Raw genomic sequence first — 60,948 nt, forward strand, 5'->3', positions numbered from 1 at the left:
TACAACAAAGTTTGATCTGTACCAATTTCCTTCCACGACAGTTACAGAATTATCCATAGAAACTGAAAAACAAAAGGGTAATAATGATAAAAATTAAAAAGCCAAACCTTATTATAAAGCCACTTTGAGAAAAGAAAAAAAACGTTATATATGTTATGAGTTATAGTATTTTCCCGCTCATGCCAACATGGCTTAGCAGAAGCTGAGAAGAACGCAAGAAAGAGCCTTCCATTCCATCATTGCGTTGCTTCAGAAGACGACGCTTTCAAAGACAGCCTCTAGCTTCAATTTTTATTATATAATAAAAAAAATTGGAAACGTAGCCCACCATTTTTAAATGGGATACATTATTATTATTATTATTTACGAATATAGAAATATAAAAAAAATGTAGAGGAGACTTTTGTGTCTTTTTATTGGAGAGTGGAACTTGTTTTTTTGTGGTTAATTGCTTGGTTGTGTTGAGCTACAGAGAGTCAAATATATTTCAGAAGCCAAGTGTCACAGTCATCGTCATGTTTCCACTATCGCTAATGTGCGCACCAGGTAGACCACGACTCTCTTCCCTACCGGAATATATCATCGCCGGCACTGCTAGCTACATTATATTATGTTATATAAATACTAATCATAAATATTATGTACCATATAGTTCTTACTTATGTTTAAGTTTTTATAATTGGTGTCATGATCCACGAAATTACCCTTGGTCGAATGATAACTTAAGTAGAATGCGGCCACTAACACGGCACCAACAATATTACAAAGTCAAGAAATTATGAGTTTTATATGATTAATTGAGGTGGTGTGGAGTGTTTGGAGTAGAAGAGGACGTCACACCTTCACACGAGATTCCACGAAACCTAATCATTTCGATTTTTTTTTTCCATGTCTTACATTACATTGCTTTTCATGCTCTATAAATAAACTAGTGTAAAGTTGTTTCAACTTATTTAATAGTATTGAGTTAGTCTTAAATAAACAACTACAACATTGAATACTTGAAAAATGAATTTTATTGCTTATAATAGTCTTATCCCCTTCAAACATGATTATTTTCAAGTTGTCTTAATAAACATTTGTGTTAAATAATCCAAAGACAAACTTTGTGACTCATAATTATGTTATTGGATTCTAACATGTTATCTTCCGTGAAAGTGATATAAAAAGAAAAGAAAAATGAAGAGTGTTATGATCCTTTAGAATTAGCAGATACTTACGTCTCTATGTTAGATAGACATTTGATAGGCTAAGGAATTGGAATAATGGAGACTTTGGAAATGGTGATAACTTGTATTAGTTGATTCGATGCATCGTACTCCACTTTTCTAACCATTGACCTGACCTCCACGATAAATATACCAAAAGCATTTGTGCCTAATAAATCAAAGCATCTAAAGCAACTAACCAAGTATCTAACGAGATTAATTAAATGGTGCGCATCCTAATTAAGCATAATTTTTAATGGGTATTGAATATCTTTCTAATCTTCAAATTTAAAAGTTTTTAAAAGTGATTGGTTTGGTTCCCTAATTTATAGTAAATGACTCTTTTTTAGTCCTTGTCAAGGACTTAAAATAATCACACGATAGGATTAATATTAGGTTATTTCTAAATTAAGAGACTAAAAGCATTACTTTTAAATTTGAGGGATAAAATATTATTTAAACCTATCGAATGTACATTGAACTCCCAGACAAATTCTGTATTGAATATTTTGAACGTTTATGCTTATAACTATCTTAACATATCTGTTTTTATACTTTCAGTAATTAAAATAGAAAATAATAAATAATAATTTGTCAAATCATTGATAAATACAACTACTAAGCGCTATACAATATTGTTCTAGTTAATTTATCTAACTTAAAAGAAAAAAATTCGTCATATAAAATAATTTTATTCAATTCAAATAAGATCATCTTCCATAATAATTACCTATATGCTGTATTAAAAACAATTATTTGTAAATGTCGTTATAAATTTTGTATACTTCCTATTTGTATTAATTAGGAATATGTTGGGTAAGTATCTATATTTTTTTCTTTCTAAATCACATGTATTTTTGCAAAAGATAATGTTCGAGTCTAAGCATCCATATGAATATCTTATTTAAGAAAAATATTTTATCAAATTTATATTTATCATAAAGCAATTTTTAATATTTATACCTAGGATCGGATCCATGTAGATAAACTTTTTAAGAAATATTTATAGAAAAATAAAATTAGTCTCTCCATAAACTAAATTTAACTAGCTTATACAAAAGTTAATTTTTAAAAAATATCTCATATTAATTTTATTAATAACTTTTATTTTAACTTATACTTAACGAATATGAAAAAAATAATTTTATTTTTATTTTCTATTTTCTCCTTCTACAAGTGTTTCAAAATAAGTCATCTAATTAACACGCCCTAATATTCAATGGATGTATAACCAATCTATCATTTTTAATATCAATGTTTAATATTCTGATCTGTTCTACCATGTAAAAAAAAAAAACACAAATAAAGAGTTCAATATGTATGTGCCAAAACCTATTATCCCCTTAATATATAAATTAGAATGGTTATCTTGATCACTTAAACAGCAGTATTTTTAGTAATTTTTTAACCTTTTATTTCTTTTATTCAATCATTTTATTTTTAAATTAAATTTTAATATTTTTAAGAGTATATAATTGAAAATAATTTTTGATTATTATATAAAATATTTATCATAAATCTAAAATATAATTTATATATCAGAAGTAATTATTTATTATAAAATTTTATCATATATTGTATAGGTTCAAATACTAAATAGTATTTTATTCATTAAATTTATTTTCCTTTTTACGTAGTGTCTTTTTTTTATATAAATTATTGAAATAAAATTGTTTTTTAACATAGTAAAAAATAAAAAGTGTACAATGTTTTATTTAATTTTTAAAAATATCTAAAATATTTTTAAACTCTAATTATAAAATATAATAAATAGTTGATTATATTTATCATATATCTATAGGTGCTAATATAGATGCTGGTGGATGAGAGAATGAGCAATATACTACAGTACCTATACCATTAACTAAAAACCTATGTATGGGTATAAAAACCTATTGCATATTGCGTATCCATTAAATATAAATGTGCAATATAACGAGTTTTATTAGTAATTTGGTATAAAAACCTATTGCTTGTCCATTACGCTCAGGTCCAATTATCATTCTAATAGTAATTAAATTCATATTTATTAGTTAATACTTTACATTTTATAACTTCGCACGTAAATATACAAATTTTTAGTTATTTTTATACAATTAAACATATTATTATATTTAAATACTCGTATAGATTTACATGTAATGTAATGAGTTTATAAAGATAGTTGATGAAACGACTCGTGATGTTTACGATTAACGGTTTATTAACCAATAATAGAAATAAAATAAAACAATTACTTAAGGATAACATTAGACAATTATTAGATAGCACAACCGTTAATATATATATTTATATATTTACGACTAAACTTTCATATACATATGTTTAAAATTATACAGTAATCCATATAACTAGAAATGCAATCCTAGATATTGGTTAAACACATATACTATTAACTAGCTACTTTGGGTAACCCAAAATGTTAGCACTACCAATCTTAACATGGCCTCCAAAATAGTCCCAACTAAAACATATCCTTATTTTGCTTTCATATTAAGTATGATCATTGCAGTCCAATCACATAAAAACACATAATGATAAGTTATAGTTCAAAGAATCAACATAATTAGTATAGGAGTAAAACAATTATAAGTATAGTCTGTCAACTACCCTCCAAATACTATGTCCTTCCAATATTTGATTCGAGACTTTAATCTTCGAACTTGTACTTTACTCAAATTTTGATCATTTTATATACGTATGTTTTGATCTTGCCTATATACAGATCAACATTGGTCGCTTATAGTTAACATGCCTTGACCTTGCCCACATACTACATTAATTAAGATCCTAGAGGAAACTCAATTATCCACTTCAAGTGTCAACTTCTCAAGAAGGATTCAAAAAATTGGATTCTCGAAATACCACAACACAACATACCCACAATGGGATATGCAACTTAAAAAACAACTTCTCCTCTAATTCTAGGTCGATCAACACAATACAACTTTAATGCCAAAACATTTTCAACACAACTACTCAACAATAACATACAACTTAGCTCAACTTTCAACCATTCAACTATATATGCAACACATAAATCAACTCATCTCAAAAACATTAACTCTACACTACCCTAGATCAATATATAGGGGTTCAACATCATACATTAGAATACAACATATAGTACTACTTATTCATAAAACAAGTTAAAGTAATACAACATGCGCCCACGCTATCCAACACGTGCTCAATGCATTAGAGGCAGGGACTAAGGACTCTTACAGTGTCGTTCAACCTGCGCCCAATGTGGATTAGGTGGAGAGCCTTGGGACTTAACGCTTGGTATGGCAAAATCCCATGCTCGGCGTCACTTCATTGGCGTCTAACGTGATTCTAACCTAAGAAGATTCTCTTTCTTCATGCTCAATTCCATTCAAACCACACTTGACATGACGTCAAAGACTTCTCCCTAACCTAAGCCTAGTGCCACCAATCTCGCGCTCGATGTGAATGAGGTAGAGAGCTTCTAACATGAGTCACACTCAACAACATGAAAGTGTGTCCGACATGATAGTGAAATTTGCACTTGCAAACTTACAAATTTGGCTCAATTCACCTAAAATCAACAAATCTCCAACATGTAATGGTAAAAATAATTCCTACACAACATATACTACTCTTTTTCAACCACAGAAACAATATGCAACACTGATTTGGTCTATTCATCAATTAATATCAACATACTTCATAAGAAACCAAAATCCTAATTCCAACATTGTAACCTACTCAAAATCAACACACAACTACGAAAATCATAGATTCAAAACAACATTTAAATCTTAAATCACTAAACAACTCAACCATTCAATCAAACACAAGAATCCAACTTCTCTTACCTCTTATTCAAGTTGAATTGGGGTAGAAGAAGGGGAAATGAGCTTTGTATGTCTCAACAACCTAGCTAGATGAACAACTCCAAGGATGTGAGCTAACACCCAACAACTGATCTCACTGGTTTGGGGAACCTAGAAGAAGAAAAAGAAGAAGAAGTTAGGATCTTAGAGTTTCTTTCTCTAGGATCCTTTCTCTAAGATTTTTGAAGAATGAAACTTATGAAGCTCCGTTCTAAATGGAAACCTTATATAATTCTCCCCGCATGATCAAATTGGATCTTTGCCTAGAAAAACTCCCAAAAACTCCCTAAACTTATGAAGAATTCTTAGATTCTAGAATTCTTCAACACAAAACAACAATTCAATACAACCGCATATAATTAATGAAATTAGCAACAAACTCTGACTTACAATGTTGCAATTAAAAATGGCATTATAATAGTTAAAATAGTTTACATACTTGTCCTAATCTAAATTTTCATTACCAAAAAAAAAAATAGTTCACACTTTTATGAAATTTGAGAAAGCAAAAAGCATGAATAAAGAAAAAAAACATTATAGTATAAAAATGCAATTTACTAGAATAAGGAAAACCCTCTCAACCAATCCCTCCATTTTTTTTGTACGTCCCTGGAGTATCCACTGCCAATAGTGGTGATTAATCTCCTCGCTACGTTGGAGGCACCTCAAAGGGTGGGATAGCTGGTCCCAAGATTTTAACGCGGCTGCATACACAAGGCAGGATTCGAACCCCTGACCTTGCTTAAGCGTGGATCAATCTCTACCGCTGAACCACACGCTTGGGGTTCAATCCCTCCACTTTTAATATGCATTCAAAATTACTAACATTTAAATATATATATTTTTTAATAGAACTATCCAAAAAAAAAATATTATTGAGGCTCCGAGAGAGCTTTTAAAAAATAATTGTTCTCTCAAATAAAAAAAAATAAACATGTCTTTAATTACCTATTAAATATTTAAATGTGTATATTATGATATTTATCGATTATGTCTCTCTTAATTGATTTAATAGTGCGTAAGAGTGTTATCGTAAGTTGGTACAAATGATTTGAGATCTGGTTTAAATTTGTGGTTCCCATAGTGCATCTACCATTTTAAACATAAATAAAAAAAGTAAGTGTGAGTTATTGTAAACATCGTTGAGTTTAAATTTATTTAGATAAAAGAAATATAATATTATTTTTAAATGACATAATCTATACCTATTATAAAATAGATACATTTAGTAACTATCTTTTTAGTCTCTATTTTTTAGTGGATCTTTATATCCCTTGAATGAAAAAAAAACTTCTTACACTACAACTTCTAATATTTGTGTGTATAATTATTACATGTACGAAGTGCTTCAACCTCTCTAATCATATAATAAAAGAAATATACATGAATACTCAATTTGCATGAGGCCCACATCTTTTTTTTTTTTTAATGGAAAGAGGGCATCCTTACACGATCTATATTTGTTTACATAATCTTATTTCGTAAAAAACTCGTGTAAAGATACCTAAACCAGTTAGAATCAAAATGATGGTTGCGTGTGGGATATAATAAAATGGCGCATTATGGTACGCTATGCAGCGCGCACAAACTGTCCCATTGAGACAAAAGGGTTCAAAACTGACTCCATAAGTTGTTATCTACATGTCATTCTTTGTCCCTTTTGTCTTTTCATTTGATATTTTAATTAGCAATCAACTACGAACCACAAACCTCTTTTGTCACACACATTGCCCTTTCAGATCGTCTTGGGACGAGGATGACGATCATCACACATTTTCAGTTCCCCTCTTATGGGATCCATATATTACTATTTTTTTTTTTTTTTGGTTCACCCATTTCATTCTTGTATTCACCAACCGTTAATTAAACCAAAAAAATAGCAGACATCTTCAGGATTTATAAAATTGTTGTTGCTTCCGTGAATTTGCAGGATTCTGGCTAGACCCACCCCTGGGAGTTTTCGTTGAGATTTTGGTTTGAACAATCTTTTACCAAAAAAAGAAAAACTTTTTATCAAAAGGAAAAGTGCCATTAGAAATTTCTTGCTGATAAAAGTAAAAGAAATGCGATGACTATGATCTTTTGTTTCATGATCGTGTACAGCTTCTCACCCCGAACATAATTTGTTTCAGAATGAGTTAATTTAAACATGCGCTTTTTTCTTTGGTGAAGACTTTCTTTATTATCTTTAAATGTTAAAAAGTTCGTTCTACATTATCCAAAAAAATTATTTCACTACAGATGTGTGGATAATTCAATTCCTAATAACTTAATGTTTTTTCACACTGGCGATGGGTTAGAGATTAATAAATTTGGGACACGAAACTTTGTTTAAGGGGCTAACATCTTTTAAAATATATTATTCCTTATATATGAACTTGAAGGTTGAATCTCTAATCATATTTAAATAGTATAATTTCCAATTATATTATACTATATTAATTCAAATACGCAAATCTAATAATAGTTTCGGAAAATAATATTAATAATATTAATAATAATCAACCTAACAGAGTAGGATTTTAAAAAATATGTACTACATTATTCAAACTTTATTATCGACATCCTTATCAACATATAAAAGAATACTACAGAAATAATCTCTTAAAAAGTTATTATAAATTTATAAAAAGCTAGTGTTTTAAATAATAATGTAATTCGTTGATTCTATATTATCTTTGTAATTAATAATAAGTCACAACTAAATCCTTTCCTTAATAAGGTCCTTCTCCTTTTTTTAATTTATTGCAAGTTACCTTTGCCTAACACTTTAAAATAACCCTTCTTTCCTAACTTGGGAATCCAAATCTACTAAGACACTCTTTTTGGTTATCGCAATATCTCCACAACCCGAATAGCAAAGTAGGTCCAACATTCCTCAACTAACAATTCACACTTTTTTCTTTGCCCATTTTCTTTTCACTTGTTCTCTTTGTTGCTTAATTTTTCCTGGTGACAAGATGGGAGATCCAATCATACTTTAATCTTTTTCCAACAAGTCAACATTTAAGCAATATACAAACCATTTTAGTTTATCTAATTTAATTAATTTTATGGATATTTCTTACTCTTATTTTTTATTGCTAGATTTTTTTTTCGAAATGCATCTTAAAATTTATGTTACAAGTATGTATGAGAGTATATATATATCAATACAGCTGGAAAAGATAAAAGTATATAGAGGACTCGATTGAGATTGATTTCGCATGATGACAATCGATACTGTTTTTAAGAGTTTCGGTCAATAAGGAGATGTCCAAGTCAAAATGTGCAATGTAAGAGGTATTCACTTGCAAAATAAAGGAATGAATAACTTCCTAATTAAGGAATGGTTAATGTGGAAGTGATTTTTTTTAATAGAAGAAATAATGATGTTGTAATGAGGTGACTTTTTTAAAAAAACTTCATATCGAGTATGATTAATATAGTGTATATAAATAGATAATAATAATTATTTTATTAATTTTAAAAGATTGAGTTAAATTCTAATTTACATCTCTTTATGGTATTAAAGTAAATAGATAATAATTATTATTATTTTATTAATTTTGTAAGATTGAGTTAAATTCTAATCTACATTTCTTTATAGTATTTTTTTTTTGTTCGTCCCTGGAGTATCCAGGGCCGACAGCAGTGACTAATCTCCTCCCTACGTTGGAGGCACCTCAAAGGGTGAGATAGCTGGCCCCAGGATTCGAACCTCTAACCTTGCTTAAGCGTGGATCAAACCCTACCGCTGAACCACACGTTTGGGGTTCTTTCTTTATAGTATTAAAGTAAATAGATAATAATAATTATTTTATTAGTTTTGAAAGATTGAGTTAAATTCTAATTTACATCACTTTATGATATTAAAGTCTATCTTATTAATTATTAATTATTGTTTAATTTATCATATCAATTGTTATCAATTCGTTATTGAATCATTGTATATATTTAATTCCGTAAATTTTAGCTCAAAATATCTATAAGTATCTTGAATATTTATATCAAATAGTAATATGACTAATATATAATATATAAATAAAGATTAATTTGATTTTGTAAGGTTGATTTGATTCCTAATCTACTTTTTATTAGTTTTCTTGATAAAAAAATCGTTATTTTATAGACAAATGTGCATTTATAAATAAGCTAAATTGCATTATATTCCACTAAAAATATTTAATTTAAAATTTTGTTCCTTATTTTTAATCTCTCAAGCTAATAGAATTTGTAATTTTAATATAACTATTAAATATTTATTTATATTAATTGTTAAAATTATAATATTAATTATGACATGATATTAAATAAATAATATAATTACAAATATTTAATAATATATAAATTAAATTTTACTTTTAATTATTTCTTTTAATTATGCAACATTAATTTTAAGTCTAAATAAATTTATCAAATAATTTCTTAATTTATCAAAAAGTCATTGGTCTTGAGATGATATGCTTGATTTTTTTAAATAAGATCCTAAGATTGAATTTTGTGATGAAAAATACGTGATTGAAAGGAAAATTCTCACTAAATATGATTAAGTTAATTTTTTTTAACAAATATTAATTATATAAAAAAAATATTTCTTGAATCCCATCAATTAACCCAACAATATATATTGTGTAAACCAGTTGCTTAAATGGTGTAAGAAAAAAAAAACTTATGTATTTTTATTTATTTATTTATCATAATTTAATTTGGTATAAAAAATTTACAATAATTAATGCTTTATATATTCTATTAACTTAGTTAGATTCTCTTGATTGAAAAAAACTTCTATATACTTCTTTATATATATATATATATATGAGGAGGGTTCAAACGACACCGGTGTAACTTTTACTACGTGTTACACCGCTTAATAACTTTATATTAAATATGAATTTTGAAAATTCAACCGTTAGATTAAAAGTTCATATCTCTTAGATCATGTATGTCAAATTTTGTTAAAATTGAACAACAACTTGAAGGTAATCAAAGTGTTCATATTTTAGTATATTTTGAAATGTATATATTACGTCAATTTTATTTTATGAGAATGAAGCATCAAATCATCTTAGATTAATATAAAATTTGACATATATGATCTAAGAGATATGAACTTTCAATTTAACGGTTGGATTTTCAAAATTCACATTTAATTTAAAGTTATTGAGCGGTATAACACTTAGTAAAAGTTACACCGGTGTCGTTTGAACCCTCCTCTATATATATATATATATAACTAATTTATGCATTAATTATAAAAAAAAATAATTAATATTATTTAATTTTATCAAATTTATTTAAATAAAAAATCCAGTTTTGGTTGTTATGTTATGGGGATATATATATAGCTTTGGATGATCTAACAATTTTTTTTTGTAATGTCATCCGTTTTATCATGACACATCTTGTATTTTGAGATTTTTTAAAATAATTTATTGCCTATAAAAAAATTAAATAAATATCAATTGGCATTCAGTATCACTTTAAGAGCGTAGATGGGGATTCCACAAAGTAAATTTACCATGGTGAAATGAAGGTTCGAGCACTAAGTCACTAACCCTTTAATTAGGGGGTCTAGACCTATAGGGTCCCAAAAAAGGAGCTTATAAATTCCATGGAAAATGGGAAACATCCTCTAGCTATCTTGAGTCTGAAATCTTCCTAAAATTTTGGGATCCACTGGTTCCTGGTTCTTATATATGATTATGATTATTATTACTTTACATTGGTGCCCTTTAATTCATAAAATATTTGCAAGGAATAATGAACCATACGTGTATGGAAAAGGCAGAGACAATGAATGAATAATGATAAGGGGCAACCATTGTACTTGTTAGGGACATTGGCGATCGATTGTAAGGTACAATGGCGTCACCAACTGCGTAAGTGAAAGAAAAAAAACAGGCGAATATATATATCGACAAACAATATATAAAATTGGATATGGATTAGATTATGTGCTTAAGAAAAGAAGAGATTTAAGAAATAATTTTCAAATGAAGGGATAAGTTTAAATAGTTGTACGCAGTTAGGTCTTTGTGTAAATGATGTGTCTAAAGCTACAATGATGGTGTGGTGGGTGCATTTGGCATGGTCGGTTGACACATGAGTGATTTTCTTTTTCATATTCCTATTTTGTGTTGGAAATGATACATCAACCAAACAACACCCTATTGGTCGTTTAATTCCAAATGGCAAACCAAAGTGGGTTCTCACTAACAATGGTCATTGCCCTCTCTCAGCTATGCAACAATTTAGATTCCACAATAATAGCAACTCAACTTCTGTATTTTCGCAAATAAAGAAAGATAAAAAAAAAATCAACTTCTCCATATAAAATAGGATGAGTATTTTACGTTAGAGTTTTTATTTAATTTTTTATGAAATAATTAAATATTAATTATAAGATCATATTTCGTGGTTCTGGCTAATATAAAAAAATTGAAGATGTTGTGGCTAACTACTTGGATCATTTGTTGAAGACGCATAGAAATAGAGATATGTTGGCGTAATGAAAAGTTGTGCATGGTGGAAATTATGGGAGAAGTGTTTTTATGGCTGCTTCCATGATGTCTTCCTCTTGCGTCACTGAATCTTGGTTTAATTTTGCCAGTGACATCAGGCAACTTTCTTTGCTAACACCATTTCAATTTTATGATGCTGAGGATGTATCTGAAATCCTTTTAGTATTTAATTGGATCAAATATTTTCTTAATAATGAATAAATTTAATTCTATTTTGAAAAATAAGTGGATAAAGAAATATCAAGAATAATGTTTCTAAATCGTATTGAATTAAATATGCAAATTCATCAAAAGCCTTTTGCTTAATATGTAAAAATAAGTTATATTTATAATTGAATATATATTAAAAATGTATATAATTTTATTTTGTATTGATAAATTAATGAAAATAATCATATCAATCATTGAGGCCATTTATTTATTTTTAAATGGAAAAATTAAAATTATTAAAAATAATACAATTTTATGGAACGATTTTTAAAAAAAAATGAATTAGATGAGATAGATTTAAGGATAATTAGTAATGTTAGGCATTCTATTACATGTATTTTTTTAATTTAATTAAAACTTCTAAATAAAAATAAATGATACTGTATATTTTAATTCTCAATCATGAAATTTTTATTATATTAAATATAAATGAGATTAAAAAATACATAATTGATTTAAATTAGGAAAAATTTCCAAAATAAATTACTAATTTACTTTTTGAAAATAAATTATAATTTTTTATTACTATAAAAAATTTTATATATTTTTTTAGTGTCTTAAAAAAATAACATTATCTTTATCCTATATGGTAACCCAATTCAAACATGAGACGAATAAAGTCCTTATTTTAGATCTCTTTAAAAAAGATTTTATATTAACATTTATATAATTTTTTCAAGTTATATTCTTAAAAATTTATTGTAAAAAGTCTATTTATAAAAATATAATAATTTTTTTGGAGATCCATCTCTAAAATATTTTAACTTTTTATTAAAAAATATTATTATTATTTTTTAAAAAAGTCTCACTTTAATTTTTTTTAAAACCTAATAATTTGGTTGGCCGACTTTAATATTAATTGTTTTTTACTCATTACAAAAATATTTCATGTTTTTTGGTAAAAATATTTCATTTTTACAAATGCATAAACATTTTTTTTATTAACAAGCATATGAATTAATTAGCGCAAAATTGTTTCTACTTAACTGTAGTCTAAATTATTGTGTTTGCAATAATGATACGTGTGGTTTAAAGTTTAAACTAAATATTATATATATTCCATAAAAAAAATTCTTAAATAAGATTAGATACTTGTCTCAATGGGTAATTTCTCACATGTTTAGCGCAAGGGTCTCCATACAACCCCACCTTATCCCTTGTCCCCTTCTTTTTATGTTAATCCATTCTGACCCTTTTTTTCTTTCTCATCTGATACCATAAATTTAACATTTTATTTTGTTAAAAAAAATATAGTCAGTTGACAAATACCAAAGGAATACATTGAGTCTTACACGTCTTCTTTTTCTTTTATGTTTTTTAGTTTATATTATTTGAATATGAATTCTTATCTGAAAGTATGAGTGAAAACTCCTAGAATATATATATATAAAAGTAATTAGTGAGGTTTTTGTGATATTTAATTTAGATTTCTGACATTCATTATTTAGTGATTTGAAAGAATGGTGGATAGTTGTGCTGACAATTGTTGGGAGAGTCAGTTGTGAGTTAAATTGATCCTATTCCATTCCCACTATGTATGTATATTTGTTTCCCTCGTGCGTTGTAACAAAGCCAGGTATTGTGGATCACACACCAACAGAATCACTTCAAATCGACCCTTAATGGCCTCACACGTTCTGGATTAAAGATTCAAATTTTAAAAATCTTTCTATATTTTTATGGTGCATAAGAACATAATATATATATAACTTAATTATTTTTCAAAATTATCAAATGATTTATCAGCCTGTTGAGCCAACCTAAGGGGAAGACTTTCATTAAAGTCTATTAAATAAATAAATAAATAAAAGTGAGAAAATTTAGATTTGATCATTATTGTATCTATGTAATCTTTTTAATAGATTAAAAAACAAAAAATTAAACTTAAATATGTTTTTCTCTCTTATATGTCATAATTATGTAATTTTAATCTCACAAATTTTAATTGAATAATTTTAGTTCTTCAAACATTATTATTGTATAATTTTGATTCCTAAAATTTTAATTAAGATAATTTTTATCCTTCAAGTATCATAATTAAATAATTTTAATATCTCAAATATTATAATTATATAATTTTTTTTTACATATTTAAGTTATATATATTACAATTTTCATTCATGTATTAGATGAAATATATTTATTATTACTAACATTAAAAAAAAAAATATATATATATATATATATATATATATATCTTAAATAAGTTAAAAATTATAATTATAATATTTGAACAACTAAAATTGTATGATTGTGATAATTAAAGCACAAAATTTTTCAGTTAAAATTCTTCAATTAAAATTTATATAAAAAATTGAAATTTATAAATTTATTGAAAGAAAATTTTGTCTTATTTTAATATTTTATTACAAAATATGTTTTTAAAAGAGTTATAATCACAAATGTTATATTAAACTTCATTTTTATAAAACTTAATATATTTACTGGGTTTAATGACTATCCATTAATAGTGTAAAATAGATTTATAATATCAACCAATCAAATATTAGTATTGTTATGACTTTATTTAGTTATTTATTATAAAAGTTAATAACTTATCCCAAATTGGTGGTTTGTAATTAGAAGGAAGACAAGACTTAGGTATGATTCTTTAGATACCATCTGGTGTGCTTTCTAATTAAAGTTAGAGTTTTACCTTGATAGTATATGTAATTGTATATTAATAAGACTTGCATTAAATATAAGTACATAATATCAAGATAAAACTCGAACTTTGATTAGTAAATAACACCAATTACACCTAATGAATTGTACCTAAATTTTATTGTTAGGTGAAAGTAAAATTATTTTATATTATTAATATATCACCTGATTTCTTATATTTTATTTTTACTTTGATTTTAATGTTAAAATATCACAAAACAAGTTTTTGAACATTCTAGTAGGCTAGATTAGACTTTTTGTAACACTTATGTTTTAATATGTCTATTTTATGTAAGTTGTGTTGTGTGTTAGGTTCATGAGTCAGCGAAAGAAAGGTATTACAGGGGTTCCTTTAAGTTTTGGGTTCATAACTCAAGTTTTTATAAATTTAGAAAGAAAGTCTAGTGAGAAATTCTTCGAGTGAGCAAATCTTCTTTCTTTCTTCTTTGGCTGAGAACCTTTTTTCTCCTCTCTTATAGCCAATCAAAGTTGTTGAATTGAGGATTCAAAGTTGGTGCCTCAGAGGGTTTGGTTCAGAGTTGAACAAAGACGTTTCTTCCTATTCTCCTCTTGAGGGTTTGGTTCTAAGCAATAAGGGAAGTTGGACTTCAAAATGAGTTGTTTTGCTGCTTATTGATTTGTGAAGCTGAATGTTGTTTAATTCCCTAAAAATTCATGACAATATTGGTTAAGTTTGAGAAGAATGCATGTTGGAATTGGGAGTCTTAGTATTCTTGGTGGAGAAGGAAATGTTGGATGATCGGTTTGGTGTGTTGTTGCATGTCTTCTTTTATTAAATTTATGAGTTGCATGTTATTTATGACTGAAAGATTACAAGCTTGCAAGCATGTATTATTTGTATGGATTGAGAGGATTTGAAGTTGTTCTTAAAGCATGCATGTTTTCTAGGTTTGGTCGCTTATAATGCCTTGGTCCAAGTGAGTATGGATGATTGTTCAAATATGTTTTTTGACTTTGATTGCTTAGAGTAAGTTTTGATCACTTAGAGTGAGCTATTGGTCACTCTGAGGGAATGGTCTGGTAGCTTTAAACTAATTGTTGGTAGCTCCAAACTAGATGTTGATAGCTTCGAACTATATATTAATAGCTTTGACTTACATGTTAGTAGTTTCAAACTAGTTGTTGGTAGCTCTAAATTAGGTGTTGGTGGCTCTGAATAGTTCTAAACTAGTTGTTAGTAACTCTAAGTTATGTATTGATTGTTTACATAATATATGATGAGAATTGAATGTAATTCATTATATATTTTAACATATTTATCTTTAATAACCATGTTAATCCAATATAAATCACTAAGGTCATGTAGTAATTGTGACCAAAAGGTAATGGAATTCTTATCAAATACGAAATGCTAATTAAATAATAATTTATTACAATTCATTCAAAATAGGTCTGAAAACGATGATGCTGCTTACTATTTGTATGGATCAATATATGTATTTTTAAATGGACTAGTAACGAGCCCGAGAAATTGAACTGACGGGCCAAGCCCAAAATTTTCTTCGGTCCATAATAACCAACACCTAGATTAATTTTTTCCCTTCTTTAGAAGTAAATATAACTACATCAAATATTACCATTTTGGCACTTATAATAAAATTGTAGTTTTTTAACTAACTGGGTCAGCATAAATTTATAGTTTACTAACTGTGAACTCATTACTCTCTCCTTGTATTGTTCCATGCCTTAATATTATTTGAAACAGACTTTTTAAATTTATTTATTACGTATATTTTACATAATAAAAAGATGTTTTCATTATCCAATATGTCACCTATTATCTTTCATCCAACACTTTCTAACATATACCAAAGATTTTCTTTTAAGAAAAAAGTGTAATGAAATTTATATAACCTTCGATAACCCAAAAATAATAATATAATAACAAGATATGATTTTCATGATATAATTCAGAATAAGGTTTGGATGATTATCATTGGAAATAGAAAGTAGAGTTGATTCGCATAGTTAATGTTAAAATTTTAAGCAAACGAGTATGTATTTTGACAACTTAACCATTATATCGGACTTGCAATATAATCAACATGTGCAAATGGGTGAGCAGTGAACACACATGATAAAGATATACATAAAAAAAAACAAGGTGGAGACAGTTTGTTTTTTTTCTTGCTTGAAGTCAAGCTCACTCTGTAAACCAAACACGGTAAAGATAATAACGATAACAACCAATCAACTGAATCAAGTACACAGGTTTGTCCTGAAATCAACTATTATAACTATTGTAATTGTAATAAGTAAATTAATTAAAGGTAATAAGACACTTAATCACTTTGAAATTGTATTTTACTTTTCATTTTTTGTTATAATTTTATAATTCCTATTTACACTATCATCTGGTATATATATAAAAAATAAAGTATAATTTAAAATTAGAAAGTTGAAAATGAAAATTTCATAATTGTTTTCCCAATGGTTAGTTTTGGGAATTCACCGGTTTCACGGTTCTCTCATAACTTCCCAAAATGGTGATAACGAAAACTTGAAAATCAATTCGCTCTAGGCAGTTCGAGAGAGAAGAGGATGAGTGAGATTCTTCTTCTTCTCCTCTAATCTGAAGCTAACAGTGAGGAATTAGAATTGATGATTTCCCTAAACTCGATTCACCTTATGATTTGACATTTCTACCCTCCGATTTTGAATGGCCGATCACTCAGACTCTTCTCCCCTGGTTCCTCCCCTTCCCCTCGCTCACCCTTCCGAGATCGACCTCGAAGCCGGTCCCTCCGAGCAAATCCAATGCCGAATTTGTCTCGAAACTGATGGTAATTCATTTCACTCTTTTTTTGCTTTTCAATTTTCGTTTACAGGTTAGGGCAAGTGAAATCCATTTTCCAATTTTACTTGTTCGCTTTATTCAATTCACTTTATTTGTCGGTTTATAAAGTCCTCGGTAACTTCAACTGTGAAGTTGAGGATTAGAAGCACGTTATTGGGGAAGCTTTGCTGATTTTGGTTCAATTGTACGTATAATTCGAAAGGTTCAACACTATCCGGATCATTTGATTGGAATTTGGAATTTGGGCTTAGCATTGTTTATTTTTTAGCAATTATGTGTATAGTTGCTCTTGGGGTTCTTATTATTCCATGTGTAGGGTATTGCAGATACGTTACGGCTGCGTATGTATGTAGGGTTCATAATTGAATGTTGATCCTCGACATATGGGTGTATCATGATATATTTAATCAGTTGCCATCCTTTTTTTTTTATTCAGGTAGAGATTTCATAGCTCCTTGTAAGTGCAAAGGTACATCAAAATATGTACATCGAGAATGCTTGGATCATTGGCGAGCAATTAAGGTAATGATTCATGGTTTATAACATACTATAACAACTTTACAAGTGATGATTATTCATGATTTATAGTAAGCAGCAACTGTATATGTAAAAAACTGACTGACAAGTGCGGCCATTTTTGGTGGTTGATAAACCTTTTGTTCTGCTAATTAATTAATCAATGATCTATTTTTTCATTTTATTATGATCTCATTTGTCATCTCATAATATTTTCTAATCTGTGTCTAGTAGACTGTAGTTTACTTGGTAGCATTTCATACCATTTCATAGGATTTCTGTTGGTTCTTACCTTTCGGTTATTTCTGTCTCTTGGCCACCCATTACCCATTTCAGTGATAAAATGGTTTCACATGTTTGCCAATTTTATCGTAGGCAGTTTGAGTTTGCAGCTTTGTTTTTTGTAACATGTTTTCCTTACTTGTGGGTCTCTTTGCCATTGACATATTTTGGTCTACTAGCTTTATTTAGTCTCCCATTCTATTCTTCCTTTTCTTTAATGATAATATGATATTGTAATCAGTTAGTGTTGAGGTACAAACAAAGTCCCATGTCATTAGATCATGAAGAGAAATAAAAGTTTATAAAGTACACATAGTCTCCATTGGTAGGATACCTTTAGGCAGATGATCAAAAGCAAAATCATAAGAGTTTAGGCCCAAAGTGAACAATATCATACTAATGTGAAGACATACACGTGTGTGTGAATGTTTGATGCCCAACAGTGGTATCAGAGTTGATGGTTTCAACCAAGTGACTAGCTCAAAGTCTCAAATGAGTATTTGACAATGGGAGGTAGTGAATCCAAGTGTAGGATCCCTTGTGTCGAAAGTCTTCTTAGTGGTTTGAGATCAAGTAACTTGTTCTGTTGATGTGAGCTAACGTGATGCAAGTATCTAGAGCTAGTAGGTGTGGCTAAAACTCTAAGGGCCATCATTGAATACATAGATGGAAAAATGATTTCAGTTGAAGGGGAGGGTTAGACCATGGTTCTTTGTTTGAGGGGAGGTTTGTTGGGTACAAAGTTCCACATCATTGGATCATGAGAAGAAATAAAAGTTTATAAAACATATAGAATCTCCATTGGTATGAGGCCTTTTGGGAGATGATTAAGACAATATCATATCAATGTGAAGACATGGGTATGTGTGAACCCCCGATGCCCAATAGTTAGTTATCTTTAAAATGAGTTTTTGTGACTTTATCTGGCGACTTGATGGAAAGAATCAAAGATCATGAGCTAATTTTTTTTTTGGAAAAAAAATTCCTCTAATGTGCGTGGTGCATTGTGAATCATAAAGTATTGAGTTAATACTTAATAACCACTAATGGAGAAACCCTTAGATATTATGTGTTATGAGGAGTGCTAGCGACACTCTTTCTTAACACTCACTAATACTTTCTTTGCTATTGGTTGAAATTTATTGAAAATCACAAATTTTGTGAGTCCCGCATCTCATTTAATGAGTCTCTCTCTTGACATAGTGGTAGGACCTACCAAAATTTGTAATTTTCAACCAATAATAAGGAGAGTATTATGAAAAGATTGTTAAAGCGAGTGTTGCTAGCATTTTTCTATGTAACAATATTCTGTACTTTTATGATGTGCAAACCTAAACCTTAGTCTTTAAATTGTGTTCCAATTTTGAGTGGCAGGTATCTTCCTGTACTCTACAGTTTCATGTGTAAAATAGTGTACTTTGCAGTGCTCGACCTAATATATATGGGTATTACTTAACCTTTTTTGCAGGAAGGGTTTGCCTTTGCTCACTGTACTACGTGCAAGGCTCCTTATCATTTGCGTGTTCATGTTGCTGCTGATAGGAAATGGCGTACACTGAAATTTCGGTTTTTTGTCACCAGAGACATTTTGTTTATTTTCCTGTCTGTCCAACTTGTAGGTGAATTGTTTCCATTCATCTGGCTATCTGTGTACTTATCCATTTGTACTTTATGAATGCATATAGGTCATCTGATTCTGCTCCTTGTTACCTTGTATGCAGGTCATCTCTTCACTGGCATATTTGGTTTATCTAATAGATGGTTACCAGCAGTATTGGCTCCGTCTTCTCTGGGGTTTTGATAGTGAACTGAGCTTTTACTACATATGTGGTAAATTTGATTAACTTAAACTGTGTCATCGAAATGCTTGTACAATATTATTTCATGCAAATTCTTTTTTTCCTCCATTGCATTGAGATAAAGTTTCTTCGTTCCACATTTAAAAGGATACTGGTTCTGGTGTTGATTTTTTCTAATGCAGGAGCTCTATTGTTTTTCGCATTGCTTGGCCTTTCTGGGTGCTTCATTACTTGTTATGATCGGAGAGTTCGCAATGATTTAGCTCAGCCTTGTAGAGAATTATGTCTTTGTTGCTGTCAACCTGGGTAATAACCCTGAATTTGTGTTCACAAGCCTTTGACATTGTCAGAACACATAATGAAACTCTTAGCATCTGCATGGGGCATCATTATAATGGTTTTCTTGCTTAATTGTAGGATGCCACAACCTATGCCTGGAGTGTAATATATAAGATTTAATTTACACTATATTGGAGACCCTTCTTTTAACAGATTTTTTTTCTCTTTTCAAATACATAAAATTCAGTTGTTAAATTATTCATGCTTGGGTGCTTGCATATGCTAAACAGAAAAAGAAGGCTGTGTTGTGTTATTTATGAAGTAGGTTATATTAGCACCAAGTTTGTGATTCGTGACCGAGGTTGATTTTTGTTTTGTATGATGTTGCAGAGTTTGTGCAGACTGTCATTTGCCAGGCACTCTTTGTATGTGGACTGATTGCACCACATGCTTTGAGAGTTGTGGCACCATGGCAACTGAATGCGGTGGTTGTTTGGGAGGTGCTGGTGAAGCAGGGCTACCATTATTATTTATAATGGCTTTGATTGTTTTGGGTCTTTTTACTGTAATTGGGATATTCTACAGTGTATTGGTGGCTACTATGGTAGGTCAACGAATATGGCAACGACATTATCACATACTTGCAAAAAGGATGCTAACAAAGGTGTGGTTGGTTTACTTTCTCATCTTTTGTGCTTTTGGTGCATTGCTTATGAGCTGTCAATTTTTGTTGCAATTTTTAGCTGACATATATGCTATTAGCCCATTTAGCCATCAATTGGTTTATTTTTATAGCATTTAAGTCCTATATTATCTTTCCAGAAATATTTACTAGGGAAGGAATAGCCAAGAATATCAACCATGATTTTTTCTTTTTTCTTTTTAATTGACTTTGGATTTTAGATTCTCTTTCACTAGAGCCATATTGACTGTGGAATTTCATGATGGTTTTGCAAAAGTAAATGCATTTTAACTACCAGCTTACCTTTACATAACATGAATTGTTTTTGATGTAGCTGTTTTGATGAACTTCAAAAGGATTCTTTAGTCTAGTAAATGATTGACAGAGAACTGGAATCATAAGTACTGGCAAACTCTCGTTATGCATCCTTGCTACTGAATTGATACCATTATACAGATGTGGGTTTTTAATTTTGTATATAAACTCGGCCAGAAAAAGTAAAAGAGATATAGAAGACTCTTTGAGGGGTCTACTTTCTCCTTCCCAAACTCTTGCTCTGTACAGTCTCCCTCACCCCTTCTCCCAATTCCTCTGTCAAGTGTCAAACCAAAACTCCTTTGTCCCACCTGCTGCGTGTGCAGCTCTTGTGTAATTTAGCTGGGGTAGTGTGCTGGGAAGCACTGATATGATAGAAAGGCTTCCATACTGGTCTCAGACATGTCTTTTACATGGATACTCTGGCAACACGGTTAGATAAGTGTCAATGTCGATCAGCAACCCCTCTTGTCTCTGTAGTAGGATGTTCTGTGCAGCCAAAATCTGGGCCATTTGTCATATTTTCTCTCTTATGCAATAACCAATCAACAGTGAAGATTTGGTTGGATTTTGGCTGCACACAAAATTGGCTGGAGAGGATGTGATTTGACTCAGTTTTGAGATTTGGATTTGATGAGTCTTCGGTCTTTACTGTTTGGGAGTTGCACTGAATTAGTTGGTGAATTTTACCATCTGGGTTTTTCATTCAGTGCTAACCGAGCCACCAGGTTTTTAAGAGTTTTGTTGGAGATATTCTCTCTCTTCCTTTTGTTTGTCTGATAGGATAAGTGTTTTGGATTTGATGTGGGGTGTGAGGGGTATTGGTGAGGCATCTTTGGGCTTACCTTTGGCGTGGCACACAATCAGTTTGAGATAACTTATAAATACCAATAGTCTCATGTATTACTGCATGTTTTACGTAAACATGATGGTGCCCTGAAATATTCTGAGATCATCTTGAATTGTTGATTATGAAATTGTTATTACTTCTTATCATAGGAGTATGTGGTTGAAGACGTTGATGGAGAGCTGACTGGATCTGATTGGTCACCCCCATCTCTCCCACCTGAGCATGTTCAGCAGTTGAAAACATTGGGCCTACTATGAGTTTGAAAGATTCATCAGTCATCTACTTGATGACAAGAATGACAGTAGAGTTACATTGGCCCTCCCTGCGTTTTGGTAAGCTGGTCCATTTCATGAAGACCTGCAGTTAATTGAAAATTGTGTAATAACTGCTGAATTCAATTTGGCTGGAGTTGTACACTTTTGCTGAACCGCTGATATGTGGAATTTGTGAATGTCTGACCCGTCTACTTGTGTAAAGAAAATGGAAGAGGATTCTTTTAATGTCAATAATAGGTTACAGGTACATCGCCATTTCTTTTCCTTGATATGATGCTGCTTGGCTAGTCATGTTTTATTCGTTGCTTTTCGCAGTTTTGAGTTTTGATTTGGATACTTTACTTATCAAAGATTTCCAGCAGTAGAATTTTATTTTTACAGTTGCCCCGTTATACAAGCATATTATCTGGAGTAAGGAAAAAATATTTGATCCCGCGTTTGTTCCTGGTCTTAGTTTTGTCTTCACTCTCATTTAGTTTTTTAACTTATTTTTTAGTTTCAACGTTTTTGTTTCTGCTAAATCTGTTGCCCCGTAATGGAAGAGCATCTAACTGACATTAACTGAGTCTTGAGTTGATAATTAAGCATCCCAAAACGCTGTTGGTTTGAACAAAGAGGATTAAATCGATACTTTTGCATAAAGAAGAAATATAGTTTGAGTATCTTCTTAGGATTCTTATTACAATCTTACAGTATCTTAGATTATATCTGATGATTTGTTTTCCCTATTTTCTTGGTTTCCATATTTCTTAATATCTCATGAATTGTTTTCTTAACATTTTATGTTTTCATAAACATGTCAGCACGCTGTTGTAATAAATCCCATCTTATCAAATTCCATATCAATCTCATAATATTTAGTCTGTTAATTTTCATTTTCCTTCTACCTAAAACCATATTATTTCAACAGAGTTCATTCTTTCCCATTTTGTTGAATAGGTTTATCATTCTTTGTTATTCTTCTTAACTCCTATTCATTGTTATTCTTTTTCTTTTTTCTATTCATCTGATTTACTTTTGCCTGAAAAAGCAGCAAAAACCATTCTTGCATTTCATTTTTCTAAAAATAGGGAATAACTATATCACAAAATGGTTTGAACTCATACAAGCCGTGTAAACGGTGGTTCATGAATCATGATGTGACTTAGAGAGTTTGTTCTTGGACGTTGCCCCTTGAAAAGGCATTAATGGCGCTTTGTGCGGATGAAGCCGTGAAATGGTGGAAGAGCAACAAAATGGGGGTCTAATGATTTTTGTTTTTGTGCGAGCGCAGCGCAAAGCTATCAATTGGCTCTCTTACTTTAAGATGTTACTATAGTTTAGTATTTTTTTTTTTTAATTTAAAGGATAGGTTTTAAGGGGTTCAATCGCTAATTTTTACTTAACTGTGTGAATGTCACATCAATGTATTTCTATTAAGATAACAAATCTGACAAGAATACAACGTTTGTCACGAAAAAAATGTTTTTTTTTTCTTTAACAGCATAAGAATTATATCCGGTTCCCCTTAATAATAAAATATTTATAATACAATGGGTAATTACATTATTGAATAGTTTCAATATCAAGGGATATAAATTTTCATCCAAGAATGAACATTTATATTAACCCTTCTTTTACCATATTGAATATTAATGGAAGGATAAAAAGATAATAACTTCCTAATTTAGTGTAAAGTCATTTCACCGTTAGAAATATCCTCTCCATTTTATGGATTTGATTTACAATCAATTTATGCGTGACTCAATAATGATCTTAAATAAATTATGACATGTGAGTTATATGAGACATCTTAAAATAGTATAAACTTCTCATTCTCAAATTGTTATGATAATTGTCACAAAAGAAGTTTTAACTTGTAAAAAGTTATCATCCTCATCTCTATTGCATGCTCCACAATCCATGGGCCCTTCAGCTGGAAAAAAGGAAGTATCACAATTGCATTTGATGGCTTCAATCAGTTGGACCAAACAAAAGATTTAAAGAAAGATAAAAATTAAAATTAAAGTAATTTAAGTTTTAAAAATTTTAAATTCTTTAAATTTCTAAAAAAATTTATCTAAACACATCATAATTTTTCATTCCTTCTCTTCCTACTACTCTACATAATCATAACTATTTGATGAACTTGCTCACCTGTTAAAACAATTCTTTAAAAAATTGGTAGCTTTTCAAAACAATTAATGTTGGACCATAATTTTTATAGCTTAAATTCTTAAGTTAAATTTATTGAGAAGTATATTCTTTGATTTTAGGAGTAGAAATAAAGAAGGGAAAGGGAAAATAAAAATTGAAGGTGCCTTAGGTAGTGTTTGACACGATTTAGTGTTGGGATCTTTTTCTTAAAATAAGTTCAGCCAAAAAGTAAATTTTAAAAAGTAACTTCTTTTTTACAAAGAAAATTAAATTAGTAAAATTTAATGTGATTTAAAAAAATTTTGCATTTGAAAACAAATTTTAGGAGTTAATTGAATACTTTAACTTGTGGATTAAACCGCTTAAAATATGAAAATTTAATAAATTTCGGTTATTTTCATAAGTTATAAATATTTTATGTTGTAGAAAAGGACGATTAATTCAATTATAAAATTTCAAAAATCACAATTTTGAGGATAGATTTTAATTATAATTCAATGAACATGTTTTTGTGTGTGGGTTAGTGTATATGTTCAAAATTATTATATTATTTTTTTTTTACAGAAGGGTTCTTGTTTAAATGAGTTTTCCTCGAGTAATAGTTTTCTATGGGTGTACTCCCAAGTAATACTAATAACAATAATTCAGTTTATAATAATATATTATTAAAGTCATATATTAAAATAAAATATTATTTTTTTATTTTATTATAATTATATATTACTGTATTATTATTATTATTATTATTATTATTATGCGATTAAACGGACTTGTGGTTGAGTCAAAATCTGATTTGGAACACGGATTTTTATTTGGATTGTCGTTTCAGAAAAATAGGCACATGTTTAATGTTGCATAGGTTAGGTCGTATATCATTTACCTACTTACAGTGACGCCTAATTATTATAAAATACCGCTAAACATGAAGGGATTATTATAAAAGAGAAGACCACACTGATTACACACTTTTTACGTTTATTACATTTTTTTATTTCTCTCTTTTGTTTTCATCGTTTACACAATTTTTGTTATTATTTTATTTATTATATCTCTTGCTTTTTTCTCTGTTATTTTCTTTTTTCTGTCTAAAATTACTATTTTTGTTATCACATGACATACTATATTTCTTTGTAGTCTTTGAGTTGAACATAATTATTTTTCTTTAATTTAAAATCTAAAAATAGGGGTCCCATTTTTTTGTTTCGAAAGATAATTATCCTCGTGAATAAAAAGACAGTCACAGGCTTTGACACGTGCGTGTCGGACATAAGTGCTTATTGTCTCCATACCGTGTATACAGTGACTCACCATTACACGTGTCCCACGTTCTCAAATTCATCACTTTCCTTATTCAATGGAGAAATTCTATGGTACCCATCTTATTTGAGAGGGTACCGGTACAGTTTTTTATATTTTATATTTTTAGTAATTTATTTAAATAATATTTATAATATTTTATCCTTTCAATTTTTAAATTATTTAGTCATTTTATTTTTATTTTATATATTCTAATTTATTTATAATAATATTATTATATATTTAAATAGTTTAATTTTAATAATTTTTTAAGTATATTTTTATCTTTTCACTTAAAATTTTTGAATTTTTATATTTTAATTTTAATAAATTTTTAAGTATATTTTTTGTCTTTTTATCTTAAATTTTTGAATTTCTATATTGTAATTTTAATAACTTTTTATTTCTACTATTTATTAATTTTTTCTTTTTCTTTAATATTTTATAATATTATTGAAAACTTATAATTTTAATCTCTATAATTTTATCTTACTTTTTATTTTATAAGTATAATTTATATTATTTATTTTATAATTAAATTAATTTTTTTAAAAAAAAATTATGAATTTACATAGAAAAATGTATTGAAACCCTTCCATCTTTGAAGGTACCGTAGCAACTCCCTATTCAATGACCGACCACATGAATCAGATATTTTAACAATCATGTGAAACTCTTATTTAGATTATTACAACTATATTTTACATTTTTTAAATTTAACTTTTTTTTAATAGAAGAAAATGTACTTTTGAAAACGAAATTATTATTATTAATCGTAAAAACAATTACTAAATCTGTAAATAATGTCGTGTATAAAGCTGTGAATAATAATGGGAATCCTCCTATGATCTATTGAGGATCGGGATTATCATATATATATATATATATATATACATATATTTTTATATTAATGTGCTTTTAGACATATTTATAAAAGGCTTCTTTACTATTAGGAGACATCTATATATATATAAATTAATGTTTTTTATTTAAGTGATGTGAGACTTTACTTACATCTCAATAATTTTATGGCTCTACGTATTTCCTGCGAAAGTATTTGAAATTTAGAAAGAAGTCATATCATATGATATCACATATGACGTAGGCCACTAAAAAGTATATTAATGAATTTAATAATGGAAGCCTAACATGGGCAGCACCGTGGGTTGAGCCTTATCCAAAAATGTTGTAGTTGTAGTTGGCTACAATTATAAATAGCTTTTGGTTTGAAGAAAGTGTTTGAAGAGAAGAAACATAAGTAAACGATGTCTGACATTGCTATGTTGGTGGCTGAAGAATATGAGAGGAGGGTAAAGCAGTTTAAGAAGGGAAGTGGTAGTGCTATAGCTGTTGGAGATGCCAAATTCAACGTGCTTTCTTGTGCTTCCTCGTTACCTCTGAAGGAGAAGATTGAGGCTCAGAAGAAGGAACTTGTCAAGTGGGTTTGGGAACCCAAAACCCAATTTGCTATTGCTGCTTCTAATAGTTTCTTCTCTGCTTGAACAATTCATGCTTTTCCCCCTCATTATTTGCTTTATTATTTTCCTTTTCTAATTTATGTTTCCTTCTGTTACTGTGCAATGCCAATGTGCATACATATATCATATATATTTCCAATTGTAATTCTGTTCTCTCTTTAAAATCTCTCCTCACTCCTCACCCTTTTATATTTTCTAACTACAACTAAATTCTATTTCGGATACTCTCATTAAGCCCAATAACATTTATTAAAAAATACAAAAATTTTAATACACCTTACTACTAATTAAGATAGATTCATTGAAATTTATGATCTATCAAAATTTATGACCACTTCACAATTTAAGCTTAAATTGTAAAATATAGAAAGTTAGCTGGACAATGAACATAAGTACCCAGGTTGAAGCTGAAGAGCTGAATTATATAGGTGCTTATTTCGAAAGCATGATGTGCCTATTAGTTAGAATTCCTCTGTGCTGAAAATTGACTAAATTGTTTGTCTACGATTTCATATTTGGAAGAAAGAGCATAAATTGCCGGGCCTGGTAATCTGGCCCTTAACACTTTTGCTATTGTTTGTTGGGCCTTCACTCTTGTGGTATGCTCGAAAGATGTTGTTACACTTTCCTATTGTTTGTTGGGCCTTGACTCTTGTGGATGTCCAGAATTCATAGGGTTGGTCAATTTTTTTTTTTCTGCATAAAACTTGGAAGGTTTTAATTTCCATTTGAAATATTTGCAAATCGGATAACTTAATTTATCTTTTTCAAATACACCAACTAAAGAAATATTGAATTGTATCTAAACTCTAAAGTATAAATCAATTCAAATGTTTTCCCCTCAAATTCTTCGAATTTCATCAAGTTTTTTACTAATTCTTTTACTTCTAAACCTTGTAAAATATTTTATATCCAAAATGCATTATAAATATCTCAAAAAAATAGATTAAAAAAAATAATAATTTGAAAACTGTAGAATATAATAAATTTGCTTAATTTTAAAATAAGAAAACTTAATTAACTAAAAAGCTGAAAAGACCAAAACTACACATCACGACATAAATGTAATAAAACTTAATTGTTTTAAAAGTATACTTATAATTTGTTTAAACAAGAATGAAAAAACCTTTTTTTAAAAAAATACAAGTTTAAAACAATTTTTTTAAAATTTTCCTTTAATTCGAATGTTAAAAATTTTCATATCAATTATGTTTTTAGTTTCTATAATTTATCAAATGAGTGAATTTAGTTCGTGTAATTTAATATCTTAAAACAAATTCTCATACTTAAGAAAGAAAGAAAAATCTATCCAACACATAATTTACGGTCAGATTCCTAACTTGTGTTAAGTGACATAAATATGATGTAACACTGACATAAAAATAAGATTTGAAATATTCAATTTGGGATTTGATCTCACTACCATATACTTTATTACCACATTTAAAACTAAAAGTTTATATATATATATAACATGAATGTACAGGAGACTAAAAATACAAATACACGTATATGGTACCAAACAAATAATAATTTATACTTTTTAATACTATATATTTCAAATATAATTTAATTTTTTGATGCTTAATAATTTCTTATATAACTAAATTGTGTAGATTTTTATAACAAGTTTAAACTTAATATTTTTAGCACCAAGTCAATATGTTGGTGATATTTATATGGTCAGTCTAATATATTGTTAAACTTAAAGTAAATGTTAAAGTGAAATAATTTTTTTAATAAAAAATATTTAAATATATGAATCTTAAAAAAATAATTATATTTATATATTTATTTAAATATTAATCTTTTAGAGTAAATTTTTAAAAATATAAAAAAATAACTTTTAAGTTATGAATCTTGAAAAATTATATAATTATTATTATTATTTCTTTAACGAATCTAAAATAAAATTTTATTGATCTAATACTTAAACTGAATTGCATATTTAATAAATATTATATGTAAAATTGAATTTCGTGGTTAGAAATTTGATAATAGATTAAATATTTAACTAAATTCCATTAGTTTTAAAGTTATAAAAATTTAATTTGAGCAATAAAACTATAAAAATAACTATTAGAATTAGTTTAGTGATTTGGATGGGAAAGAGCTGAAGTAATTAAAAGTATGATGATTTAGATTTAATCTGCGACTACTTTTGTAATTTTTCTTATCTTTAAAAAAATAAAAACTATAAAAGCTAAAATTACATGCTTAATAAAGTGCACAAAATAAAAGGAAATTATAATTATGAGAAGGGATTCTTTTATTCCGGGAGCAAGTCTACCTAGACTTACTCCGTTTAATAATTCATGTTCTACATCAAATTTTAACTATTCAACCATTCAATTTAAAGTTCTTAATGCATAGATCAAATCTGCAAATTTTTAAAAAATTTGAAAATTATTTGATACTTCATTTAATTATATCAAATTGACGGATAATCATAAAATTATTTTATACATTTGTTTGAATTAATGAAATGAAGTATCAAATAATTTTTAAATTTTCTAAAAATTTACAGATTTAATTTATATATTAAGAACTTTAAATTGAAAGATTGGATCGTTGAAATTTGATGTAGAATATCAGTCATGAGTAAATCTAGGTATATATATATATATATATATATATATATATATATATATATATATATATATATATATATTAGAAAGAAGAAGGAGTGGAAGAGTGGGTTGGTGGATACTCTACACTCAGCTTTTGCAAATCAATTATTCACTTTCAGCTACAAACGTCAAATCGATTGGTTGAGCTACCATTTCAACCACTGCCACCATAAAACACTTTACATACAAATATAAATCAATTTTAAAATAGTGTAAAAAAAAGTCAAATCTTTGTATAATGCATGTAATACGTACTAATATTTTCTAAATAATGAATAAATTAATGATGAGTCCTATTGCAAGTACAGATGCCATTATAGTTTCTAGTAATGGAAAACACAAGAAAAACCTATTACCGACTACCAACAACGAAATTCATACAATGATTACCCAATGATACTTCATTCATTTTCCACAAAATTCATTGTCCTCAAAAATGACAAGTTATAATTTTTTTTTATTGAAATAATATGCAGTACTTATTCGTAATTTATTGCCAGAAATTACATTTATATAATTTTTTTATATAAAATATAACAAAGAGTCAAATATATGAAAAGAGGAGCAGAACATGATATTATAGTTGATGTGATAGAAAATATTATGATAAAAATATTTATAAATAATATAAAGTATTTTGGAGGAGCGAAAATAATGAAAGTAAAATATATGGGGTAGGAAATGGAACTTGTGCCATAAAAAAAAAAATTATGAATGAGGTACAAAAATATTTGTGCAAACATGAAACATTATCCACCACTATCTTGAAGATAACCTACTACAAGTGTTGTGAATTGTAATTGGTTAATTGGGCAACCGTCCACGAAACAATGTCTAGAAATTAAAAGTCACATCAGAGACTATTGATGAGAACCTAATTGCAGGGCAGTGGGCGAGTGCCCCATTAACAGCTATGCTTTGATGCATCATCCCTTCTTATTCAATTCTCCCAACTTTTATTTTATTCTTAGTTCAAATTTATAAATTTTAGTAAATCTTGAAAAGAAAAAAAAAAACGTATTGGAAGGAGTGTGTTCCTAATCTATGTTTTTTTTTTCTTCATAATTTTACTTAAATGAAAAAGTGCCCTTAGAATTTACGAGATGTTTACCGGCATAACTTTAAAATAAACATTAAAAAGAATTGCTTCTAGAATCTTGTTCCGGCCACGGGGTGCGCTAGAGTTTTTCCTAGGTCAAGCTGCAAAGCCAGAGCATTCAAAAAGTGTAATCTGCCTCCTTAGCTCTAGGTCTTTGGGTTTTATAGTGCGTCGTTCATGGGCCTCTTGGGCCTCGAGGATCAAAGGATTTCCTTAACCGTTAATATTTGGAGAATATCTTGTCATTAAAGATGAGATTTTATCCCTGATATCGGAACAGTATCTATGTGGGAGAGTTAGATCGGATTTTGGCCGAGTTACTCCTGCAGAGCAGACAGGTCGGATTCTAACCGAGTGCACCCATGTAGATGGGTTGGATCAGATTCTGACCGGGACGGTACACTTGCCTTCCAGCCTTGAGCCTATAAGGCGAAAAGGCTTGTAGCTTGGTAACCTAGTCAGGTATTAGCCGAGCAGAAGGTCAAGTCGGATTTTTACCTAAACGGTACACTAGTCGGATTTTTACCTAGACGGTACACTTGCCTTCCAGCCCTGAGTCTATAAGGCGAGAGGGCTTCTGGCTTGGCTCTTACGAACCATATCAGAAATAAGTAGAGTCAAAGCGGATTCCGGCCGAGTTGAGAACAAGTCGCCCAAAATCCAATCTAACTCTCCCGACTAATAACACCAAAAATTTTAACCAAGTTTGGAGCACTTTTTGAAAACATTTAGTCGTCCAAGTACCAAATACGAAACCTTCTAGTCGTTCGAATACCGATTAGGTAACACCAAAGATTTATTTATCTAACAAGAATATGAAAATATCTAGTCGTCCAAATACCGACTAGTAACGCCAAAAATTTAATTAAATATAAAGTGCATATGAAAATATATAGTCGTCCAAATACCGACTAAAGAAGGAAAAGTTTTCCAAGTGAAACTTAATTTGAAGAAAACCACTCGGCCAAATACCGATTCAAAAGAAAGGAAAATTTTTCCAAGTTAAAATTAATTTGAGGAGAACCACTCGGCCAAATACCGATTCAAAAGAAAGGAAAATTTTTCCAAGTTAAACTTAATTTGAAGAAAACCACTCGGTCAAATACCGATTCAAAAGAAAGGAAAATTTTTCCAAGTTAAAATTAATTTGAGGAGAACCACTCGGCCAATTACCGATTAAAGAAGGGACCTCAAAGTCGGCCAAAAACCGGTTTACATAGCGAACAAGGGAAATTTCCCAATGATGAATTTCCTGTCGATATTTCAAGAATTAGCTTCTTTTTCATTGCTCATATGTCTTGTTGCATTAACTACTTTCCTGTACTTCCCATTTGATCATGCGAATGTGGCAATGCACTTAATCGTCCCAATACCGACTAGTAACGCCAAAAATTTACTTAAATTTAAAGCACAGGTGAAAATCACTAGTCGTCCAAATACCGACCATATCTAGTCGTTCAAATACCGACTAGTGACTCCAAAAATTTACTTAAATTTAAAACGCAGGTGAAAATCACTTGTCGTCCAAATACCGACCATATCTAGTCGTTCAAATACCGACTAGTGACTCCAAAAATTTACTTAAATTTAAAACGCAGGTGAAAATCACTAGTCGTCCAAATACCGACCATATCTAGTCGTTCAAATACCGACTAGTGACTCCAAATTTTTACTTAAATTTAAAACACAGGTGAAAATCACTAGTCGTCCAAATACCGACCATATCTAGTCGTTGAAATACCGACTGGTAACATCAGAAACTGAACTAAGTAAGGAACTTGTGGTACCTCTGAAGTAGGAAAGATATGAGAATCATCTTGTGAGAATCACTCTGAATGTATTGATTGAACTACCAGTTCCGATATACCACCCTAATCATGTGAGGGGGCCAAGATTGATGTTTAGCTTGATCTTGTGGAAACTGAAGCGAATTGCGAGTCTCCGCCTGTGGATTGAGATGATTTGCAATCGGTGGTCGATCAGTATTTTCAAATTAGGAGTACTTCTAAAGCAGTTCGTGTTATAGAAACTTTGAGCCGTAGTCGTGGTAATTTGAACCTACAATTAAGCCCTGATTCGTTGTTGTCACTGATTCATTTGAACTACCCGTTCTGGGTTATTTATACTCGCCAAGTCGGAATCTAACCGATCAAAGTCGAGTTTTTTCACAAAACGAGTTATTTATACTCGGCCAGCCGGACTGTTGCCGACAATCACGAGTACTCGCCAAGTCAGAATCTAACCGATCAAGGTCGAGTTTTTTCACAAAACGAGTTATTTATACTCGGCCAGCCGGACTGTTGCCGACAATCACGAGTACTCGCCAAGTCGGAATCTAACCGATCAAGGTCGAGTTTTTTCACAAAACGAGTTATTTATACTCGCCCAGCCGGACTGTTGCCGACAATCACGAGTACTCGCCAAGTCGGAATCTAACCGATCAAGGTCGAGTTTTTTCACAAAACGAGTTATTTATACTCGCCCAGCCGGACTGTTGCCGACAATCACGAGTACTCGCCAAGTCGGAATCTAACCGATCAAGGTCGAGTTTTTTCACAAAACGAGTTATTTATACTCGCCCAGCTGGACTGTTGCCGACAATCACGAGTTCTTCGAGTTATTTATACTCGCCCAGCCGGACTTTTGCCGACAATCACGAGTTTGCCTACAAGTCAGAATCAATTTGAAAATAATTTGAAAATAATGATTTTTATTATTTGATGTTACCTCGTTAAAAAACCTTTGTAGCATAAAACCCTCGCAGCAGACTCCCATGCTTCCTCCACGAATTAACATCTGGGCACGAAAGTCCATTAGATGTTGACTAGGATCCTGTTTCCCGTTAAACGGTTCCAACTACTGATACGAAGCTGTTATTTGACAAACCGGACCTTAGATTGACGATCCGAACGGTCAGATTGAAGAACCTCACTTCCCAAACCTATAGTCCAAAAATCAGCCCGATCCAACGGTGAACGACTTCACACCGATTAAAACACAGTACCAGTCCTGTTTTGCGCTGGAAAACTTTCACCTACTGATATGAAGCTGTTTTCTCCCAAACCAGGCCTCCGGTTAATAATCCGAACGGTCAGAATGAAGTTCCACACTTCTGGAACCTACAGTCCAAAAATCAGCCCGATCCAACGGTGAACGACTTCACACCGATTAAAACACAGTACCAGTCCTGTTTTGCGCTGGAAAACTTTCACCTACTGATATGAAGCTGTTTTCTCCCAAACCAGGCCTCCGGTTAATAATCCGAACGGTCAGAATGAAGAACCACACTTCTGGAACCTACAGTCCAAAAATCAGCCCGATCCAACGGTGTAAGACCTCACACTGACGAAAACACAGAGCCCACTCTGTTTTTGTGCGGGAAACTTCCTCTCCTTCTCTCTCTCAGGGTCGCTCTCCTCTCTCAAGCCATTGATCAACGCCATCATCTCCTCCATGGTAGGGTGTTGTGGGTCGTGGTTGGATGTGCTGCCTCTCGCCATAGTAGAGTGTAGGTTTTTTCCTGTGACTTGGGGCGTAGGAAGAGTTTTACCGTAGCCCCACGGTGGGCGCCAAAATGTTCCGGCCACGGGGTGCACTAGGGTTTTTCCTAGGTCAAGCCGCAAAGCCAGAGCATTCAAAAAGTGTAATCTGCCTCCTTAGCTCTAGGTCTTTGAGTTTTATAGTGCGTCGTTCATGGGCCTCTTGGGCCTCGAGGATCAAAGGATTTCCTTAACCGTTAATATTTGGAGAATATCTTGTCATTAAAGATGGGATTTTATCCCTGATATCGGAACAGTATCTATGTGGGAGAGTTAGATCGGATTTTGGCCGAGTTACTCCTGCAGAGCAGACAGGTCGGATTCTAACCGAGTGCACCCATGTAGATGGGTTGGATCGGATTCTGACCGGGACGGTACAAATCTAAACCTCGAACCATAAACTTATTCACCAATCATTTTTTTAGTGTACTAAGAAGTCTTTGTAGAATATGAATAGATACCCGCCCAAATGTAAAGAAAAGTCTTCATAGAACAGAAAATGATTCCCTACATCTAAAATAAAACTTACAAAATATATTTATTTTCTCTTAATTTTATTTTATTCATCCCATCTATTTTTTTTATTATCTTTTTCCACCTGTTTATCCAAACCACTAAAAAAATGAAATCAAACGTTCATCACCACTCCTAACGAAAAAATGAATATGAATAATTTTTTTTAGCTGCATAGTAAGAATATTTTCAATCATTCAACACCAAAATTAATTCTTTTTAAAATTAAAAAATTACAAAAATAAACTTTATATTTGAAGCAAATTTTTTTTCTACAGATATAATCAGATAATCAAAGTCTAATAATAAACATTTGGAAAGAATTCAATTATGTACTAACGGTTGAATATCTATCTACTCCACACGCTAGATTTGACCAGCCAACTCTGCGATGGGAAGGAAGTTGGGTTTTTCCTCTGAATCCATTCACAGAGACATATTTCATATGAATTTCTAGATCAGTCATACGTTGATTATAATGGCGACATGGCGACAACAAATTTTCAATCTAAATAAGAATAAGAAATGGCTTTTGTAGAAAGTAGAAAGAAAAAAGAAAATGAGATGATTTGAACGTTTAAGTATAGTCTATGAGGTATGAGGAAGAGAAGGTTGGGTAATTGATTTGCAAAGTGTTGCGACCACGAAACGCGGAGAAAAGATAAGGAAGGTTGTGATGATTCTCTGCTGCTTGATTTCGATGCTGACGATGTTTGAAGACAACATCCTCGGGCAGCACTTGTTTCCTACAAAGAGGGCACGTAGCCTTATATTGCTGCAGCCACGTGTCCAAACAATCCCTATGAAAGGTGTGTTGGCATTTCAACTTCCTGAGCTTCTCCCCTTCCTGGAATTGGCTCAAGCACACCCTACACTCTGCTTGCTCTGCCTTCAATCTCTTGGTGTAGCAAATGGTGGGGTTCTTCTTTTCGATCAGTTTGAGGTATTGGCGTGTCGTAATTGGACCTGACCTTAGTTTCTGAAGCAGGATGATTACTTCTATTACCAAGGATGCCAATAGGATTATCATTTTCCCACAAACCTTGTTCAATAGCTTTGAGAGAGCTGCCATGCCTCAGCCTCAGCCTCAACCTAATGGATTTCTTCTCTCTTACATTTTCCTTCTTTATATTTATATTTATATATATCACATAACACATCATCTTCTGTATTGCCACAATCATTTGTTTAATTAAAATATTAATGCCATATGTTTTAAAATGATACATAGTAGAGATGAAAAACATATTATAAATATATTTATGATTAACCCACAATATTATTTATTATATATTTCTTATGAAAAAATATATTATATGTACTAACAGTGAAAATAATTTTTACATTGCAATTTTATCATGAATAATTATTTACGGTACATTTGTTATATTTTAAAAAAAAAACACTTAAAAAAACATGTTTTGCAATTTTTGATATTGATCGTTAATATATATAAAAACTCTTTTGCCGTTTATTTGTAAATTCAAATTCATTTTTCTCATCATACATAATGCATACGGGTAAAACCTGTCTATTGAATTTGAATTTGGAATTGAATAGTTTGGTCGTAGGAAAATCTAAATATTAAATTCCAAATGGAATATTATAAAATGATTGGAATGGCGTGGCATTCGGAGAACATTTCCTAGAACGGTACGGTTGCTGAGCCAACCATGAATGGTGGAGTATGAGAACTGTAGCAGTCTAATTAAGTGGACCAAATATTTTCTCTGTTTTTCATGCTAAGAATTTGGACAATATTTTTTTTTTTCATTACCAGAATTTGAACGGTATAAATGTTGGAAGAATGACATTTTTGCTTGGAAAACGTAACTTTTACACAAATCCCTCTTCTGACTAAAAAATAAAATACATAAAACATGTTTTTATCTTCTCTGGACTGCCAAATTAAATAATATCTTTTCTTTCTATTTTATTTGATGGTTAAAGTTTCAATTTGAAATTAAAGAAATATAATTAATAAATTTGTTTTCACAAAATAAATATGTTATATATATATATATAAGTATAAAAGAAAAATCAAAGAAGAATGCTGCTTGCGTGGACCTTAATTTTTTGACTTGGGAAGTTGCATTCATTCTTCATCCTTACTCGGAGTCTTGGCAGCCAAAAACGAAAAATAACATAAATCCTACCGTTAACTCTAATTTGGATTTGTATTTTTTTTTTTAACCTAAAGTGTGTGGGGGCACGATGCTTTCTTAATTGGACTTAGTCAGAAGCACTTGAGAATTGAGATTGGTGGCAAGTGGCATTAGTCAACAACTAATGCTCATGCATACAGATTGGTGGCAAGTGGCATTGCTTCTTCATATTTTTCATGCTGTTTGATAAATAATTTATGCAAGAAAAATTCATACTACTTATCGTTAACATGAAATAATTATTCAACTATATATGACATTTTTACAAACTGTGACGGTTCATTTTTATTATTATTTAATTTAGATTTAATTAATCATTAATTAGTTTCTATAATTGTATCAACTTTACTTCATATAGTTTTTTTTTTAAATCTTTAGTCTTTATATGAACGCGATTTTATCTTTATTTTGAGATGATTTTAATTATATTATCAGAAATTTAATAATAGGAACTAAAACATACAAAAATACTTATATATGAAGATTAAAATATAAAAATTTTAATATAAAAACTAAAAAAATAAAAAGACTAAATAATTAATTAAAATTTTAATTTATCGGAGACTAACCTTTATAATATGATGTGTTTTTTGAACAATTGCTTTTTTAGACTAATAAATTTGAAATGAATATTCCTCCTCAGCCTCACTCCCTTTCCCATACTTTAAAAATCCTTCAATTCCTTTCCCTACAAAGTTTTGGTCAAAACTCATAAAACGCATTTTTAATTTTCGTCTAAATTATCATAAAAGAAAAAATACCATAAAATTATTTAAAATGATTGCTTCTAAAACTACTTAAATTAGGAGTACGATAGAATTTCTCATAATTTATAGCTAAACTAATAAGAGTTAGTAATGTGATCCGAGACTTATTTACTTTTTTCTCCATTTCTTTCATTATTAAAGTTTTAGAAAAATATAAAGATGATACAGAGTATTATTTATTTCTTTGAAACTATATAAATAATAATAATATATTAAAAATATAAAAAATGAAGAGAATTTTTTTTCCATCTATAAGAGATCGGGATCGTGAGTGAGAACGAAGAGTCATGTTGCCGGTGGCACACATGGCATATAGAAGACCTCTTAAAAACCTATATCTATATTCGGATTAGCCGTAAATGAAGACATAAATCTATTATATTAGAGCATCTCCTTCAGCCAAATAAGCATTCATTACAACAAAATTTATTTTTAAAGACAATTATTTAACGATAATAAATTAATTATTTTTATTTTATTAATTAATAAAAATATTAATAATTAATATATAATAATCACTAAAAATGTATTTATATCATACCAAAATTTATTATTAACGACAATTATTTATTAAAAAAAATTTTAGTCTCATATCGACTAGAAATAAGATAATTAAATAGTATATAAATAGATAATAATTATCACTTTACAAGTTTGTTATGTAGGGCTGAGTTAGACCTATAACTTATTATTTTAAGTTGGTATGAGATTACTCACAATTATCAAACCTAATAGTTCTTAAATTTGAGGGGTTTGACTATTGATAAGATAATTAATATATATATATATATATATAAGTAGAAGATAGCCTTCATCTTACAAGTCTCACATATCGACTAGAAATAAAGTAATTAAAGTTATACACTTTTTTCGACCATTATAAGAGTTTTTACCAGCATTTAGAATAATTACCGTTAAATGTTTTAGCAACACAACATACAATGACCAATATGAAAATGTCGGTAAAAGATTTTGTAGCAATTTTTATTGTCACTGAAAGTCTATTTTGTTGTAGTGATTGTTGATTATAGAGGTAGTTTAGCATGTTAACATTTGAGTCCATCAATTTTTTTATTGAATAATAAAAACTTGATAATAATTAATATTAACAAAATATAAGAATATACAGTTATATTTTGGACTCCTTTAGTAATATTTTAAAAATATTTCTATTAATTAGATATATGAATGAGTTGTTTTAAGTTGTAAAAACAAAAATGAGTAATGTACATTAACGATAGGACTTTGAAAAGTAAAAAAATTAAAGAGATTCTGAAACTGATATATATGATCTTAATCAGGGAAATGATTAGTTTGTGTGTGTAGGAAATTATATAATGAGAAGATTTTTTTACGATAGAGTGAGAATATTAGTTCTTATTATGAACAATTAAGAATAAATATATAAAAAAACATTTTAGTAAATATTTTTTTATCACAAAAAATATATTATCATACAATAAATTTATTGCGACTATTATTGAGAGTAATTTGCAAGTCAGTTTATTATACCTAGTCAGTCCATTTGAAAAATTAAAGTAATTAATAAACCATACTTCTTCGTGCTTCATATAATAACAGCAAGGTGTCATTTCCCTTCATGATGTTGTCATGCAAGCCTATTAAGTAGTTAAAAATTTTAACTTAGAAGGAAATAATAAATATATTTAATTATATGTTAGATAGTGGTTCACGTAATAATTTCTCTTGCAAGACACCCATGACAAAAACATGAAACTCACAAGGGACTATCCAAAATAATTAGCAAACAAAGAAGAAGGAACAAAAAGAAGAACAATGAACAACCTTGTCATCATGGACTAAATTACCACACATGGCACCACAACTCTTTTCTCTCTCTTCTTCGTCCGTTGCTGTTGGTACCATCCCCATGCCTGGCAGTGTCACGAGCACCACCACCATGAGTCTCTACTTTCTCCGGCGAACACCATTTTTTTTTTCCGGCAAAGATAGATATATTATAAAGGTACAAGGGTACCAAAAACTCGAATAGAATACCATGTATGCCACTCTTCCTCTATCACTCTTTATCTTCTCGCTTTTCTCTCTGCCCGGACTTCGGTCCCTCATTTTTCTCCATTTCTCGTTCTCTTGACGTGTAACGAGGTCATGTTATCTTCATTGTTGGAGATGCTCCCACATTAAGTAGTGATATAGGTGAGAATTACTTTCTAAAGTCATATTACACATCAATGTAAAATTAAATATTTGCATGTGATTTGATAACATCTCCTTAACCAATGATTTAATAAGCCAACAACATTTATTAGGATAAACATTAATATCATTTTAAAAATGTAAATTTAAGTTTAACTTAAATTTACAAAACTAGCTTTTTAAGATGAGAATTATTCTCTACTCATTTATTTTATTTTAATTATACTATTAGTTGACACAAAATTTTTAACATTCACTATATTCTCCGTATTGCTTTAAACATCTTCAAATTTTACACTTTACTCCTTTTTTTTTTCAAATCATTTTATAATTTAGTGTGACAAAGTAGATCAACCTATCACAACTTATCTTATGCAAGATAGGTTCGTTGACTATTAATAAAAGTTAATTAAAAAACATAACCTAATTAAGTTAGTTCAAAGGATAAAATGACATGTTGACAAATTCAAAAATAAATTAATGACCTATCATGACGAGTCATAAAAATGGTGGGTTATTGAATTAATTCACTAAATTATGAAGAAAAAAAAATATTAATCTCAATACTCATATACTCCTTTATTAAATTTAGTTTTAGTCACATACTAATGTTTAAAAGATATATACTTATAAGTATTCATCTTATTTCATTGTTTACAATTCTCTTGAACTCAACAAATTCAATAAAGAAGAACAATAAATAAACAAAAGTTAAAATGATACTTGATAATGAAATTTCTTGATACAATAAGATTTTAAGAAATAAAATACTTTAATCAATTACCGATATATTCACAAATACAAATTAATCCATTAACATGTAAGTCTAATATAAATTAGTCCTTAAAAATCCTAAATGATATGCTTATATATAAATTGGAACTCATTGAGTAAATTAACTTGCCTCGACCCATCATGTTGACGGATTACATGAGTTAACTTGACGAGTTTCATATTGTTTAACGCTAATTAGCAAAACTATGTTGTCCTATTTTATTTTCTTCTGTAAAATGTATTTGAAAACATGTTATTAATATAGTATTACTCTTTAGTCTTTAAGTAGATAATATACTATCAAGAGAATTTAACTTTAGTTAATTAAACAAAGTATATGAATTGTTGTAAACTATTTTAGTAAGAGTTTTATTTTATACATAGATATAAAAAAAAATAGTACACTAACATATATTATTATTATCCAACGTTATCTTTGCTAAGTTGACCTGATGGAGAGCATGAATTATATTATATTATATAATAAAATTTATTTAATAGTCACTGAAGAAAAATAATTACTTAAATTAGAACGATGACGAATACCATGCAATCTAAGTGTTTGATTGAAAGATAAGCTCTTATTTTAACGCATCGTTTCGCGATTGCAAGGATTGGTGAAAACAGGATTTTCCGCTTAATTCCACTATGCAACACTTCTGGTTTCATGATAGCCTATCTATCAGGTAATGGCTTATATGCTTTTAAGATATAAATTTAATAATATAATTCTAAAAGCTTAGTTGATGTTGTGTGTATAATATTAAAATCCTACTTCAATCGCTAATACAAAAGCTGCATTAGCAGTTTCCACGATTAGTGGTCATTAATTAAAGTGTCCGTGTATGAACTAATATCAGAAATAAACAAAAGTTGTCTGTCTATAATAAGGCTATTATTGCTTGACATTCGATGTAATCCAACACTTAAAAAGTTCCACATTATCTTATTTACGTAGCTGTATGATGACAATTTATATATTCACTAAACCCGTTATAATTAGGTGAATAGTAATACGTACAATTTTTTAAGCAATAAAAAAAAAATTACAACAACAATAACAAAGATAATACCTAAATTTTATTACATTTACTTAAGAAATAATAAAGATCAAACTTAAATTCTATTGCACTTACTTGAACAGCAATCAGGATCGAACTTATTTCTTAGTATATTTACCTCAATTTCACCTCTAACCAGGTTGATTTTAACTCTACTATTAGGTCCATTAATCAGCACATGAAATACTTGAATCTTATTTATGGGCTTTATTGCAATATTATAGGTCAATTATTTTGGAGGGTAACTTACTGAGCAGTTAGCGGCAAGCAATATAGGTATTAGGTCCCATTCCCACTAAATATATTATCATCTCAAGCTGATGGCTTGTCATCTTTGCAACAATAGTGGTTAATGTTGTGATGGCACACTCAATTTAAACTAAGAAGCCCACTTATGTCATTTTATATTTAATGCACTTCCTGTGTGCTCCACACCACGAACTGTATTTTCGACAATATACTAATACAAATTGTTGCAGTTGGAACCTTGGGATTGTCTACCTCTTATAGTATTTAGAAGTTTAGGAGACATAAAGATGGTGCGCGGACCAAAACTTAAATTTCCATGCAAAGTATGATGATGACAACGTGGCATTCTATTATTTTTTAAGTGTCTGTGTGCAATTAAGATAATTAATATGCTCATTATGGTTGGTTGTAAAGCAAAGCCACAATAACCACAAGGGCATTAGAGAAATATTGAACGTGACTGCTTATTCCACATGCTCTCACATCCCATTTCAACTCCTATAAATTCCATCTTTGGCAACGCTAGTTTCACACATTCACAAAGGCATTTCTTAGTATCCAAGTCTAATAACTAGTCCACCCTTTAGTTTGTTGTTTTTGCAGACAATATAATAACATGTCTTCCATTGGGGCACGTTCAGCTGAAATTTATGTTATGGAGAAGAGGCAGAAGGAGAAGATGAAGAGAATGGAAGAGGAAAGAGTACGAGGAGGTGAAGTGAGTGCTGAAGAGAGAAAGGTGGCAAGTTCTAGTGTGGGAAAGAACAAGGTGCATCCAGGTAGTGAACAAGGAGTCACACACGATAATGTCTTTAGGGCCAAATAGTTGATAATAACTCCCCAAAACTATGGTTTTTCACATGCCCCACCATTACCCTTGTGTTTTTTTTCCTCTACATGTACGTCTTGTGTGATTAAGTTTTAAATGTTTTGTTTGAGTAGGTCACTGAAAAAAAGAAAAGCTTGTTTAGTTGTTATATAGAACTGATAAAAGAATGTTCTAATGGTGTGGGCTTTTAGCAGTTTGTAACATGTCTCAAAATTGAATGTATTGTTATGTCAAAAGGGCGCTTTGTATTTATGATCATAATAAAAGCTTGTGCATGTATTCCAATTTCCAAATCTAATTTACATATCTATTTTCTTATTTATTTGTTGATTTGTTTCTCATAAGCAATTAAATTTATTAATGAAGATGGAAATAGCTAACGCACAAATAATATTCATCCATGCACCACAAAAAGAAGTAAATGAATACATATATTTTACATTATTGTCTATAATAAGAACCTATAGCGTATAAGGAGCTATTGTGCATGACTATATTCTATGGTCGGAGGTTAAAAAATAACAAAAGAAAAACATATTTTTAGTCTTTATAAAATCAGTAAATTTTGATTTTAGTTTTCGTAAAAAAAATATTTTTCTTCCCTCTAGAATTTAGAATATTGTTTTTAGTCTTTATTTATAATCATTTTTAACTATTTATTTGTTCACTAAAAGATTAAGTAATCATTTCAGGTGTTATAACTGTTAATGATATCATATTAATGTATGGCAATTCTAATTTTTTTTTAATAGGTTTTTAAAATAAATGTTATTTATATAACTTATAATCATTGTAAGGGATCAAAACTAGTAATTTTAAATTTTAGAAGGATGAAAATCAAATAAAAATATGTTTACAAGGATCAAAATCAATATTTACTCATTTTACAATAATTAAAAATATTTTATAAAGACAAAAATTAATATTTACAAATTTTAGAAAGATAAAAAATAAAGGAAAAATTGTACATATAACTAAATCAAAACTTCCTCAATTATGTATATTAATTAAATATAAATATTAATTATAAATTAATATAATACAAATATAATAGAAATACAAAATTACATTATATGGTAAATAGGTCAACATATCATATTTACAATACTTTTTTAAAAGTTTAAAAATTTGTCTCTTTAGTTAAAAAAAATTAATTTTTTTAACTTTTTTAATAAATAGGTCACGTTAAGCTGCAAGTTCCAGGACTCTTGACCTACATTTATCTCTAATTAGAAGTGTAGATGACTGATGTAACCACATTTACATTTCAATAATAAAAATATAGTCGTTCTACTTTTAAAGAGAGACATTGTCGATTCTGATTAAATCGTTGTCTCTGTTTGTGTTTATTCTGCATATGTTGTAAAATAAAATTATTTCCCTTAAGCCATAATATCTGAGCCTCCATGGTGAAGGTAGTGAGCAATAAAGGACTACTTAATTCAAAATTAATCTTTGCATACAAAGTGTTTATCATGCCTTATAATAGGATTCTAAGTATGAGAACAAATATCCTCGTAGTCCAAATTGCATAAAACATAATTTATCCCCTGCACATAAAATTCTTCTTATTTAAACTCATTCTAGTTGTCAGCAAACAATAAATGTCAAGTAAAAACCAACACGTACATTTAACAAATTAAATATGAATTTTCGTATCTTATTTATTTATTACATAATACGTCCATATTATCTTTTTATAGAACAAATATTTTATTAGATTGGAATACAAGGATGCTCCTCCTTCGTCTTTACATGTAGTCTTCCACTTATTTGCCCCATCTAGAAATGTTTATGGGTTAAGTTGGTTGGTATTTAGATGAGAATCTCATCTAAATTAATTAAATTTAATTAATTTAGATTGAATTAAACTTTTTAAAAAAAATTGTTTAATTTAAACCGAACAAGTTTGATATTGATTGAGTTGATTCAATTCGGATTATCAAATATTCAATGAATTTTTTTAAAAAAAATCATTTTCTCAAAATAAATAGATTTTTTAACATTAATTAAATTAATATATTGTCAAAAATTAACTAAATTGATTGCATTGTAGTTTTTTTTAATTTTCTTAAAGATTTCAAATGTATTACAATGTGTAAAAATGACATTCAATATATTATAATATAATTATTATTGTTTCTTTAAGTATTTGAAAAAAGGAATGAACAAATCTACATATTGTAACACAAAATGTCTTCAAAATAATTAAAATGATATATGCATATTAATTATTAACCAAATAAAAAATAAAAATATATATAAATTATTTGATTTGGTTCAAGTTGGTTAAAATTTTAAATGTGTAAATATGATATCCGAACTAATCAATATCAGATTTAATTAAGTTGGTTTGGGTTAGACCCAAACAAAAAAATTCGAATCAATTTATTTGATTCAGTTCAGATGGTTGAGTTTGTCAAATTAATTTGATTCGATGAACATCCTACTCACATCTACCAAATATAGGCTTTGCATTTAAATATTTTTATTTTTTTAATCATATTATTAGTACAAAATATCTATTTTATTTTATCAGTCATTATAATTTTCGCTAGAGAATCGGATTGATCACACCTTTAATTAGTTCCATTTCAATTACGTTTTTTTTTTTCATCCATAAGACTTTAATCCAAAATTTTACTTAAGAGAATTGAGTTTAATTTCACTCAAAACTAACAACATATTTAGTGCTTTGTTTTTAAATATATTTAAAATCAACTAATTTATGCATTAATTAAGAAAAATTGTTGTTTTTTATGCAATATTTCACTACAAGAAATGTTTCATATAATATCATACAAATTTTTTTACTATAAATGTAATATATACATAAATTTATTTGACATATAGCTACATACAATTTAAATATTGATTTTGAATGATATTTAACAACATATTATATATGTCACTATAACTTATAACTAAATTTTTTAATAATATATACCAACATATATTGTTATCTACAATGTAGGTAAAAATAATTTTAATAACAAATGATATGTCACTATAAGATATGTGTCACCACATAATTAAGGAAATTGTTATTTTTTTATACAATATTTCATTACAAGAAATATTTCATATAGTGACATACGTACAAAAATTATCGCTATAAATGCAATATATGCATAAATTTTTTTAACATATAGTTACACACAATTTAAGTGTTGTTTTTGAATAAAATTTAACAATATATTGTATATATTATTATAACTTATAACTATATATTTTTAATAATATACCAACATATATTATTATTATTTATAGTGTAGATAAAAATAATTTAATAACAAATGATATGTTAATATAAGATGTGTATTATTACATAATAATTTTTTGTTTTTTTAGTGTTTTAGTTCTCATTTTCCGGCTTTGAAAGGGCAACCTTGCTGGTCCATGGTCATGTCCGTAACTTTTTCCACCTTGATAAGCTCAAATTGTTAAGTAATTTAAATATATATTACTTATAATTATGTTTATGCCCCATAAAATTTATTGGATTAAGACAGTTTACATGCATTCTCAGGTAAATGATTATAGATTTTATCTATTTTGATATTGTGATAGTTATGTGGATGATTTTTTGTTTAATTTTTATCAACTTTAAGTTTATGTACCAAAATTTTGGTAATTAGCATCTTACATATAATATGATATTAACTATTAGGGTTCTCGATTAAATTTTATAATTTAAGCTCCACAAATTTTGGGTAGAAGTTCCGCATTCATCCCTATCATATGCTGTGCCAAAATTCAATGCTATTATGGATTTTAATTTTCTCTTCACTCCATTTAATTTGTAACCATTCGCAAGCTACACCGTAGAATTAATCTGTATATCTTTTGATAAATTTTGAAGTGATGCATCTCAATTAACTTTTTTTCCCTTCTAAATTTTCTCTTTAAATCCTTACTTAAATAATAATAAAAAATCACTGTATATAGATTTGCTTAATGAGTATTTAACTTTTTCTTTTTGACAAGTCAAATTCATTATTCATCCAATATTTATTGTAAACTTACAGACCAATAATTAAGCAGAAATCTCCTCCACCGATAAAAATCTCCTCCACCGAAAAAAAGATACCACTTATTTAACTTTCTAGTTGTTAATCGTATTTGTATAGTGTAAATGACTAACAATCAACGTAAAAGATATACGAAAGTATGATAGGTTTTGTGGTTTGTTTATGGTCTATTTGCTTACATAGAAATAGAATACCCGACATACAGTTGATCTTATAAAATTTAGATGTTGGTTGTGGCCGGTTATCTGTCAAAGGAAAAAAATCTATTTCTTTATTTGAATGGTGTATGAATTCTATACATTGCTTGAAAGTTTTGCAGTAAGTACAAACATATTGTATTCTTATATGTGAGTTCGGGTACTCCTTATACTTCTTTCTGAATATATATTATAAAAAAAATAACATAAAGGTTTTTTTTTTTTGTTTAAATGATCCGCTAAACCCATGCTTTATTTGAAAGCAATGTTATAAGTATAAATTTTTTATATGGATTTAGATATCCTTGTTACTCTCATTTATTATATGTTTGCTTTGCCTATAAAAAAAAAAACTCTTCATAAATAGAGACAAAATAAAATCAAAGAATATTATATATATATTGATGGAGTTATTTTATGATATTTGTTTGAGAGGATATTTTATGAGTTATTTTTATAAGGTTATTACACAAATATACTCCACAATGATGAGATATTGTCCGCTTTGGGCCTTAGCCCTCACGGTTTTGCTTTTGGTCATCACCCAAAAGGCCTCTCAATCATTGAAGTATGTTTGTATTATATAAATTGTTATTTGTTGTATTATTTTATGGATGTGGGACTTGTTTGAATCCCAACAATCCTCCTCTCAAACAAGGGACCTAACCTTTTATGCAGCGGAATCTGTCCTTATATGGCACATTATATTTTATGAACCTGCGGCTCTGATGCCAATGATGGAATTATTTTATGATATTTGTTTGAGAGAATATTTTATGAGTTATTTTTATAAGGTTATTACACAAACATACTCCACAATGATGAGATATTGTCTGCTTTAGGCCTTAGCCCTCACGGTTTTGCTTTTAGTCATCACCCAAAAGGCCTTTCAATTATTGAAGTATGTTTGTATTATATAAGTTGTTATTTGTTGTATTATTTTATCGATGTGAGACTTGTTTGAATCCCAACATATATGTATCTAGTAAAATTTATTAAACTTGATTATAAATAGATTTTTTTAAGAAAGTAACATTTGGACACCTAAAAAATGTCATTTGACACCTGGTGAGAGAAAGATAAAAGAGAAAAAAATATATTGTTGCAATAAGTGATAAAATATAATAAGAAAAAAGGGAAAGAGAAAAAGATGGAGTGGTGGTTAGATGTTTGGAAAAACTCTGTCGAAATTCACTACTACTCTTTGTTTTATTGCTAATGATAACAAAGCTGTTACGAACATGAACAAGATAGATTCGTATAAAAGTCACCAACAAATCAAAGACACTCATGTGAAACTTATTAAACCTTAACCTCCAACATGGATGATGATGATGATGAATCCCCTCACACTCCCTAACTCAACACAGTCTATGGTTGGACAGTCGTTCCCATGCATGCGCTTGTCTCAACGGTGTATCTCATCTTCGTTCTCATCCTCATCCTCCATCATCATTATTATTGTCCTCATTGTTATCGTTGTCATCATCTTCATCTTCTTCCTCTTCCTGATCTCCAGCCACGGAATTCCACAACTCTTCATTAGCAATGACTTCTTTCTCTTCCTTCTCAACGTCGGGTCCCAAGCGAGAGATAAAACACAGAAGACCCATCTCACTCAAGTTCCAATTTTGGAAGGCAGCATCAACAGAAGCATAGCGAAGAGGAGACTCAATGTCTTGCACCTGGTCACCAAGGGCACTGAAAATGAGAGTACTGTACTCAGCGGCGTCAACGAGGCGAGTGAAGGTACTGGCCAGCGCGTAGGCTCTGCCCTGGTGCGGGAGATCAGGTGGGCTCATGCCTCTAATGTTGACAAGGCTATCTGTCATTGTCTTCACACGCATACTCTCCATTATCATCTTCGTCGTCACCGACATGCGGCACGCCCTTAGGAAGCTTGAATTCTGGTCCTCCATGCAGAAACGGGAAATTCCTGGGATATTCCCTATCTCCATTAGGGCTTCATGTGCCAAGGGTTCAAAATGAGGTCGTAACCTTTTCAACATTCCCGGTTCATTGTATTGCATCCGATACCCACCTTCATATAATAATCAAAATCATTCAAATAATTAATGTGTCCAACGATATATAGAAATAAATTTTACTTACAAATTCATATGAAATATAATTAAGACAACAAAATAGTAAGATTTAGGTAAAATGTGTAAATAATTAAGGAGAAACTGCTATCACATCTCTTGAAGTATGTCAAAATAACACTGATTTTTTAATTTTTTTTTTCTATTTTATTAGTTGAGATTCATTTTTCCTTATTTTATAATCCAGTTTTCACATATCATCTCTATCATAATGTTATATAACTTGCATGTTAAACTCATTCTTTTACTGCATAAACTTCTTTTTGCTGCTAAAAAAATCACAATACATTAATATCATATTTCTACTCTCAGTTTCATAGTACCTAATATGACATAATAGAAATATAAAATAAATATTATTTGATGAATTACACAAAGATGCAAGTGATTAATTCCATCTAAAATTTCTATCAATAATATTAATCATCCACAATTAAATTCAAATAATATGATGTATGTATCAATTTAGGATGTGACTTTGTTGGAATTTGACTTTACAGTTTCAACAATAAATTTTTCTGTCAATTTTCAAAGTCACAAAAAAGATTAATCATGTAGGTTTTTATAAAACTACAGTTCTATTTACATAAATTAAAATAAAAACAATCTAAATACCTATTACTCAAAATGATAACAATTTGCGGAACATTTCTAGAACATTCTAATTGTTAACCCACAATGGATTAGCAACTACATAAAATATTTCACAATAAATAATTCAATCTAACATAACACTAATTACACAAACAATTTACTAAAACAAAATCATTCCATTCCATAAAGACGAGTACAAAAGAGAAAATTTATGCGTTTATAATTTTTTACTTGAGCAATTTTTAGTTTTATAATTTAACTTAAGTTAAACATAAATAATACTTTATAATTAAACTTAGAGGTAATTAATCAAATTTTCTAATAAAGATTAATTATTTATAGACAGACCAATGAATACTTCATATATAAATAATCCAATTGCTTAAAAAATTATAAATATAAAAAAGAATAAATTAAATTAGTACAAGTTATTTGTACTTAGGTAATATTGAGAAAACAAAAAATAAAGACGTATGTAGTGGGTTGTAATTAATTAATAAAATAGAAAAGAGATATATGTACCTAGCTTTCTTTGTCTAAGATCCTTGTAATGGCCATATTTGTTGAACACACTTGAAAGGATTCTGAGGCGTTCTCGACTGCAATGGCCAGGGAGTTGAAGGGCGTACAAGAGGCCAGGTAGGGCAATGACAAAGGTGCGAGTGGTGACTCGGAGAACAACAGTGTCCTTTGTGAGAGGCCATTTGAACTTTTCGACGCAGCAAATATGAGCAAGAATGGGACAGTTGATCTGCATAATCATCTTCAGTGTAAAGGGCCCTACGCTCAGTGTTCTCTCTCTCTGTGTGCTTTCATACTCCAGCAAGCTCAGTATACTCACTTGGTAGCTAAAAAGTACAGTGATGCTTCCACGGGAGATCGTGTTTTCATCTTCTTCAACGAATCTTAAGCCGTGATGCATGGCTACAATTAACAATGCAAAATCCAAAAAAAAACTGGTCTAGGAACTAGATGTACCTGCTTGCTTTGAGAGCTTCGATCGATCCTTCCTTCAATACATGCAAATAATGCTTAATTAATTACACCATTTTTATATAATAAAAAAAATGCAGAATCAAACAAACAAATAAAAAGTACATGTTGATCAGAGTAAACATAGATTATTATTATAGGGAAATCTTATTGCAATCTTTACTGATTTGCTTTCAAGTAATAACCACAAGCAAAATTCAACTAAATTACATGTATATGAGATCCTTAATCAACAATGGAGTTTTGTGACTAGTGAATTAGGAAAAATCGAGAGATGTATATACACACACATAAGGGGGAGGGTGACAAAATTGCCTCAAAGGATAGAGAAAAAAATATTAGTTAAAGGATTAGAAGAGATGAGGAAGGAAGTTAGATGGAGTAAGAGAGGGGGGATAGGATTGCATCTTAGAAAGAAATAAAAAAATGGGTTGTGAGAGAGATAGTAATACCACACCACTAAAATGAGGATATGTTAATTGGAGGGATGAGGGAGGAGGAACAAGAGTGGGGCTTATATAGTATTAAGGAGTACTGAAAGTGCATGTATCTCTAAGTATTCACCTTCAGTCTGACTCAGGCAATTGCAGTGAGGAAAAACAATCTTATCCTTGTTACCTTATATCATTCTGGATTGATTAAGGAGTATTAATGTTGTGAGCTAAAATATGTAAGATTATAAGTTTAATAGGATATTATACATAATAGTGTTTAGTTTAAGGATTTTCGATTTATTATTAAATTTTTATTTGATAGTCATGGAAATATTATCTTTTATCTATTATTTTTAAAAATATATATATAATTTATACAAGACTTTCAAATTATATGTTTCAAATTTTACACATGTACATTTTTCATAAAATTTTTACATTATTTCATGAAAACTACTATAGTCGACTTAGTAGTGAAAAATTTTAAGTTCGATGATTCTTATTAATATATATATATATAAAGTATGCATGAATTAATGCATCATTAGCTGTCATTCTTTAGTTTTCAGTTTTTAAAACTAATAGATTTTTGCTTATTCTTTAAGATGGGAAAAAACTTTATTATGGGTAAGAGTTATTTGAAACTATTTTAAAACTTTTAATTATTATTAATTAACAAATCTGAAACATTTATTTTTAATTTTTTAAATTAATTTATTAAATAAATAACATTCACTGAGAAAATTGACTTATAATAGTAAACAAAAACTATCACTAAATATTAAAAATAGGTAAATGTTTATTTTGCATTGATTCACACATGGTAACGTAATAATAGACTCAATTTTTTTTTTTTTGCACACAGGACAATTGAACCCTTGTAAACATGTTTAAAAGAAAAAAAAAAGTTAATTATTTATACAAACAATGTTGAAATCTAATATTTCTCTAAAGAAGTGTTTTGATAGGAATTTTTTTTTTATATTTGAAAATCGTGATTCTTGAGAATTATAATCCTTAGGAATTATGATTGTTAGAAATGACTAAAATTCGTTTAATTACTTATAAAGATTCTTAAAAATATTTATATAGGTTTCTTAAGAAATGAAAACCCTTATGTTTAATTACAATATTACTTTCTTGACTATATAAATATTTTTTTACAAAAATATCATTTACAGAAAATTGAGTTTCTTCTTCTTTCTAGATGTAACTATGTCATAATCTAACATAAAAAAATATCATGTTTAGTTTGAAATAACAAATCAAAAATTTACATATGATTAAACTATACGTAAAATCACAGTAAATCAAAGTATAAAATATAATTTTCATAGTTTATCATAATAATTTAAAAAAAAAAGTTAAATTAACAATTAAAAATGAATATAAGTAAACGAAAAAATAATATATATATTTATAGCATTATTTTGCTTAAATAATTTATTAAATTTAGAAGCTAAAAATCATAATAAGAAATTAACGATGCATGAAATTTTATAATTAATAAATTTTAAGTAATTATAAAATATATATTTTATGAAAATTACATGATTATATAACTTTTACTAGTTAATTACTCATGCGTTCGCACAGGTTGAGTTGGTTCGTATTATTATATTTTTTTAGTAAGAATTAAAAGTTAATAAAAATTTTAAAAATTAGTATAAAAACAAGGATAATCATGAAAATAGGGACATAGATAGAAGAATTTAATTAACAATATAGTTCACATCAAAATAAAAAGATATAAAACATTTTATATTATATGATTAGATAACAATTTTTCATGAAAATACTTTTAACATTCTCATTTGTTGATGTCTTTATGAAATACAACTAATAAGTTCCAAAGTGGTATAAATGTAATCAAAAGCATTTAATTGAAGAATACAACTAATGAGTCATAAAAGTGTTGTATATCTCTGCATGTAAGAAATATGCATGTATTCTTCAATTAACTACATGTGAAAATTGTTGTCTATCTTCCATCAATGTAGCAACTGTACAAAAAGTTAAAAAAAAATAGTAATTATAGGTTTGAGGTGATAAAGTTTGATATGATTAAAAACTTATATAAATTTGGTACTCACAATGTTTGGTTCCATTGTATCTAATCTGGTATAAGACCTAGAAGCATAGTATTAAAGATGCAAAAGTATCATATAGCAATATTTGTACATATGACATCAAATTAATGCTCCTGCATTCACAAATTGTAATTTGTGTAATTAAGTTTTACAATTGAACCTATATTCTACCATGCAACGTATATTTTGAGTATTTAAATATCAAAAAAATTAAAATGTATCTATGTATAGAAATTTTAAAAGAATAACTACAATTGAAAAGTTATACATGTATATGATTTCTTACCTATTAAAGGTTTTGCAACACTTTTAAAAGTTTTAAAAGACCTCCTTAAAAACAACATCAGTAGTAGACATCAATAGTTTATTTTCTTTGTTATGAAGCCTCTGTTTGCTTTGAACTCTAGATTGCAACATATAATTGTCCATGACTAAACACTGGCCTAGGTAAGTATAATCCAACAATTTGCTAACGATTGACTTTGGGACTTATTAATTGTCATTGCATAGGAAACAATGATTGAAAATTGTCTCCTAATCAACTTAAAACGCCATGGAGATTGTGATGGAGACATAGACATATGTGTTATATAAATCTCATTTCTGTTTGAATTTTCAGATATTATCTTTGCTCCAATGACATGATTAACTAGTCTTGTAATAATCATGCGGGTACCATTACACAATTCTTCAAATTGATCTAAATTCTTTAAAATCATCACAGGTGTTCCAATAATCAGCAATTTAATTTTATGATTTGGAAGACCTAATGTTCTAACAGAATTTAAAAACTCAGGTGTGAGTACATCAAAAGTTTGGCTTTCAGTTAACTTTGAATTCTCAATAGAATCATAGCTAAGGTATTTTTTTTCATCCTCTACAACAATATCAACAAAAAATAGTCAATTAAGTTGAAACTACTATTCATCACACTAAGTATTTAAAATGTTGGATTGTACAGTGAAAGAAATACCTATAATTATAAACAATACATATTCATTGACTTGGTGAAAATCTAAGATTTGATGTAGATGTTGTGATGGTTAAGCTTGGCCCAGAGTTAATTCCTTCTAGATTTGATAAGTTATGATTGACCTCAACAAGCTTTTTCAATAGATTTTCACCCTAGAAATGAACATGAGTTGTATTTCTTCTATTTTTTAGTAGAATTTGGTGTGCACTTGGCTGTGTGTAGATGTTATTCGAGTGACAAATTTGTTCGTTCTCCCAATTTAGTACGTTGAAATTAATCTCAAAAAGTGGAGTATTGTCTCTTGATCTTTGTTGAGAACACAATTGTTTAGTTTCAACTCCTCTAATTGATATATTTGCAATCTTTTCGCGTAGCACATTTTTTCTTTTCAAACGTGCTTTAGCAGCAACTTCTTTAGTTAAATTTTGTTCATTGTCCATTTCCATGCCTATGAGAGATTCTAACATAAAATAATGCCATAATATTTGACAATATGGTAATATAACATTAAGTATGATATATTATTACATAATTTGTCACTCAGACTTTTATTTATATAATTAAGTATCTTAAATTATGATTTCTTGTCATATGATATATTGTTGCATGATTTCTACTTATGAAGGTAGAGATCTGCTAGATTTCCTCCAACTCATACAAACTAATATTTACTACTCTGCTTTATAATGATGTTGGTGGATCAATTGGGAAATTATTCTATTATTTATAATAGACATGTTTTCATAAGCTAGAAAAATCACTAAAACAGTGTCAATGCCAATCAACACTCTTCTATCAACAACATTTAGTAATTATGAATATATGATCAATGATACTAATAGAAACCATGCCTATGAGAAATTTAAACAAAACAATGTCTTAAAATTTGACAATATGGTACTATAACATTGAAATATGAAGTTAAAGTAGCATTGAGTATGATTTCTTGCTGCATGATTTCTTGCTTGGACTTCTATTTATAAAGCTAAGTATCTTATAATGATAGGTATATATATTGCTAAGGGATGAGTTGAAACTTACCGAACATCAATGCCTCTAGTAGTGACTCAGATGGAGTGGTAACTTTAAATAAACATGTCACTGAGCTTGCAAACACACATAAATAGTTGTTAATATTGTCATTCAATATTAATATGAAATTCGAGTTGCAAATAAACGCAAAAGAAACCAATTAATGGAGATGAAGATTAATGCAGTTGAAAGCGATGAAGATTAATGCATGTCTCTTGAACAGGTAATAACTACATTTTGATTAGCTAATAAAAAAATGTATTGGAGGAAGTAAAGTTAGGGAAGATGAAGTTTTGGGGTCTTTAAATAAACCTGTCACTCAGCTTGCAAACACGCATAAATAGTTTGCTAATGTTGTCATTTAAGATTAATATGAAAGTCGAGCTGCAAGTAAATACAAAAGGATCCGATTAATGGAGATGAAAATTAATGGAGCTGGAAATAGATGAAGATTAATGCATGTCTCTTGAATAGGTAAAAACTACATTTTAATTTGCTAATAAAAAATGTAATGGAGGAAGTAAAGTTAGGGAAGAAGTTGTAGGGTCTTTTTGATCTTTGGTAGAAGGTTTCACATCACATCAGTCATTTTTACCATCTTTTGATAACACATGTTTCAAGATAGAGCAGAGAACAACAGTGATAGCATATTGGTTAAGGCTACATCTGTATATGGTGATGCCCACAAGCATGTAGAAAAGGAACATGAAGAATTAAATACTATGTAGTCAAGCACTTCTCTTTTATCCCGGTAAGAACATTTGGCGCCCACCGTGGGGCCGATCAAGACAGCTCTTATCGGCCACGCTTATGGTTTTCACCAGAAGCCATAGCAGACGCGCAACAGACGGCCTAGATCACACCACTAACATGGATAACGAAGCAGCATTGAGACGACTGATCGAGCAGGTCGAGCAGATGCGGCAGCAACACGCCGCAGATCTACAAAGTATGCGTGCCAAGCACGAAACTGACCTAGCCGCGATGCGTACCGCTAATGAGGTTGACCTAGCGGTGCTACGCGCCGAGAACGAGCGTATTCGCACTCAACTCCCTCGGCGTCCCTCTGATCAACCCCCTCAACAAAGCAACCTGCATGAGGAGGAAGGGCACTCGATTTCTCAACCGCCAACAGCGGCTAGGGAACCAACCCCCAGGCCTGCCACACATCGGTCTCACATACCGACCAACAGGTCGGCACATGACGTAAGCAACGCTCCTGCCCACGTCACGGGAAATCAAGCGACCTTCCGCCGTCATCCTTTTGTGGACGACATCATGGAAACACCTCTCTCTTTTGGGTGGAAGCCTCTCCATATCGACCGTTACGACGGCACCACAGATCCGGACGAGCACATCGATCTGTATACCACACAGGTAAATCTTTACACTAATGAGAATGTTATCCTGTGCAGGGTTTTTTCGACCTCGCTCAAAGGGGTCGCGCTCAACTGGTACACCCAACTACCTGTCGAGTCAATTGACAGTTTCGACACCCTGGTCAGACGGTTCACAGCACAGTATGCGACGAGCCGACCTCATCACATAACATCAGCTGCCCTGGTCAATCTCAAACAAAGTGACGACGAGCCACTCCGAACGTTCATGGAAGATTCGCCGCCACCTCGGTAAAGATCCGAAATCTGAATCCCGAGGTCGCACTGCACTCCATGCTCATGGCGTTGAAGCCAGGACCTTTCGTCGATAGCCTTTGCCGACGACCTCCTCCCGACATGGACGAGCTCCGAGCTCGCGCTGTTGGGTACATCCAGATGGAGGAGCATGCCGAGTTCCGCAAGGCAATTCGCGACAAACCACAAGGAAAGCAAGACCAAGGTCAGGCCACGAACATTTAAAGTTGGCGACCTTGTTTGGCGATTACGGGGAGAAGCAAGAACAGACCCCTCCAAAGGAAAATTTGGAACTTGGAATTCCACCCACCTCAAATTTTATTTCTCTTAACTTGTAAATTCAGGTGATGTACTCTTTTTTCCTCCTCATCCTTTTTTCCCACTAAAGAAAAGGGTTTTTGGCCAAGGAAGGTTTTAATGAGGCACACCTCAGAAATAAATCAACAAAGCAACTCCATTCCCATACATTTTCGGTGTTGGCACATTAACCATGACGACTTGCCAAGGTCGAGTTTGAACCTTAATGTTAAGGTCGAGGCCGAACCTTGAGATCACATTTTCTTAACGAAGGTCGAGTTTGAACCTTGATGTTAAGGTCGAGTCCGAACCTTGAGGTCACATTTTCTTAACCAAGGTCAAGTTCGAACCTTGATATGCCAAGGTCGAGTCCGAACCTTGAGATCACATTTTCTTAACCAAGGTCGAGTTCGAACCTTGATATGCCAAGGTCGAGTCCGAACCTTGAGATCACATTTTCTTAACCAAGGTCGAGTTCAAACCTTGATATGCCAAGGTCGAGTCCGAACCTTGAGGTCACATTTTCTTAACCAAGGTCGAGTCCAAACCTTGATATGCCAAGGTCGATTCCGAACCTTGAGATCACATTTTCTTAACCAAGGTCGAGTTCGAACCTTGATATGCCAAGGTCGAGTTCGAACTTTGATATCACATTTTCTTAACCAAGGTCGAGTTCGAACCTTGGTCGAGTTCGAACCTTGATATACCAAGGCCGAGTCCAAACCTTGAGATCACATTTTCTTAACCAAGGTCGAGTCCGAACCTTGAGATCACATTTTCTTAACCAAGGTCGAGTTCGAACCTTGATATCGAGTCCGAACCTTGAGATCACATCTACTTAACAAGGTCGAATTTGAACCTTCAAACAAAAAATTTGGGAACTCCTCAGAAGCCCCTTTGCTCTTACATCACTCGGTGCTTGGGGGACAAGTGTACTGGTCAGCCGAGTTGCCGACTTGTCCCTCACCAATCTGCTGACTCGGTCAAAGGTTTATCAGCCTAACCAAGCAGTAAGCTCATTATTGCCGAGCTCCTCAGCCCGACCATGAAACATGGACATCGGAACACCACATCGGCCCAAAGAGGCCACGTCATCAAACAAATAAAAATACAATCTTGTCACCGCGCCGCCCACGCGTTATGGGAACGAGGTGACGGTTATGACACATGGCGTCATGACAAATAGGCGTACGCGAAAAGTCACGACCCCTTGTTGAGCTCGGTCTTAACTCCTCGACCTACGGTCTTCGGAGCTCGGGGGGCTAGTGTACTATCCGTACCGCTATGCCGAGCTCGAGCTCGGCATCACAGCGCGGAGTGACCTCGGACACGCGCTAGGCGACATTGGCTCGCTATCCAATTAGGTCATAAACTGATCTCGGGCCCAAGGCCCAACAAAACCCTAATTCACACCAAGGTACGTGCATTACTTATACGAGACTCATATTCACACAAACCCTAACTTTGGCATCGGAGTCTCTTTTGCAGGTACCACCCCCATCTTGGAGCATCAACATACCCGTGAAGGAGGCTCACCGGTCTTACCCAGCGGATCATCCCTACCTCGGATTCCCGATAAGAACATTTACCATTAAAGATTATTCACTACTTAATTTGTTCTTCAAAGTAAGTGTGACATGTGCATTTGACTATAGTTGTTTTCACAAATTAATTAGTATATCATGCATCTTATGATTCAATTAAGTTATTTTAAAAGGGTGAAATTCATAATATTGCAAGTTACAAATTTTAGAGCAAGATAAGCCTAAAGAGGTGACTTTAATTTTTACTGTGATGAGAATGTAAATTAATCAATTTTAAAAAAATTAAATTTAGTGGTATATTTCAATAATAATTAATATATTTTCTTATTTCTTTACCATTTAAGATTATTCACTACCTAATACTTCCTAAAAGTAAGTGTGGCAGGTTCCTAAAAGTAATTTTATTCACAAATTAGTTACTATACCATGCATCTTATGATTCAATTAAGTTAATATTAAAAGGGTTAAATTCATAGTGTTATAGGTTGCAACTCTTACATGAAGATAAGTCTAGAGAGTTGGCCTTAATTTTGACTACTATGAGAATGTAAATTAATCTATTTTTTGAAATATTAAATTTATTGGTTTATTTTGATAATAATTAATATATCGCTTTATCTTGCTTTAAGAGTTGCATTTTTTGGTTATTCATGTCAATTTAGTTACTGAACAAACATTATTAAGGTTCATTTTAGAAACAATATTTTCACCATCATATTTGTAACCTCCAAATTATTGATATAAGCAATAAAAATATGTTTTTATGGAGAAGACAATTGAACTTGATGTTAGTTAGTTAAGTAATGATAAAAGTTACAATTTTTTTTGCATAGGAAATATAATCAAACACGTTATATTTTTTAACAATCAAGCAGCTCATTTTTTAAATGTAAAGTAGTTATTGGCTATTATGTTTAGTTGGACAATCACAATTACTAACTTGATTTGAAGTGAAATAAACCTACACAAATTAGTTCAAAAAATTTAGATAAGTTTTTCACAAATTTGAATTGGTCATTATATAATTATTAGTGAAACATATTTTTTAAAAATCATTAATTTACCTGGCTCTAAACTCTTCTATTTCTGGCATTATTCTATCTCTGGCATTACTTCATTAATTAACACCTTTGACCTATGCCATGAATTGGATATTAATGTAGCATAGATCGCTATCATTAAGTCAAATACTTAAATGTGAGTATGCTTATAAATATGATGAGTGAATACAATATGGATGAGTTAAATCATAAATTACTAACTTAATCTCTAGCTTTAATCATAAAAATTACATACAGTTGAGATGGCTTCTAACAAAATTAATTAATAACCACCCATATTTCTTGATGAAAGGGAAGGAAGCAAATATACATATACAGTACATACAAAATATTGTCTAATAAATTGACATTTTGTCATGTAAGTATAATTTTTTGCAGAGTTAGAAAAGCATTTGTCATATGCTAAGTTATGTGATTAAAAATCAGTTCAAGTGCTTGCAACATTATCACTCAATCTTAATTTGTTTAAGCATCTTGGTTGTCATCTTGGTGGATGATAATTATGCATAGGCAACAAATATTAAAAGAAGTGGAAAAAATCTTTTATTAAAAAAAGGAAGATCTTTTATTAAAAGAAGGAAGATCTTTTGTGATTATTGACATATCTTTTTATCAACAAATATTTTATCAGAAAATCATTTAAAAATGTAAAATATCTTTAATCTAAAATTACATATAAACCTAAAATGTGAACACGTGTCTAAAACTAGTAATGGGCAAAACTGTAATTTTGGTAGCCTATTAATTTATTATTTAGATAATAGATTATTAGATTAACGAGAAAGTGATAAAAATAAATAAATAACAATTCCTACTAGTAACAATAAAATATTTTATAATGAAGAGTACAATAAAATAATTTATTAAAAGTTTATATATGAATCATTGTACTGATTTTCTTTTTTCTTTTCTTTATAAAAAATATAATTAGAAGTGGTAAAAAAATATGTTTAATGAATTATTTAATTTATATTTATATTTTAATTAGTTAATAAAA

The 60,948-nt window shown here is 29.9% G+C and overlaps 5 protein-coding genes across 10 annotated transcripts in view; 2 read left to right on the top strand and 3 right to left on the bottom strand.

Annotated features, from left to right (window-relative positions):
* Window positions 1-334, bottom strand: part of LOC109800446 (transcription factor TGA4) — a 7,648-nt gene extending 7,314 nt beyond the window's left edge. For 2 of the 6 annotated variants that reach the window (XR_014432693.1, XM_020361262.3), the window contains exon 1: window positions 108-334. The gene's annotated coding sequence lies outside the window, so the exon portion shown is untranslated. Of the gene's footprint in view, window positions 1-22 lie in introns of all 6 variants that reach the window. The other 4 variants (XM_029269993.2, XM_020361256.3, XM_020361239.3 and 1 more) reach the window with 3 other exon arrangements.
* Window positions 335-16,902: 16,568 nt separating this feature from the next.
* LOC109803203 (RING/FYVE/PHD zinc finger superfamily protein) lies at window positions 16,903-22,638 on the top strand. The gene is made up of 7 exons (XM_029270015.2): window positions 16,903-17,246; window positions 17,697-17,782; window positions 19,527-19,673; window positions 19,780-19,888; window positions 20,040-20,163; window positions 20,527-20,800; window positions 22,133-22,638. The coding sequence occupies exons 1-7, from the start codon at window positions 17,123-17,125 to the stop codon at window positions 22,238-22,240; spliced, it is 972 nt and encodes a 323-aa protein (XP_029125848.1). The 5' UTR covers window positions 16,903-17,122; the 3' UTR covers window positions 22,241-22,638.
* A 4,213-nt stretch (window positions 22,639-26,851) lies between these two features.
* LOC109803647 (uncharacterized) lies at window positions 26,852-27,316 on the top strand. Its single transcript, XM_020365320.3, has one exon. It carries the CDS (start codon window positions 26,956-26,958, stop codon window positions 27,190-27,192), a length of 237 nt encoding a protein of 78 aa, XP_020220909.1. The 5' UTR covers window positions 26,852-26,955; the 3' UTR covers window positions 27,193-27,316.
* An 8,210-nt stretch (window positions 27,317-35,526) lies between these two features.
* On the bottom strand, window positions 35,527-36,021 carry LOC109803404 (E3 ubiquitin-protein ligase AIP2). The gene has a single exon (XM_020364965.3). It carries the CDS (start codon window positions 36,019-36,021, stop codon window positions 35,527-35,529), a length of 495 nt encoding a protein of 164 aa, XP_020220554.1.
* A 12,618-nt stretch (window positions 36,022-48,639) lies between these two features.
* Window positions 48,640-51,385, bottom strand: LOC109802859 (uncharacterized). Its single transcript, XM_020364267.2, has 3 exons — window positions 51,342-51,385; window positions 50,419-50,906; window positions 48,640-49,241 (listed from the first exon to the last, which is right to left on the bottom strand). Exons 2-3 carry the CDS (start codon window positions 50,816-50,818, stop codon window positions 48,640-48,642), a joined length of 1,002 nt encoding a protein of 333 aa, XP_020219856.2. The 5' UTR covers window positions 50,819-50,906; window positions 51,342-51,385.
* Window positions 51,386-60,948: the final 9,563 nt, after the last annotated feature.

This window comes from Cajanus cajan, chromosome 3 (genome assembly GCF_000230855.2).
Source record: "Cajanus cajan strain Asha chromosome 3, NIPB_CcT2T_4, whole genome shotgun sequence".
Classification (NCBI taxonomy): Eukaryota; Viridiplantae; Streptophyta; class Magnoliopsida; order Fabales; family Fabaceae; genus Cajanus; species Cajanus cajan.

Bases quoted from the DNA above. Each gene is read 5' to 3' on its own strand.
- LOC109803203 (XM_029270015.2), top strand. From the start codon at position 17,123: ATGGCCGATCACTCAGACTCTTCTCCCCTGGTTCCTCCCCTTCCCCTC. The intron at 17,247-17,696 runs GTAATTCATTTC...TTTTTTATTCAG, and splicing joins AATTTGTCTCGAAACTGATG to GTAGAGATTTCATAGCTCCT. The intron at 20,164-20,526 runs GTAATAACCCTG...ATGATGTTGCAG, and splicing joins CTTTGTTGCTGTCAACCTGG to AGTTTGTGCAGACTGTCATT.
- LOC109803647 (XM_020365320.3), top strand. From the start codon at position 26,956: ATGTCTGACATTGCTATGTTGGTGGCTGAAGAATATGAGAGGAGGGTA.
- LOC109803404 (XM_020364965.3), bottom strand. From the start codon at position 36,021: ATGGCAGCTCTCTCAAAGCTATTGAACAAGGTTTGTGGGAAAATGATA.
- LOC109802859 (XM_020364267.2), bottom strand. From the start codon at position 50,818: ATGCATCACGGCTTAAGATTCGTTGAAGAAGATGAAAACACGATCTCC. The intron at 49,242-50,418 runs GTACATATATCT...TATTATATGAAG, and splicing joins TCTTAGACAAAGAAAGCTAG to GTGGGTATCGGATGCAATAC.